Here is a 60,948-nt window from a genome sequence, read left to right on the forward strand (position 1 = left end):
TCCATCAGTGCTCAGACTGTCCGCAATAGGCTGAGAGAAGCTGGACTGGGGGCTTGTAGGCCTGTTTTAAGAGACGATGGACTGGGGGCTTTTATGCCTGTTTTAAGAGAGGCTGGACTGGGGGCTTGTATAAGCCTGCAGGTCCACACCAGACATCACCGGCAACAACGTTGCCTATGGGCACAAACCCACCGTCGCTGGACTAGACAGGACTGAAAAAAAAAAAAGTGCTCTTCACTGACGAGTCGCGGTTTTGTCTCACCAGGGGTGATGGTCAGATTCACGTTTATCGTCAAAGGAATGAGCGTCACACCGAGGCCTGTATGAACTCTGGAGCGGGATTGATTTGGAGGTGGAGGGTCCGTCATGGTCGGAGGCGGTGTGTCACAGCATCATTGGACTGAGCCTGTTGTCATTGCAGGCAATCTCAACGCTATGCGTTACAGGGAAGACATCCTCCTCCCTCATGTGGTACCCTTCCTGCAGGCTCATCCTGACATGACCCTCCAGCATGACACCAGCCATACTGTTCGTTCTGTGCGTGTTTTCCTGCAAGACAGGAATGTCAGTGTTCTGCCATTGCCAGCGAAGAGCCCGGATCTCAATCCCATTGAGCACGTCTGGGACCTGTTGGATCGGAGGGTGAGGGCTAGGGCCATTCCCCCCCAGAAATGTCCGGGAACTTGCAAGTGCCTTGGTGGAAGAGTGGGGTAACATCTCACAGCAAGAACTGGCAAATCTGGTGCAGTCCATGAGGAGGAAATGCACTGCAGTACTTAATGCAGCTGGTGGCCACACCAGATACTGACGGTTACTTTTTGACCCTCCCTTTGTTCAGGGACACATTATTCAATTTCTGTTAGTCACACGTCTGTGGAACTTGTTCAGTGTATGTCTCAGTTGTTGAATCTTGTTATGTTCATACAAATATTTACACAGTTGACAGTGAGAGGACATTTATTTTATATTTTTGTTTATTAAAAATATATTTCCCAGCGGTTTAAATGGTATAATGATTATCTTCACAGTTTTTTTTGTCACATAAACTGAAATTAGGAAAACAGCCACGAAACGGCAGAGCTGCACAGGGCACCTTTAATACATCAGCCTGTAAACAGTTCTCTCTGGGATGGTAAAACAACATTCCTGTTGCCAGCTCTACTCTCTCCCTCTTCTTTTTCTCTCTATCCTTTCTCTTCTTTCCAGTCACTAACTGCTACAGGCTTGGAGTTGGTAGGTATGCTGGTAAATGTCCAATATACTGTATTTTAAATTAGAAAAACAAATACAAATGGGAATATGGGATAAAATACACCAAGCTGTTAAAAGTCCTCGCAGGCATAGAGGGAAAAAAAAACATTCATGTTACCAGCTCTACTCTCTCCCCCTTCTCCCTCCGCTGTCCTAACTGTGGCAGCACCCTCGCCTGAGAGAGAAGAAATCTCCATAGCTGACAGAATGCATTAGACTCCCAGCAAACATGTCTAATGATATTTTTTCTGACGCTGGAGACGATTGGTACGTGTAAATGTTCCACAACATGTGACCTGGGAATCTGGGTGTTCAATTGGGTGTGGTGAGAAAAAAAATGGGAGTGGCTTTACTGTGGGACAAATTTTTATGACTAATGGGTTTTTGACCTCAATCTTCTCTAATAATTTTGAAGCCCTAGACACACAAAGATTATGGTGGGGTGTGTATTAAGCTTTTAAACAACATGCGTACAACAGGCAGGGATGAGAACAACAGGAAAACAGCATCCAGATCCAGCTTTGTTTTGGTTTGAAGAAAGATCAAAAGGGACATGGACTGGAACATTTATCTGAGGTTGAATGGAGATGGAGGGAGAGGAGAAAATCTCTGATAGATTTGCAGTAGGATTTGTTTATCATCTTATCGTCTTTTGTCTCTTACCCCAAGGGGAGAATTTTCCCAGGTTTCCCGTGGCTGTGTTTGGGGGGTTTAGGGGATGAAAAAAAAAGAAAGAAAGAAGGAAGGAAGAAAAGCTCATTGGTTTCAGCAGCTTGCTAGCTATCCAATCTATCATCCCAGTCGGATTAAGAGCCCTTCAGTAGCGGAGGCTGAGCCCTTAACATGGTCCCTAACCCTGGACCAGGGGGGCAGAGTGGAAAGGACACACACACACCACACCACACCACACACACCCCGCACACACACATACTCTGGGGGGGGGGGGGGGGGGGGGCTGGTGGAGTGTAAAAGGCAGTGGTATTAGAGAACCAGGACCTAAATGAGTCACAAGGGTCAGTCGGCCCCCTGAACCATAGCAAATCCACTTTGTCACCTTTATTCACGAGCTGACAGCTAAGTGTCCACAGACCATCTTGTTACATCAATCAGTGTTGCATGTGATGGGTCTGGGAGGATGAAACAAATCCTCTTATTCAACCTTTATTTCACCAGGTTGTTCCGTTGAGGTCAGGTTTTAGAAAATACCTATTTTTCAAGAGATGAAGCTGAGCTGAGCTCTCCCTCTGCTGCTTATGCCACAAAACTCCACACAGTGATGCGGTGTGATGTTTCACTAGTGCAGGGTTCCTCAACTGGTGGTCGGCGGGTCACATTTGGCCCGCGGGTGATTTTATTTGGGTCCCCATGTTTTATTAATTTATTATAATGTTTTATTATTTATAATTGTGATTGTTGGACATAAAATACTTAAAACACCAGGAAATCAGCTCCTAGTGATTTTAATATTGGAAATCTGACCCCAACGATTTCCACGCATAATAAAGAGACACGTGATCATACACAAATGTAAGCAAGGTTTGAAATGATTATGTTTTAGTCAAATATTATATCTGTGTGGGCTTCTTGCGGTCAATTTGCAGTCTATACATTATTAGTAATTATGTTCCCGGTCCCCCGACCATCCGCTCAAGAAAAAAAAATCGCCCCGCAGCTGAATATAGTATATCCCTGCCATAGTTGAATCCCTGTGGTAACATAACATTCATTCAATAAGAGACAGAAACCACAGAGCATGGCCGTGTGGAAAGAAGGCGTGGCCAGTGGGTTTAATGTACTCCTATTTTGGCAGGACAGGCTCTTTAAATCTCAGACATGAAAAGCGGGTTAAGAGCTGTGGTGGCATATTTGCTGAGCAATTAGACAGCACAAATGGGCCAAGCCACTATACCAAGAGAGAGGGAGGAGGAAGAGGGGAGGTAGGGCGGAGGAAGGAGGGTGATGGGTTCTTCTTAAGCCTATGCAAATCTAGGAAGAGAGCATGGGAAGGTTCTCGTGAGCGTTCAAGTACACACTCTCTTTCCCAAAGCTCCTACTTCCACAGCCATCATACTGCTAGGGCTAGGGCAGCACTCCTGACCTGCTGTCTGTTCCAATGGGCAGACTAGAGGACAGTGTCAGGCAGCTCCTGTGGCATTATTCCACTGTGACCCTCTTCAGAGCAAGTGCCCATTTCTTACAGACATCTGCTGTCCATGGACAGGATACTTGGCAAAAACCTGGGGCGGGGGCAGAGGTTGGGGATGGAGATGGGGCTGACTTTGGGGATGGGGCTGAGGTTGGGGCTGAGGTTGGGGATGGGGCTGAGGTTGGGGATGGGGATGGAGCTGTAACTGGGGCTGAGGTTGGGGCTGGGGCTGGAGATGGAGATGGGGATGGAGCTGTAACCGGGGCTGAGGTTGGGGATGAGGCTGGGGTTGGAGCTGGGGTTGGGGATGTGGTTGGGGTTAGGGCTGAGGTTGGGGATGGGGCTGGGCTGAGGTTGGGGCTGGGGCTGGGCTGAGGTTGGGGCTGGGGCTGGGTGGGGTTGAGGTTGGGGCTGGGGTTGGGTGGGGCTGAGGTTGGGGCTGGGTGAGGCTGAGGTTGGGGCTGGGGCTGGGGTTGGGGATGGGGTTGGGGTTCGGAGCGAGGTTGGGGCTGGGGTTGAGGTTTGGGCTGGGGCTGAGGTTGTGGCTGGGGCTAAGGTTGGGGCTATAGGCTGAGGTGGTTCTCCTCCACTATTGGATCTCTGGTCTCTTCATACAAATATCCCGATCTTCTCTTCAAACAGAGATCCAGCCAGCGGCCAGGCTTCTATTGTACCCCAGACTCCCTAGTCCCCAGCCCCAGCCCTGACCCAGCAGCACCCCCTACTTCACAAGAAAGGCTCCAAGAACAACGGCCCAGCCAGTGGGGACGGGGCGAAAACAGACACCCTTTTGTTCCCCTTGCCCCTTCTCAGCGTTCCACTGAGGTGCATGATCCATCACAGCTTTCACACACCCCTCCTCTCATCCTCCTTTCCTTCTTCTTCTCCCCTCCTTTACAGTGGATGGTAAAAAAGCAACTTTTTTGAGAAAAAAGGACACAGACAGACTCACAGACTAACAAGCACAGCCCCCCCCCCCCCCCCCCCCCATCACAGAGAATACATTCGGTACCTCAGGTTTCGAAGAATGAATCCCCAAGTCAGCTAGCGGCCTAGAAGCTAAAGTGGTTTACGATAGGTTGTTGAAATCAAAAATGGCGGGTTGGCTTAACCTGACAACCTGGTCTCTAATGGAGGGGAGGGGGGGAGAACTTAGAACATAAAACCCACATCACATTCTATTATGCTCAGATTCCTACCCCCCCACAACCACTTCAAAAGGAGGCTTCTGCTAGTCGAAACCTAACAGTCCATTTGAACAGAAAGGAGCATTGCTTCGCCTTTCGTCTCACTGAGGAGTGTAATAACCGAACATAGGGAGGGTGATAAAATTGTATCATGGGGTAACCTTGAGCAATTGGGTCGGATGGCTATAATGGTGTAATAACCTGACATAATAATTCAGTCACAATGGGGATACTGCTGCTACTACTGCTCCTACTGCTGCTGCTACTACTGCTTCTACTGCTGCTACTGCTGCTACTGCTGCTACTGCTGCTACTGCTACTACTGCTTCTACTGCTACTACTGCTGCTACTACTGCTGTTGCTTCTGCTACTACTGCTACTGCTACTACTGCTGCTAATGCTACTACTGCTGCTATTACTACTACTGCTACTACTACTACTACTGCTACTGCTGTTGATACTGCTGCCGCTGCTGCTGCTACTGTTGCTGCTACTACTACTGCTGCTACTGCTGCTGCTACTACTACTGATATTACTGCTACTACTGCTGCTACTGATGCTACTGCTACTACTACTGCTGCTGCTACTGCTACTACTGCTTCTACTGCTACTACTGCTGCAACTACTGCTGCTACTGCTACTGCTGCTGTTACTACTACTACTGCTGCTGCTACTGCTACTACTGCTTATACTGCTACTACTGCTGCAACTACTGCTACTGCTGCTACTACTACTACTAATACTGCTGCTGCTACTGCTACTGCTGCTATGGATACTGCTCCTACTACTACTGCTGCTGCTGCTACTGCTGTTGCTGCTGCTGCTACTGCTACTACTGCTGCTGCTACTACTGCTGCTGCTACTACTGCTGCTACTACTACTACTGCTACTACTGCTGCTACTACTGCTGCTACTGCTGCTACTACTACTACTGCTACTACTGCTGCTACTACTGCTGCTACTACTGCTGCTGCTGCTGCTGCTACTACTACTACTGCTACTACTGCTGCTACTACTGCTGCTGCTGCTGCTACTGCTGCTACTGCTGCTACTACTGCCACTGCTGCTGCTACTGCTACTACTACTACTGCTGCTGCTACTATTGCTGCTGCTACTGCTACTGCTGCTACTACTGCTGCTGCTGCTACTGCTGCTACTACTGCCACTGCTGCTGCTACTGCTACTACTGCTGCTGCTACTACTGCTGCTACTACTGCTGCTGCTACTACTGCTGCTGCTACTACTGCTGCTACTGCTACTGCTGCTACTACTGCTGCTACTGCTACTACTTCTGCTACTGCTGCTGCTACTGCTGCTGCTGCTGCAACTACTGATGATATTGCTGCTACTGCTACTGCTGCTACTGCTACTGCTGCTGCTGCTGCTACTACTGATGCTGCTGCTACTACTGATGCTACTGCTGCTACTGCTGCTACTACTGCTACTGCTACTGCTGCTACTGCTACTGCTACTGCTACTACTGCTACTGCTACTGCTGCTACTACTGCTACTACTGCTACTGCTGTTACTGCTACTGCTGCTACTACTGCTACTACTGCTACTACTGCTACTGCTGCTACTACTGCTACTGCTGCTGCTACTACTGATGCTACTGCTGCTACTGCTACTGCTGCTACTACTGCTGCTGCTACTGCTACTACTGCTACTACTGCTGCAACTACTGCTACTGATACTTCTACTACTAATACTGCTGCTACTACTACTGCTGCTGCTACTACTACTACTAATACTGCTGCTACTACTACTACTACTGCTACTGCTGCTACTGCTACTACTAATACTGCTGCTACTACTACTACTACTGCTACTGCTGCTACTGCTACTACTGCTACTACTGCTACTGCTGCTGCTACTGCTGCTACTACTGATGCTACTGCTACTGCTGCTGTTACTACTACTGCTGCTGCTACTACTGCTACTGATACTACTACTACTACTACTACTGCTACTACTGCTGCAACTACTACTACTGATACTACTACTACTACTACTACTACTACTACTACTACTGCTGCTGCTACTACTACTACTACTAATACTGCTGCTACTACTACTACTACTACTACTGCTGCTGCTGCTACTACTACTACTAATACTGCTGCTACTACTACTGCTGCTGCTACTACTACTACTACTACTACTACTGCTACTACTAATACTGCTGCTACTACTACTCCTGCTGCTACTGCTACTACTGCTTCTACTGCTACTACTGCTACTACTGCTGCTGCTGCTACTGCTGCTACTGCTCCTGCTGATACTACTACTACTACAGATCTACTACTTCGACTACTGATACTAATACTGATACTACTACTACTACTGATACTACTACTACTACTACTGCTACTACTACTACTACTACTGATACTATTACTGCTACTACTACTGATACTACTACTACTACTACTACTACTACTACTGCTACTACTACTGATACTACTACTACTGATACTACTACTACTACTACTACTACTACTACTACTACTACTGATACTATTACTGATACTACTGATAGTACTACTACTACTACTACTACTACTACTACTACTACTGATACTACTACTACTACTACTGATACTACTACTACTACTACTAGGGAGATCATAAAGCTGACTTACTGGCCAGTCATGTTATTCTATCTGTCCTAGCAACCAAACACTGTCCTGGCCTGAGATGCTTGACCACAGAGTCATATAACTAACTAGGTAATAAACCCACATATACCATAACACTACTATATAAAACTAAGGAATAGACTCTTGAGACAGATAAAACATGAATGTATGCGAGACCAGCGCACATGGTTTTGGGATATTAGACTTTGAATGAATATAGCTCCGGATATCGTACGTGTTTTCTGTCTGGAACAACAAGCCAAACAATATCCTGATACTTGATGTTGATGTAATGAAAGGTTACACACGAAACCTTGAGAAGAAGGCAGTGCTGTTTACAGCAACAGTGACAGCCGTCTGGCTAACAACCAAAATAGAATGTTTCTCGTCGAGACAATCATGTCTGAATCAGTCCAGCGTCACTCAGACATCCCAATGCATGGATCAACTAACAATCGCCTCTTTTTCTAAGTCATCAGCCTTCACCCTTTCATGATAATTGATTCCAAGTCAATGATGTAAGCAACAACAGTTTGTGTGCAGCTGTGTGGAGAGAGAGGAGAGGGTTCACAGGAGCCCGTCACTCCCCATTAGGACCAGTGGCTAACCGAGTGAGAAACTCTAATTGCACTCCCCAGGTTGCCACGACTCAGGTGTGTGTGTGTGTGTGTGTGTGTGTGTGTGTGTGTGTGTGTGTGTGTGTGTATGTGTGTGTGTGTGTGTGTGTGTGTGTGTGTGTGTGTGTGTGTGTGTGTGTGTGTGTGTGTGTGTGCCTATCTGTACCATTCTGGGCCATTCAAGGATGTTCAGAGACTTGTCCCAAAGCCACTCATGAGTTGTCTTGGCTGTGTGCTTAGGGTCATTGTCCTGTTGGAAGGCGAACCTTCACCACAGTCTGAGGTCTTGAGTGCTCTGGAGGAGGTTTTCATCAAGAATCTCTCTGTACTTTCCTCCGTTCATCTTTGCCTTGATCCTGACTAGTCTCACAGTCCTTGCCGCTGAAAAACATCCCCACAGCATGATGCTGCCACCACCATGCATCACCGTAGAGATGGTGCCAGGTTTCCCCCAGACGTGACACTTGGCATTCAGGCCAAAGAGTACAATCTTGGTTTCATCAGACCAGAGAGTCTTCAGGTATCTTTTGGCAAACTCCAAGTGGGCTGTCATGTGCCTTTTACTGAGGAGTGGCTTCCGTCTGGTCACTCTACAATTAAGGCCTGATTGGTGGAGTGCTGCAGAGATGGTTGTCCTTCTGCAAGGTTCTCACATTGCCACAGAGGAACTCTAGAGCTCTGTCAGAGTGACCATCACATTCTTGGTCACCTCCCTAACCAAGACACTTCCCCCCCCGATTGCTCAGTTTGGCCTGGCGGCCAGCTCTAGGAAGAGTCTTGTTGGTTCCAAACTTCTTCAATTTAAGAATGACGGAGGCCACTGTGTTCTTGGGGACCTTCAATGCTGCAGACATTTTTTGGTACCCTTCCTCAGATCTGTGCCTCAACACAATCCTGTCTCGGAACTCTACGGACAATTCCTTGGACCTCATGGCTTGGTTTTTGCTCTGAAATGCACTTTCAAACTGAGGGACCTTATGTAGACAGGTGTGTGCCTTTCCAAATCATGTCCAATCAATTGAATTTACCACAGGTGTACTCCAATCAAGTTGTAGAAACATCTCAAGAATGATCAATGGAAACAGGTTGCACCTGAGCTCAATTTTGAGTCTCATAGCAAAGGGTCTGAATACTTATGTAAATAAGGAATTTCTACCTAACCTGTTTTTGCTTTGTCATTATGGGGTATTGTGTGCAGATTGCAAATAAAACAAAAATATTTAATCCATTTTAGAAGAAAGGCTGTAAAGTAACAAAATGTTGGAAAAGTCAAGGCATCTGAACACTCTCTGAAGGCTCTGTAATTTCTAAAATACAGTGTACTTAAGTACCCAAAGTAAAAGGATAAATCTTTTAACTTCCCGGTACAGTATTAAGCAAACGAGACAGCACCATTTTCTAGTTTTGATTTTATTTACGGAAAACCATGGCACACTCCAACACTTATACATCATTAACAAACAAAGCATGTGTTTAGTGAGTCCGCCAGTTTAGAGGCAGAAGAGATGACCAGCGATGTTCCCTTAAGATGTACGTGAATGAGTACGTTTTGCGTTTTGCATTGACTTGGTTCTGGTACTCCATGTATATAGCCAAGCTATCATTGACTTGGTACTGGTACCTCATGTATATAGCCAAGCTATCATTGACTTGGTTCTGGTACTCCATGTATATAGCCAAGCTATCATTGACTTGGTACTGGTACCTCATGTATATAGCCAAGCTATCATTGACTTGGTTCTGGTACTCCATGTATATAGCCAAGCTATCATTGACTTGGTTCTGGTACTCCATGTATATAGCCAAGCTATCATTGACTTGGTTCTGGTACCCCATGTATATAGCCAAGCTATCATTGACTTGGTTCTGGTAACCCCATTTATATAGCCAAGCTATCATTGACTTGGTACTGGTACCTCATGTATATAGCCAAGCTATCATTGACTTGGTTCTGGTAACCCCATTTATATAGCCAAGCTATCATTGACTTAGTTCTGGTACCCCATGTATATAGCCAAGCTATCATTGACTTAGTTCTGGTACCTCATGTATATAGCCAAGCTATCATTGACTAGGTACTGGTACCCCATGTATATAGCCAAGTTATTATTGACTTGGTACTGGTACCCCATGTATATAGCCATTGTGTATTTATTCCATGTGTTACTATTTTTTTTTAAATATTTACTTATTCTTTTCTATTATTATTATAAAAAATATATATATATTGCATTCTGCATTGTTGGAAAGGCCCGTAAGTAAGAATTTCACTACTCACTAGTCTACACCTGTTGTTTACGAAGCACGTGACAAATAAAACGTTGTTTGAATAGGTAATAAACAGAAAAAAAGGCAGTTGTTTAACCATTTTTGGCTCTCTCTCAGAGTGAATGGATGACGGCACATGGTGGGTCAGGGAGTTGTTATCTACTTGGGGAGATGAACAATAGTCTACTTACACTGAATAAACATGAAATAAACATTAATAGAAAGTGTGTCACAGTTAGAAGAGCCGGCTACAGACAATAAAAGCATTAGTCATTCATTATTAGCAATTAGCATTAATTGGACTGACAGAAAAGTGTAAGTGGCGCGTGTTTGGGTGTGTGTTTGTTTAGAGTGTTTGTGTGTGTTTCTGGAAAGTGAAAGCGGTGCTTGTTTGTGTGTGTAGGGAAGAATGGGGAAAGGGGTCATTGAATACACTATGAATGAATGGAGCTTGTCTGACAAGGGGACAGAGTGGAGGAGGTTGGGTACATGGGTGGGAATGTAATTGCGGCAGGGTAGCCTAGTGGTTAGAGCGTTAGAGCGTTGGACTAGTAACCGGAAGGTTGCAAGTTCAAACCCCCGAGCTGACAATAATCTGTCGTTCTGCCCCTGAACAGGCAGTTAACCCACTGTTCCTAGGCCGTCATTGAAAATAAGAATTTGTTCTTAACTGACTTGCCTAGGTAAAATAAAAATGTGTTTGGTTTGAATATGAACGTCTCAAATAGCCTACACGACACACGGGGAATATTATAATGACATTTTTGTATTATAGTTACATTTTGAGAAAATAGAGTATTGTTGTCAATTAAACGAAAGAACAATTTGATTTGTACCATTATATTTTGAGAAATCGTATTATGTGTGACATTTCTCATGTGAAACACATGACTTGATTTCGAACAACTGACAGGTTATGCTCCAATCACCAGAGTTAAGTGCGCATAAACGTTTCACGCATTACATATTGGCCACTGCACTGCTCCGTCTCTCTCTCCGGTTATGTGATAACAAGGATTTGTGAAAACCTTCAGCGAAGGTAAATAACATGCCTGTCACATTTTGGGTAAAGTGTGAGTCGGGTTGACTCTATTATTTGATAACCAGCCATAGCCGACAAAATTAACAAATGATGCCAGGGCAAGTCGAACACTTGCCAGCTGTCCACTGGACCAGCCACACAGATGCACACACATATGTACAGGGCTGTACACCTGTTTTGAGTAACATACCACATGAGTAGGCCTACCACACAAGAAGTAGCCTAAATACTGTTCTCTGTCAATTTCTACACAGCATGTAATTTCTTTGCGTCCGGCAATTGAATGCGCCAAATGAGTTTTTGCCTACAGACAACATCTATCCCTTGTTCCCATGCATAAACTACTCAAGTGAATGACAGCGACATCCGACTCCGAACCTGTCTTTAGGTTGTTATGGCATAAAAACATAATTGACTCACCTAACCTGCAGTTTCTGTGGTGCACTCTCTCTCCCAGGTGCTTGCAGTAGGCTAGTAGACTGATATATTTCCCCTGTGTGTATTTTCGTTGCTGCCTGGTCCGTCCGTTCAGAGACTCGATCTCTCTATAACACCAGTTCACAATAGCGCATGAGCCGCAGCACCTTTAAAGCGCGCGCACTGCAGCGCCGCTGCCGACAGATGGTGGTTGAACACTGAATCATTTTGTCAAAATAGGTTTCAAAATGTCAAATATGTCCCGCTGCTACTGTCAACATCACAGATGGGGAACATCTGTATGGGGTAAAGGATCATGTAAGCTAAAGTCATTTTACATGCTGCGTTTTATAAATGATTCCCTGTTACTATTGTTTTAATCCTCTTCTTGAAATTAGAGGGGTGAGGGAAGTGCTTTGCTATACTTTCTCCATTTATAAACTTTTGTTGGATTCATGCATAACGATGTATTATAATGGGAGTGCGGGAACAAAAACAACATTCACCATAAACAGAAAGTAAAATGAGGTTAATTCCTTCCCCCTTCAGGCATAAACAGTAGGCCTATACATTTGTGCCATTAAATGATTAAGTCTACTAAGAAAAATGTTCTGAAACAGAATGCATCATATCACCAGCAGGAGTGAAGCTACAATATGTTGCAAATGGTACCCTATTCCCTACATAGTGCACTACTTTAGACCAGAGCCCTATGATCCCTGGTCAAAAGTAGTGCACTATATAAGGAATAGGTTGCCATTTGGGATAAATCCTGACTCTGAGCTGCTTCCTATCTGTTCAGCCATCAGCAGGACCTTTTAAGCTATCTAGTCAGGCAGGAAGCCCTAATGTCTCCAGTGCCTCCCATTGTCCTAATGTCTCCTCTACTGTAGCCTCCCATTGTCCTGATGTCTCCTCTACTGTAGCCTCCCATTGTCCTGATGTCTCCTCTGCTGTAGCCTCCCAATGTCCTGATGTCTCCTCTACTGTAGCCTCCCATTGTCCTGATGTCTCCTCTACTGTAGCCTCCCATTGTCCTGATGTCTCCTCTACTGTAGCCTCCCATTGTCCTGATGTCTCCTCTACTGTAGCCTCCCATTGTCCTGATGTCTCCTCTACTGTAGCCTCCCAGTGTCCTGATGTCTCCTCTACTGTAGCCTCCCATTGTCCTAATGTCTCCTCTACTGTAGCCTCCCATTGTCCTAATATCTCCTCTACTGTAGCCTCCCATTGTCCTGATGTCTCCTCTACTGTAGCCTCCCATTGTCCTGATGTCTCCTCTACTGTAGCCTCCCATTGTCCTGATGTCTCCTCTACTGTAGCCTCCCATTGTCCTGATGTCTCCTCTACTGTAGCCTCCCATTGTCCTGATGTCTCCTCTACTGTAGCCTCCCATTGTCCTGATGTCTCCTCTACTGTAGCCTCCCATTGTCCTGATGTCTCCTCTACTGTAGCCTCCCATTGTCCTGATGTCTCCTCTACTGTAGCCTCCCATTGTCTTGATGTCTCCTCTACTGTAGCCTCCCATTGTCCTTATGGCCTGGTGGCTGTGGTGGTCTGGTCATGTGACTCTAGAAAGAGAGATACAATTCCTGTCAATTCCATCTGGAGCGAGTCACACTCAACCAGGCATGGCCATTCATAGCATGGCGATGTTAGAACACATGCATGGTTACTGGTTTAGCACGGGAAGCCATCTGCAGTCTGCCAGGATGGAACCGTAGAATCATAATGATTCATTCTAATTCTATGTATGGAATCAACCACCAGGCACTCTAGTGATTCTACTGGAGATGCTCTCCACTGTCTGCATGCTAGTGACTGTGGTTTAATGTTACTCTGTCATTACTGAACAAGGGATTAAATAAACCTGGTTTGGCAAAATAGCAACACAACCCCTTAATTTAGCTTTAACTGCCACACAGTGCGGACACACATGCAATCTGTTTTGCTGCGAGGCATTTTGATCTGTGGTTGTGTTGAGAACTGGAGCATGTCCTGATAAAATAAGGATGCCGTTGGATAACAGAAAGAGACATCTCTTTCCGCCTCTCATCTCCAAGTTATAGGTTCTGTTCTGACTCATCATGATGTAATGTGAGGCTACAGATATTATCTTTGTGGAAAATACACAACACAACCAAAGTGGTCCAGAAGGAGAGAATACCTGGGAAATGGTCTATATGCTCCACTAGTCTTCCAAACATGCTACTGCTGATTCAGAAATGCTGTATTGTCCCAACATTGGGCAATTTAATTTGCTATTATTGTATTAAAAACTATACTCAAAAGCACTCTCTTAGAAAAAAGGGTTCCAAAAGGGCTCTTTGGCTGTCCCCATAAGAACACCCTTTTGGTTCCAGGTAGAACCCTTTTGGGTTCCATGTAGAACCCTCTGAGGAAAGGGTTCTACATGGAACCGAAAAATGTTCTACCTGGAACCAAACAGGGTTCTTCAAAGGGTTATCCTATGGGGATAGCCAAAGAACCCATTTAGGGTCTAGATAGCACCTTTTAGGGTATAGATATCACCTTTTGGGGTCTAGATAGCACCATTTAGGGTATAGATATCACCTTTTGGGGTCTAGATATCACCTTTCTTTCTAAGAGTGCAGGCATACAATAAAAACACAATAACCGTATCACACAAGAACAGATCAAAACATGACAATACCAGGATCTTATAATATATACAACCATAGCTATACTATACATAAAGTGTAACAGTCTGTGTCTTCAGTCCTCCTCTCCTGTACACCGTAGCCCTACGCATTATCTATTGTTAAGGGACCAGGGAAATGACTAGCCTATAATTAAGGCCTACTGTTAGCACAGCATTATTAGTCATTCAATTTCTTTAATGGGAATGTCCGTTCTAGAACTTTTATTTCTATGTCTTCGTTCCTCTCCTCCTGCACACTCCTATTCATTATCAGTAGAAAGTGGCCTGGGGAGTTGTGCCTGCCACCCGACCCACATCCTCCCAGAGCCACATTAAGAAATACCGTTATTGTCCTCCCCTCCTCTCATCTCAGACTGCCTGCAGACATGTCTGTGGATCATCTCAATCCAATTAAAATATTCACTTAATTTCCTTCGCATGAAAATGATCTGGAACATACTCTGATTATCACTCTATGAGTTAATGTGTAGAGTATTGGTAGCTATAGGGATGTATGGCCCTCTAGCATGTTCCCACGTGAACTCATTGTTGAGACACAGAATAGGTCCTGTTTATGTCCCTTCCTGGGGTCGAATCATACTCACAAACACCATCAAAAACAGAGAGTCAGAAAAGCCAAAAAACGTATACATGTACCTTATTCATCTGTTTGATGACGCTGAAGGAGGCATTATGAATCTGGCGCATGCAAACAGACAAAGCAGGCGTCATCACCCGACAGGAACCAGGTCCCTTTTTCTGAATGAATCAGTGTTTCCCTGCCTTACTAAAACAATAAGCTAGAGAGATGCAGAGAAGGGAGATTAACACAGAGAAGGGAGATGCACACAGAGAAGGGAGATGCACACAGAGAAGGGAGATGCACACAGAAGGGAGATGCACACAGAGAAGGGAGATGCACACAGAAGGGAGATGCACACAGAGAAGGGAGATGCACACAGAGAAGGGAGATGCACACAGAGAAGGGTGATGCACACAGAGAAGGGTGATGCACACAGAAGGGAGATGCACACACACAAGAACCACCGCCATCAAGTAAGACGTCAAGCCGACTATAAAACAACCAGGCTGGCATTCTGATGAATGTGATCCTATAACTAGATCAGAACCAAAGACCACCGAGCTGAGGCACACACACACACACACACACACACACACACACACACACACACACACACACACACACACACACACACACACACACACACACACACACACACACACACACACACACACACACACACACACACACACATGTATTTTGAATTTTGTTTGGGCAATACAGTGCATTAAAACTAAAAGCAGATTTACCTAGCTTGGTGGACACCCTAGGAAACTCAAGAGTTAACCAATCCCGTGAAAGGATTTGGCAACTCAGGTGTCTCTACTTCAACAGCAAGTTAATGAAGTAAGTAACATAAAGCAAAATCTAATCTAATCTGTGAAAAGAACTGAAAACTGCTGTTCACAAATGCTCTCCATCCAACCTCACTGAGCTCAAGCTGTTTTGCAAGGAGGAATGGGGAAAAATGTCAGTCTCTCGATGTGCAAAACTGATAGAGACATACCCCAAGCGACTTACAGCTGTAATCGCAGCAAAAGGTGGCGCTACAAAGTATTAACTTAAGGGGGCTGAATAATTTTGCACGCCCAATTTTTCAGTTTTTGATTTGTTAAAAAAGTTTGAAATATCCAATAAATGTCGTTCCACTTCATGATTGTGTCCCACTTGTTGTTGATTCTTCACAAAAAAATACAGTTTTATATCTTTATGTTTGAAGCCTGAAATGTGGCAAAAGGTCGCAAAGTTCAAGGGGGCCGAATACTTTCGCAAGGCACTGTATTTCATTTAGCCCGTATTAAGCACAAGGGATTCCTGCATAGCTAAAACATCTGACTGTAGTTTAGACACAGCCAGATCAACAGTCAGGGTAATAGCATACATAATAGTAGCATAGATTAAGTTTACAATTTTGTACAGATGGTGTTTATATAAACTCAGCAAAAAAAGATAATTCGTAAAAATCCAAATAACTTCACAGATCTTCATTGTAAAGGGTTTAAACACTGTTTTCCATGCTTGTTCAATGAACCATAAACAATTAATGAACATGCACCACTAACAGCTTACAGACGGTAGGCAATTAAGGTCACAGTTATGAAAATTTAGGACACTAAAGAGGCCTTTCTACTGACTCTGAAAAACACCAAAAGAAAGATGCCCAGGGTCCCTGCTCACCTGTGTGAACGTGCCTTAGGCATGCTGCAAGGAGGCATGAGGACAGCAGATGTGGCCAGGGCAATAAATTGCAATGTCCATACTGTGAGACGCCTAAGACAGCGCCTCAGGGAGACAGGACGGACAGCTGATCGTTCTCGCAGTGGCAGACCATGTGTAACAGCACATAGCAGCACCCACTCGTAGCACGCACTCCAGCATATATGTCTCACTGGTCACCCCCAAAGCCAATTCCTCCTTTGGTCATCTTTCCTTCCAGTTCTCTGCTGCCAATGACTGGAACGAACTGCAAAAATCTCTGAAGCTGGAGACTCATATCTCCCTCTCTAACTTTAAGCACCAGCTGTCAGAGCAGCTCACAGATCACTGCACCTGTACATAGCCAATCTGTAAACAGCCCATCTACTAAAGTGGTAGCTGTAATAGCGCTGTGCTCAGGACTAAACCCTGATTTGGTTTACCTTCTAAATACAAAAAAAGAGCAAAGTTGTACATTTACCAAGGATTCAAGAATGTTAGCTAGACAAGAAAGCCTTGAAATGGGTCGATAAGGACTAAGATGACCCCTGTCCCCCTCTCTTATGGAGCGGCAGCACAATAACTGATTTTCATCATTTTGGAACATTTCCTGATAACAATGTTAAATAAAAAATGTGGAGCGTTTTGACATGATTAACCACAATGAGAAAGGTGGGGGACACACACACCACCCTACTGCTTAAAGCCAGAACTGCAGTCACTTACACACAACTGTCTGACAGGTAACTCTCTTCTTTATGTTTATGACACGTCGTAGAAAAGATAAGCCTCGTCCAACCTATTTACTGTCGTCCGCTGTTTCAACATTGTCAAGCCGTACAATATACAGTGTACAAATTCCTATGGGACCAATGAGGGTGTATGTAAATACGTACGTCTAGGTCTGTGTATGGGACTAGGGTATAGAGAGGCAAGGGCTGATATAGCCTAATGTATAAGCGCCATCATCTAAACCTGTGTTTCCCAAACTCGGTCCTGGGGCCCCTCCTGGGTGCACGTCTTGGTTTTTGCGCAGGACCGAGTTTGGGAAACACGGATCGAAACAACTCATCCCCCCCTATTCATCATCATCTATCTAAACAACTCATCCCCCCTGTTCACTATGATCTATCTAAACAACTCACCCCCCCTATTCACCATCATCTATCTAAACAACTCATCCCCCCCTATTCACCATGATCTATCTAAACAACTCATCCCCCCCCTATTCATCATCATCTATCTAAACAACTCATCCCCTATCCAATATTGACTTCAAAACAAATTAAGAACTATCGTGTGAGGATATTCATTGGGCTAAATCCCGGGCATAATTGAATAGCAGTGACACCCCAAGCGTAAACATCAACAGTACATAAGTGTTCAGATGGAAGGGAGGCAACAACACAACACATCTAAACCGCAAGATGTGTTCTCAAAATCTGCACAGTCAGAGTTTATTTGAGAGGCGTCATTGAAATGCAATCACAGGTAGCTAGCCCTAGAGGCTTGATACTATGCCCAAACGGTGCAAAGAAATCAAATCACTAATGCGATTATTGCGTTGAAACAAGTCCACCAGTCGATTCTGCTTACATCTCAGAGGAGGATGCATTCCCTCAGATCCGTGATTTCATTACTACCTCTACGCTGAGCGCAAACAGCCTCTACAGTCGGCCTAACTATGTTTACACACAGGGAAAGACCTGACCTGAGTGTACTTAAAACACACACACACACACACACACACACACACACACACACACACACACACTGTCATTACGAGCTGTGCCAGGCATCTAGGCTGCACCAATAGAAACATAATTACTAGATTGGACATGGACAGTAATTTCATTTACATGACGGCATCACCTGGCATTAACGTCTGGCATGTCTGTAAATATTATCTTAATGAGTGTGATCACGTCTAAACCCAATTACTGAGGGCTGTAACTATACCATAGTGGCTTGTGTATGTGGAGCAATCTAGCTGTAGCCTATGGGCCAGGTATGTAGCTGTTTCTCACTACATGGAACGATTACTGTTTATAAGACATTATGATGTCATTTCCTGTAGCTGTTTCTCACTACATGGAACAATTACTGTTTATAAGACATTATGGTGTCATTTCCTGTAGCTGTTTCTCACTATATGGAACGATTACTGTATATAAGACATTATGATGTCATTTCCTGTAGCTGTTTCTCACTATATGGAACTATTACTGTTTATAAGACATTATGGTGTCATTTCCTGTAGCTGTTTCTCACTATATGGAACTATTACTGTTTATAAGACATTATGGTGTCATTTCCTGTAGCTGTTTCTCACTATATGGAACTATTACTGTTTATAAGACATTATGGTGTCATTTCCTGTAGCTGTTTCTCACTATATGGAACTATTACTGTTTATAAGACATTATGGTGTCATTTCCTGTAGCTGTTTCTCACTACATGGAACGATTACTGTATATAAGACATTATGATGTCATTTCCTGTAGCCGTTTCTCACTATATGGAATGATTATTGTACATAAGACATTATGGTAGTGGGGCGGTTGTGGGGCCTTCCCTGTGCCTCCATGCATGTAAGCAGCAAGAATCGAGGACAGAGCGGTCTGTGGCCGCCCGGTGTTTATGCTCTAGGGATGGGGGGCGGGGATGTGATCCATCACCGGGTAGCAGCTGTCTCAGTTACCCAGGTGCCTGAGCACAGCCTTGCACAGTCATCCCACCTTCTCCTTTGAGTCGCATATGTGGCGCAGCTGGGTAGGGAAAACAGTTTCAAATTACCTTCAAACTCTCACTCACCAGCTGGTGTTTCCTCAGGTGCATCTGTAGTATGAATATATACACACAGTCTGAATCCTCCATAAGATCAGTGGAAGCCCAGTAAATTTAACCACCAGGGTAAAAATGCAATCAGCATGTATTTACATAGCAGTGAGAAAACATTAGGAACACCTGTCCTTTCCGTGACAGACTGACCAGGTACAAGCTATGATCCCATATTGATGTCACCTGTTAAATTCAGTTCAATCAGTGTAGATGAAGGGGAGGAGAGAAGTTAAAGAAGGATTTTTAAGCCTTGAGACAACTGAGTTTAAGTGTCAAGAACTGCAATGCTGCTGGGTTTTTCACGCTCAACAATTTCCCGTGTGTATCAAGAATGTTCTACCACCCAAAGGACATGCAGCCAACTTGACACAACTGAGGGGAGCATTGGAGTCAACATGGACCAGCATCCCTGTGGAAATGCTTTTGACACCTTGTAGAGTCCATATGGGCCAGCATCCCTGTGGAAATGCTTTCGACACCTTGTAGAGTCAACATGGGCCAGCATCCCTGTGGAAATGCTTTGGACACCTTGTAGAGTCAACATGGGCCAGCATCCCTGTGGAAATGCTTTGGACACCTTGTAGAGTCCACATGGGCCAGCATCCCTGTGGAAATGCTTTTGACACCTTGTAGAGTCAACATGGGCCAGCATCCCTGTGGAAATGCTTTGGACACCTTGTAGAGTCCACATGGACCAGCATCCCTGTGGAAATGCTTTGGACACCTTGTAGAGTCCACATGGACCAGCATCCCTGTGGAAATGCTTTGGACACCTTGTAGAGTCCACATGGACCAGCATCCCTGTGGAAATGCTTTGGACACCTTGTAGAGTCAACATGGGCCAGTATCCCTGTGGAACGCTTGACACCTTGTAGAGTCCACATGGACCAGCATCCCTGTGGAAATGCTTTGGACACCTTGTAGAGTTCACATGGGCCAGCATCCCTGTGGAAATGCTTTTGACACCTTGTAGAGTCAACATGGGCCAGCATCCCTGTGGAAATGCTTTGGACACCTTGTAGAGTCAACATGGGCCAGCATCCCTGTGGAACGTTCGACATCTTGTAGAGTCAACATGGGCCAGCATCCCTGTGGAACGTTCGACACCTTGTAGAGTCAACATGGGCCAGCATCCCTGTGGAACGTTCGACACCTTGTAGAGTCCACATGGACCAGAATCCCTGTGGAACGTTCGACACCTTGTAGAGTCAACATGGGCCAGCATCCCTGTGGAACGTTCGACACCTTGTAGAGTCAACATGGGCCAGCATCCCTGTGGAACGTTCGACACCTTGTAGAGTCCACATGGACCAGCATCCCTGTGGAACGTTCGACACCTTGTAGAGTCAACATGGGCCAGCATCCCTGTGGAACGTTCGACACCTTGTAGAGTCAACATGGGCCAGCATCCCTGTGGAACGTTCGACACCTTGTAGAGTCAACATGGGCCAGCATCCCTGTGGAACGTTCGACACCTTGTAGAGTCCACATGGACCAGAATCCCTGTGGAACGTTCGACACCTTGTAGAGTCAACATGGGCCAGCATCCCTGTGGAACGTTCGACACCTTGTAGAGTCAACATGGGCCAGCATCCCTGTGGAACGTTCGACACCTTGTAGAGTCCACATGGACCAGCATCCCTGTGGAACGTTCGACACCTTGTAGAGTCAACATGGGCCAGCATCCCTGTGGAACGTTCGACACCTTGTAGAGTCCACATGGACCAGCATCCCTGTGGAACGTTCGACACCTTGTAGAGTCAACATGGGCCAGCATCCCTGTGGAACGTTCGACACCTTGTAGAGTCCACATGGACCAGCATCCCTGTGGAACGTTCGACACCTTGTAGAGTCAACATGGGCCAGCATCCCTGTGGAACGTTCGACACCTTGTAGAGTCAACATGGGCCAGCATCCCTGTGGAACGTTCGACACCTTGTAGAGTCCATGACCCGACGAATCGAGGCTGTTCTGAGATCAAGAAGGGTGCATGTCCATATTATGAAGGTGTTCCTCATGTTTTATACACTCAGTTTATGTAAGTGGTGCCGTGTGCATGTGCTGTATCACCCATGTAAAAACATGATTTAAAAACATACAAGAAAACATCAAGGATGTACACTTCATGCTTTATCAACAACTTGTCTGTTAATGGGGGGAAAAACAGCAGTACTCAGATAATTATATAATATCCATAATAAACAATGCAAGAAGTGTCAGAGTGTTTCAGTGATGCATTTTAATTACACAATATACATGTTCAACACACACACTGCTTACATGGGATCAATAGGAGAACGGTATTTAAAACAAATCAAGTCAATATCTCTGTCCATCTTGGTCTTCATCACTCCGGAGGGACCGAAGACATCATCCTGACTACACAGTCATCAACCTGGGACCCTATTTAAAACATCTCAGAGTAGCATACTGCCCTACCAAGCAAAAAAGGAAGTAACTGCTCATAGCGTGGAACTGAGAAAAACATCTTGAATTTACCTTGGTTTCACAGTAACTTTATGAAATCACTGCTAACATGACCCCCCATTTCCTCCAAAACACAGAGACAGGATACTTGTCCACATCATTAAGCACGTATTTAACGTAGCAAAAATGACTAACTCATTTACTGCCTTCTTGCTTGGTAGGGAACTATAGACTACTGATCAGCGTTTGACTTTTTTGACCGTAATGAATTAGATTATCTGGAGAGAGGACCTGATCCTAGACCAGCACGCCTAATCTGAGATGCTTGATGAATACGGGACACAGGTTTGACAGTTGAAATGAGTCTATGCTGTGTAAGATCTTTAAGCTATGTCATCATCGTTCACTTGCCACAGGCACTACTGTGACAGTTCCCGAGCAACAGCATCAGTGCAGTAAGCAGCAGCCGATAATAGAATACAGTCCCTCTGCTACAACGGCATGATTCAAACTAGCAGTAATAATAACACAACATGGTAGACTATAGCATAGCACAGGAGAACCAGCACTTCAGGGTAGCTAGGATGGAGATAACAGACCTGGGTTCAATTACTATTGGAAATCTTTCAAATACGGTGAGCATTTCCTTTAGCCTTCCTGGAGTGCGGGTGGGCGGGGCTTGCCATTTTGGGACTATCCTATTGGTTCTATTATGCCATGCAAGCTGAATCAAGCACAGCTTTAAAAAAATGCGTTATACAAAGGTTTTGTGTAATTTCAGCCAGTAGTTTTGAAAGTAGCGCTCGCGTGTACAACAACGGCACCCGTTTCGTAGAATATGTAACGAAAGCCAATTCGTAAAATATGTCCTGAATTCGTATGTGCTGAAGATCCCGATCAAGTGTTTTAAAATAGTACTTGAACCCATGTCTGGAAAACAGCAAATTGGAGAAAGGAAAAGTGTTCACAACCTGTTATTAGTGGATGCAGAACATCAGCATCGCTCATGCAAATAAATTAGAGAAGGATACAAATTACTCTAAGCTAAAAAACAAAATCAGCATGGATTTAAAAGTAAATAATACAGAGGCAGAAGACTTCATTCAGGAGCATTTTAAATCTTAATGCATTTCAAACTATAGCTACAATTTCACAATAGTAATACAACAGTCAAGTCATTGTTCCGTAACGCATTCTTAAAATCAAACGAGTGAGGAGTGAACATTTAGCATCTTACAGCCATGGATCCGGATTAGGACTCTACTCTGTGATCTAAAGCAGCTGTATGTGTGAACTAACCAGGTCAGTGGCTAACATCTTCCTCTAAATACATTGGTACATTTTTTTATGAACGATTTATACAGTATATGTCAAAAAATCTGCACCCTGATGAATGTACCAATATCAACATTAAAACAATCAAATGAAGGACCACTAGCTGCATTGGTGTTAAAAAGTACAAGAAACAGAAATGTCAAGTGACCAGCCATTATTCTATCTCTGAGGCATACATTCAAGTAAAACATTGATAACCAACCACTGAACATGACAAGATGGTTAACCCCCTCCCCCCCCAAAAAAATTGTATATGTTTGTTTATGGTCCTAACCTTTAAAAATCAGTTATTGGTGGCAGATTCGGTTCAAGTCAAAGTTAAAACGATTTAAATCCAAAATATATCCCAGATATATCTCTTATACAGTGTCAGGATATACATGGTTGTGATCTTTTTAAAAGGTGAAAAAGTGCTTCATTGGAGAACAGTCAGTCCACAGTTATGTTCCAAATGGCACCTCATCTCCTACATAATGCACTACTTCTAACCAGAGCCTTATATAGATATATTAGTGGGCTATTGGTAAGTTATCTACTCTGGCTTACAGAGTATGATAATAAGCAACATTATGTTGGTGATGTTGCCAGACCCCTCTCTCTCACCCTCCCCTCCAAGTGTTGCCAGACCTCTCTCTCTCCCCCTCCCCTCCAAGTGTTGCCAGACCTCTCTCTCTCCCCCTCCCCTCCAAGTGTTGCCAGACCTCTCTCTCTCTCCCCCTCCCCTCCAAGTGTTGCCAGACCTCCCTCTCTCCCCCTCCCCTCCAAGTGTTGCCAGACCTCCCTCTCTCCCCCTCCCCTCCAAGTGTTGCCAGACCTCCCTCTCTCCCCCTCCCCTCCAAGTGTTGCCAGACCTCTCTCTCTCCCCCTCCCCTCCAAGTGTTGCCAGACCTCTCCCCCCTCCCCTAAGTGTTGCCAGACCTCCCTCTCTCCCCCTCCCCTCCAAGTGTTGCCAGACCTCTCCCCCCTCCCCTAAGTGTTGCCAGACCTCTCCCCCTCCCCTAAGTGTTGCCAGACCTCCCTCTCTCCCCCTCCCCTCCAAGTGTTGCCAGACCTCTCTCTCTCCCCCTCCCCTCCAAGTGTTGCCAGACCTCTCCCCCCTCCCCTAAGTGTTGCCAGACCTCTCCCCCCTCCCCTAAGTGTTGCCAGACCTCTCCCCCCTCCCCTAAGTGTTGCCAGACCTCCCTCTCTCCCCCTCCCCTCCAAGTGTTGCCAGACCTCTCCCCCCTCCCCTAAGTGTTGCCAGACCTCTCCCCCTCCCCTAAGTGTTGCCAGACCTCCCTCTCTCCCCCTCCCCTCCAAGTGTTGCCAGACCTCTCTCTCTCCCCCTCCCCTCCAAGTGTTGCCAGACCTCTCCCCCCTCCCCTAAGTGTTGCCAGACCTCTCCCCCCTCCCCTAAGTGTTGCCAGACCTCTCCCCCCTCCCCTAAGTGTTGCCAGACCTCTCCCCCCTCCCCTAAGTGTTGCCAGACCTCTCCCCCTCCCCTAAGTGTTGCCAGACCTCCCTCTCTCCCCCTCCCCTCCAAGTGTTGCCAGACGTCTCTCTCTCACCCTCCCCTCCAAGTGTTGCCAGACCTCTCTCTCTCACCCTCCCCCCCAAGTGTTGCCAGACCTCTCTCTCTCCAAGTGCTGCCAGAGCATGCAAACAGTCACTGTCAAATGGGTGCAGTAACACGCAAATGGGTGCAGTAACACGCAAATGGGTGCAGTAACACCCAAAATGGGTGCAGTAACACCCAAATGGGTGCAGTAACATGCAAATGGGTGCAGTAACACGCAAATGGGTGCAGTAACACGCAAATGGGTGCAGTAACACGCAAATGGGTGCAGTAACACGCAAATGGGTGCAGTAACACGCAAATGGGTGCAGTAACACGCAAATGGGTGCAGTAACACGCAAATGGGTGCAGTAACACGCAAATGGGTGCAGTAACACGTAAATGGGTGCAGTAACACGTAAATGGGTGCAGTAACACATAAATGGGTGCAGTAACACGTAAATGGGTGCAGTAACACGTAAATGGGTGCAGTAAAAACACAACAGTAAACGTATTCTACCAATTTAAAATACACCGTCTACAACCACAGAGACTAACATATACAGTCTATTACTCTATGTATGGATTCAGTGTTAGGAGAGTCCAGTGTTAGGAGAGAGTCCAGTTTTAGGTGAAGTTAGTGTTGTGTGGTGGGGGAGCCTGGGACCTACTCCCCTACAGCTTGGAGTTGAAGATGGGAATTAGGTGAAGTTAGTGTTGTGTGGTGGGGGAGCCTGGGACCTACTTCCCTACAGCTTGGAGTTGAAGATGGGAATTAGGTGAAGTTAGTGTTGTGTGGTGGGGGAGCCAGGGACCTACTCCCCTACAGCTTGGAGTTGAAGATGGGAATACCATCGTACATGTCATGTTTGAGCTTGGCCCACTCAGTCAGCCTCTGGACGGTGGTCTTGTCCCTGGTGAGTATCCGGGCAGCTTTCTGCAGCTTCTCCTGGTTCCGGTCCAGATAGCGCAGGCCCTCGGCCTGCAGCAGGTTCAGCTTCTCACCACGGCTCTCATCCAGGGCGATGTCCTCGTTTATATAAGGGTTGAAGCGGAAGTACGAGTCAGGTGGAAGGAGGGCATCGAGCATGATGTGGACTTCTGATTGGGAGAATAGGGAGGGGGTGTGAAGGTTACACAAAAACACAAACGGGTCAAAATGGCACAAATACATCATCGTTGAATAACTATTTCTTAAAAATATCTTCCTCCAAGGGACAAGGTTAAGTCAAGGTTAAGTCAAGGTTAAGTCCCAAGGTTAAGTCAAGGTTAAGTCCCAAAAACGTAAAGATAAATTGCGGGCTACAATGGAGTATCCCAAAACACAGAGTATACACACAGAAATAAACAGTCTGAAGTTTGAGAGATAGTCATGAGGGCAGAAACAGTCTAGATGTACCTGAAGGGACTTGTCCAATAGGAAACAGCAGGTCAGAGACATGAAAGTGAGGTTGAGGTTAGTGTTAGTTCAGGAGCTAAAACACTGGTTCTATTAACACTATTGTCAAACTACACACCTGGAGACTAAATTCTCACTACTTGTCTCAATAAGAACCCATTAAGTCTGTGGTTATAGTTAACACTGCAGCAGCTGTTCCCGACAATGTTACCTCACTCACGTCTCTGTGGGAATATGAGTCTCAGTTCGGGAGACGTCTGCCACTATAGTACATAACGGATTGAGTTGGACTCTGTTCAACACACTTTTCAGATGACATATCTGGAGGCTGTGTGGTGGATTCTGGGTCCCAACCAATGCTCTATATAATATCATTATCACCACAAATACACTGAGATGTTGGAGGGATTGTTTTTAGTGTTCTCATTACAAAAACACTCCACCCTAGAGATATAGATCAAATAAAACTGCATTCACTCTGTTGTATCAGTGGTGAAACAGATGAGTGCTGTGTCTCTGTGTTGTATCAGTGGTGAAACAGATGAGTGCTGTGTCTCTGTGTTGTATCAGTGGTGAAACAGATGAGTGCTGTGTCTCTCTGTGTTGTATCAGTGGTGAAACAGATGAGTACTGTGTCTCTGTGTTGTATCAGTGGTGAAACAGATGAGTGCTGTGTCTCTGTGTGTTGTATCAGTGGTGAAACAGATGAGTGCTGTGTCTCTGTGTTGTATCAGTGGTGAAACAGATGAGTGCTGTGTCTCTGTGTTGTATCAGTGGTGAAACAGATGAGTGCTGTGTCTCTGTGTGTTGTATCAGTGGTGAAACAGATGAGTGCTGTGTCTCTGTGTTGTATCAGTGGTGAAACAGATGGGTGCTGTGTCTCTCTGTGTTGTATCAGTGGTGAAACAGATGAGTGCTGTGTCTCTCTGTGTTGTATCAGTGGTGAAACAGATGAGTACTGTGTCTCTGTGTTGTATCAGTGGTGAAACAGATGAGTGCTGTGTCTCTGTGTGTTGTATCAGTGGTGAAACAGATGAGTGCTGTGTCTCTGTGTTGTATCAGTGGTGAAACAGATGAGTGCTGTGTCTCTGTGTTGTATCAGTGGTGAAACAGATGAGTGCTGTGTCTCTGTGTGTTGTATCAGTGGTGAAACAGATGAGTGCTGTGTCTCTGTGTTGTATCAGTGGTGAAACAGATGAGTGCTGTGTCTCTCTGTGTTGTATCAGTGGTGAAACAGATGAGTGCTGTGTCTCTGTGTTGTATCAGTGGTGAAACAGATGAGTGCTGTGTCTCTCTGTGTTGTATCAGTGGTGAAACAGATGAGTACTGTGTCTCTGTGTTGTATCAGTGGTGAAACAGATGAGTGCTGTGTCTCTCTGTGTTGTATCAGTGGTGAAACAGATGAGTGCTGTGTCTCTCTGTGTTGTATCAGTGGTGAAACAGATGAGTGCTGTGTCTCTCTGTGTTGTATCAGTAGTGAAACAGATGAGTGCTGTGTCTCTGTGTTGTATCAGCGGTGAAACAGATGAGTGCTGTGTCTCTGTGTTGTATCAGTGGTGAAACAGATGAGTGCTGTGTCTCTCTGTGTTGTATCAGTGGTGAAACAGATGAGTACTGTGTCTCTGTGTTGTATCAGTGGTGAAACAGATGAGTGCTGTGTCTCTGTGTGTTGTATCAGTGGTGAAACAGATGAGTGCTGTGTCTCTGTGTTGTATCAGTGGTGAAACAGATGAGTGCTGTGTCTCTGTGTTGTATCAGTGGTGAAACAGATGAGTGCTGTGTCTCTGTGTGTTGTATCAGTGGTGAAACAGATGAGTGCTGTGTCTCTGTGTTGTATCAGTGGTGAAACAGATGAGTGCTGTGTCTCTCTGTGTTGTATCAGTGGTGAAACAGATGAGTGCTGTGTCTCTGTGTTGTATCAGTGGTGAAACAGATGAGTGCTGTGTCTCTCTGTGTTGTATCAGTGGTGAAACAGATGAGTGCTGTGTCTCTCTGTGTTGTATCAGTGGTGAAACAGATGAGTGCTGTGTCTCTCTGTGTTGTATCAGTGGTGAAACAGATGAGTGCTGTGTCTCTCTGTGTTGTATCAGTAGTGAAACAGATGAGTGCTGTGTCTCTGTGTTGTATCAGCGGTGAAACAGATGAGTGCTGTGTCTCTGTGTTGTATCAGTGGTGAAACAGATGAGTGCTGTGTCTCTCTGTGTTGTATCAGTGGTGAAACAGATGAGTACTGTGTCTCTGTGTTGTATCAGTGGTGAAACAGATGAGTGCTGTGTCTCTGTGTGTTGTATCAGTGGTGAAACAGATGAGTGCTGTGTCTCTGTGTTGTATCAGTGGTGAAACAGATGAGTGCTGTGTCTCTGTGTTGTATCAGTGGTGAAACAGATGAGTGCTGTGTCTCTGTGTGTTGTATCAGTGGTGAAACAGATGAGTGCTGTGTCTCTGTGTTGTATCAGTGGTGAAACAGATGAGTGCTGTGTCTCTCTGTGTTGTATCAGTGGTGAAACAGATGAGTGCTGTGTCTCTCTGTGTTGTATCAGTGGTGAAACAGATGAGTACTGTGTCTCTGTGTTGTATCAGTGGTGAAACAGATGAGTGCTGTGTCTCTCTGTGTTGTATCAGTGGTGAAACAGATGAGTGCTGTGTCTCTCTGTGTTGTATCAGTGGTGAAACAGATGAGTGCTGTGTCTCTCTGTGTTGTATCAGTGGTGAAACAGATGAGTGCTGTGTCTCTCTGTGTTGTATCAGTGGTGAAACAGATGAGTGCTGTGTCTCTCTGTGTTGTATCAGTGGTGAAACAGATGAGTGCTGTGTCTCTGTGTTGTATCAGTAGTGAAACAGATGAGTGCTGTGTCTCTGTGTTGTATCAGTGGTGAAACAGATGAGTGCTGTGTCTCTCTGTGTTGTATCAGTGGTGAAACAGATGAGTGCTGTGTCTCTCTGTGTTGTATCAGTGGTGAAACAGATGAGTGCTGTGTCTCTCTGTGTTGTATCAGTGGTGAAACAGATGAGTGCTGTGTCTCTCTGTGTTGTATCAGTGGTGAAACAGATGAGTGCTGTGTCTCTCTGTGTTGTATCAGTGGTGAAACAGATGAGTGCTGTGTCTCTGTGTTGTATCAGTAGTGAAACAGATGAGTGCTGTGTCTATCTGTGTTGTATCAGTAGTGAAACAGATGAGTGCTGTGTCTGTTGTATCAGCAGTGAAACAGATGAGTACTGTGTCTGTGTGTTGTATCAGCGGTGAAACAGATGAGTGCTGTGTCTCTCTGTGTTGTATCAGTGGTGAAACAGATGAGTGCTGTGTCTCTCTGTGTTGTATCAGTGGTGAAACAGATGAGTGCTGTGTCTCTCTGTGTTGTATCAGTGGTGAAACAGATGAGTGCTGTGTCTCTGTGTGTGGTGCTCCTGTAGTTTGGGATGAACCTTTCCCTCTCTACACCCATCTCCCCTTTCAGAGGGGTTATTTATAACCAGCAGATTAACACGCTTAAAAGCCTGTTTTCCTCTTCAAAAACACTCTCCCCTATAGCACCACGACACTCACCGAGACCACCTCACCCCTCTCAGTGTGTAACAGTGTAGCTTTCAGGCTGTGTTGGCGTGTACAGAGATAAGGTGTGTACAGAGATAAGGTGTGAAGTAGACCTGAAGTCATGCAGGGGCTGTGTGGTCATGCCTGTTTTACTGGGCCCCCCCGAGTGGCGCAGTGGTCTAAAGGCACTGCATCTCATTGCAAGAGGTCCCTGGTTCGAATCCAGGCTGTATCACATCCGGCCGTGATTGGGAGTCCCATGGCCCAGCGTCGTCCCGGGTTTGACCGTCAATGTAAATAAGAATTTGTTCATAACTGACTTGCCTGGTTAAATAAAATACCTTCATCTCATCCTTACTAGGAAATGTGTTGAGATTAGAACATTATTGTTATTTTACAGCTGCTTGTTACTTTATTATTTTTCCTATTTTACATTTTTAAACTTCATTGTTGGTTAGGGGCTTGTAAGTCAGCATTTCACTGTACACCTGTTGTATTCGGTGCATGTGACTTATAGAATTTGTATTGCTGAAGTGATGCAGAGATGTATATCAGAGGGTACATGGACCCACTCAGACGTACCCTCTGTGTCGGTGGCAGAGCTGATGACGTTGGTGAGCTTGGTCTTGAGGCTGGTGTACGTGGTGTTGTTTTTGCCAGCTGTCTCCACGCGGCCCGTACCCAGTGACACCACACACTGGACCGGCGTATTGGGCCACAGGCATTTACACTCATGGATGGCCAACGCTGTGGGGTTGTTGATGAGGAGACCTCCATCCTGGAGACAGAGAGAGAACGAACTATTATGATCCTGCTATTGCTATGCCCATTTGGGGCTCCCGAGTGGCACAGTGGTCTAAGGCACTGCATCTCAGTGCTTGAGGCATCACTACAGACACCCTGGTTCGAATCCAGGCTGTATCACAACCGGCCGTGATTGGGAGTCCCATAGGGCGGCGCACAATTGGCCCAACGTCATCTGGGTTTGGCCGGTGTAGGTTGTCATTGTAAATAAGAATTTGTTCTTAACTGACTTGACTAGTTAAATAAAAGTTAAAACATTTAAATAATAATAATACACAATATAGATTTTAAAAACAGTTATGTACCAGCATCATTTAGCATTTACACACTAAGTTAATTTAAAAGATTTCTTTGCTTGTTGCAGTTTGGAAAGTAGGAAAAGCCAAAACGTCAGCTGTTAAATAATTTATGAACATCTGTGGAAAGAAAGGTAACAGATCAATGATGTAGTTTCACACGTACAGGACACAGACACACGTACAGGACACAGACACACGTACAGGACACAGACACACGTACAGGACACAGACACACGTACAGGACACAGACACGCGTACAGGACACAGACACACATACAGGACACAGACACACGTACAGGACACAGACACGCGTACAGGACACACGTACAGGACACACGTACAGGACACAGACACACGTACAGGACACAGACACACGTACAGGACACAGACACGCGTACAGGACACAGACACGCGTACAGGACACAGACACGCGTACAGGACACAGACACGCGTACAGGACACAGACACACGTACAGGACACAGACACACGTACAGGACACACATACAGGACACACATACAGGACACACGTACAGGACACAGACACACGTACAGGACACAGACACGCGTACAGGACACAGACACGCGTACAGGACACAGACACGCGTACAGGACACAGACACGCGTACAGGACACAGACAGGACACAGACACACATACAGGACACAGACACGCGTACAGGACACAGACACACGTACAGGACACAGACACACGTACAGGACACAGACACACGTACAGGACACAGACACACGTACAGGACACAGACACACGTACAGGACAGACACACGTACAGGACACAGACACGCGTACAGGACACAGACACGCGTACAGGACACAGACACACGTACAGACACAGACACACGGCTGTATCTTTTCTCTTCCCTTCTGTCTGACTGGCTTTGATATCAAACAGCCACCCAGGAGCAATGGGAGTGTATGGTCTGAGGGGTGTTGAATATGCATGAGGCTGGGGGGCCTCGGGTTGGCTACAGGATCAAACACCGAGGGGCCAGCCCTCATTAAGGAGGCCAGGCTGGGGGGCCTCGGGTTGGCTACAGGATCAAACACCGAGGGGCCAGCCCTCATTAAGGAGGCCAGGCTGGGGGGCCTCGGGTTGGCTACAGGATCAAACACCGAGGGGCCAGCCCTCATTAAGGAGGCCAGGCTGGGGGGCCTCGGGTTGGCTACAGGATCAAACACCGAGGGGCCAGCCCTCATTAAGGAGGCCAGGCTGGGGGGCCTCGGGTTGGCTACAGGATCAAACACCGAGGGGCCAGCCCTCATTAGGGAGGCCAGGCTGGGGGGCCTCGGGTTGGCTACAGGATCAAACACCGAGGGGCCAGCCCTCATTAGGGAGGCCAGGCTGGGGGGCCTCGGGTTGGCTACAGGATCAAACACCGAGGGGCCAGCCCTCATTAAGGAGGCCAGGCTGGGGGGCCTCGGGTTGGCTACAGGATCAAACACCGAGGGGCCAGCCCTCATTAGGGAGGCCAGGCTGGGGGGCCTCGGGTTGGCTACAGGATCAAACACCGAGGGGCCAGCCCTCATTAGGGAGGCCAGGCTGGGGGGCCTCGGGTTGGCTACAGGATCAAACACCGAGGGGCCAGCCCTCATTAGGGAGGCCAGGCTGGGGGGTGGGAGCTCCGGGGCCCGGAGTGTCTAGCTAGAAAGTCTCTGGGGGAAGATTTTAGTGTGTGTGCGCATGGGGAGGGGCAGTCAGACCGTCCGGGTGGGGGAGGGGCCCTCTCCCATCACTATATCCCTCCTGTACATGAGATATTTCTGAACTTCATTTTCAATAAATACCTAATCGTTTGCAAAAACATGTTTCACTGTAATTTTGGTGTATTGTGTATAGGTAGATGGGTGATAAAAATATGTATTTAATACATTTTGAATTCAGGTTTAACAAGAAAATGTGGAATAAATCCAAGGGATGTGAATACTTTTTGAAAGCAGTGCAAGTTTCAACTAGAAGATGAATAAGTGTATTCCTACGAAGAAGATCACTTAAACATTGTGAAAATAAGGCAAGCCTTCCTGGACTATAATACCAGTCAAAAGTTTGGACACACCTACTCATTCAAGGGTTTTTACTATTTTCAACATTGTAGAATAATAGTGAAGACATCAAAACTATTAACACATATGGAATCATCTAGTAAGAAAAAGTGTTAAACAAATATATTTTAGGTTCTTCAAAGTAGCCACCCTTTGCCTTGATGACAGCTTTGAAAACTCTTGGCATTATCTCAACCAGCTTCACCTGGAATGCTTTTCCAACATTCTTGGAGGAGCTCCCACATATGCTGAGCACTTGTTGGCTGCTTTTCCTTCACTCTGCGGTCCAAGTCATCCCAAACCATCTCAATTGGGTTGAGGCCAGGTCATCTGATGCAGCACTCCATCACTCTCCTTCTTGGTCAAATAGCCCTTACACAGCCTGGCAGTGTATTGGGTCATTGTCCTGTTGAAAAACAAAAGATAGTGGGACTAAGTGCAAACCAGATGGGATGGCATATGGCTGCAGAATGATGTGGTAGCCATGCTGGTTAAGTGTACCTTGAATTCTAAATAAAATCCCTGACAGTGTCACCAGCAAAGCACCCCCACACCTCCGACTCCATGCTTCACGGTGGGAACCGCACGAGCAGAGATCCTCTGTTGACCCACACTACGTCTCACAAAGACAAGTGGTTGAAACCAAAAATTTTACATTTTGACTCATCAGACCAAAAGGACAGATTTCCACCAGTCTAATGTCCATTGCTTGTGTTTCTTGGCCCAAGCAAGTTTCTTATTATTATTGGGGTCCTTTAGTAGTGGTTTCTTTGAAGCAATTCAACCATGAAGGCCTGATTCAAACAGTCTCCTCTGAACAGTTGATGTTGAGATGTGTCTATTTCTTGAACTCTGAAGCATTTATTTGGGCTGCAATTTCTGAGGCTGGTAACTCTAATGAACTTATCCTCCGCAGCAGAGGTAACTCTGGGTCTTCCATTCCTGTGGCGGTCCTCATGAAAACCAGGGCTTGATGGTTTTTGCAACTGCACTTGAAGAAGTTCTTTCACTTTCAAAGTTCTTGAAATGTTCTTCATTGACTGACCTTCATATCTTAAAGTAATGATGGACTGTTGTTTCTCTTTGCTTATTTGAGCTATTCTTGCCATAATATAGACTTGGTCTTTTACCAAATAGGGCTATCTTCTGTATACCATCCCTACCTTGTCACAACAAAACTGATTGGCTCAAATGCATTAAGGAAAGAAATTCCAAAAATTAACTTAACATGTCACACCTGTTAATTGAAATGGATTCCGGGTAACTACCTCATGAAGCTGGTTGAGAGAATGCCAAGAGTGTGCAAAACTCAAAGCAAAGTGCGGCTACATTGAAGGATCTCAAATATGAAAAAAAAAATATATATATATATTTTTTACACATGATTTCATAGTTTTGATGTCTTCACTATTATTCTACAATGTAGAACGTAGTAATAAAGAACAACCCTTGAATGAGGAGGTGTGTCCAAACTTTTGACTGGTGCTGTACATGGAAACACTTCCATTAGGGTTGGTGGATGTGGGCTTGCAGATCGGTGTGTGTGCACACTAGACGTACTCTTAAATGGGAGGAAATCAGGCTGCAGACAGAAGCACTAGACAAAGTCCACTGACCAACCGGACAAAACAACTCAGTGCTTTTATCATCACGTGACCCACTGAGTGACTCCATTGTCTTTAATTATGGTAGTGGCTTAGATGTGCCATGGCAGCTTCTTTTCCTTGATAGCTGGAGTGGCCAGATTTCAAATAGCACCGAGCACAATGCCTTCCACTCATAACCAGTGTGACACACAGTCTCCCAGTCAGCCGAGAGTAGAATCATTCTGAATGCCACAACGTGTCTCAATGACTCGCCACCTGTTAGGGGCATTTATAGACAAGAGTCGGCTCATTGAAGCACAGGCTGCATCCCGAATGAAAGCATATTCACTACATAGTTCACTCCTTTTGACCAGGGCCCAATAGGCCCTATGGGCCCTAGTCAAAAGTAGTGCACTATGTAGGGAAGTCTGTTTTTAAACACTGAAGAAGAGACTCCATGGTATTATTATTATTATTATTATTATTATTATTATTATTATTATTATAATAATTATTATTATTATACTGGATCTGGGTAGAAGACTGTTTCCAAAGACTGGTTTTGTTCACTGTGGGTGGCAGGTAGACTGGCAGGTAGGAGCGTTGGGCCAGTAGCCAAAAGGTTGCTGGATCGAATCCCAGAGCTGACAAGGTAAAAAAAAATAATAATAATCTGTCATTCTGACCCGGAGCAAGGCAGTTAACCCCACTGTTCCCTGAAGACGTGGATGTCAATTACGGTGTCAGACTTCTGATGCCATTGTATGCTTTGCAGCGCTGCTTGGAGTCTTTTCAGCTGTACACTCACAGGTTTTCTTTCCCAACTGATGCCAGTGCCACACCGAAGCGCTGCTTGAGGTCTTTAGGGGGGGACTTTTCATCTGAGAACCATACTGGTACGGCTTATACACTTGGACCGTTGCCATGTTCTCACAGAAAGGGTTTCTTCAGACCCGGGTGTATAATTTGGACGGGAGGGTTAAAGTTAGAAACAATTATTTACTTAGGGGCCAAACTGTGGCAAATGAGCTGGGCACACAGAAAGAGGCAACAGAAGCTGCCTGTCAAACTCAGCATGACGCAGGTCAAGGGTCACTTCCCTTCAGAGGGATTTAGAGCTGTAATGCAAGTCTCATTGTAATACCTCTATTCCGTAGCCAATGTCTGTATAGAAATCAGTTCATCCCACAGGTCAACATGTCCTCCTTTGGGTGAAGGGTACAGCCCCTCTCTATTGAGGTGATTTGACAGAGTGTAACCCCGGTGCCAAAGGCTAAACTGCAATTGAAATATTGGAGAAAGGTTCAGGACGGCAGCTTAGCACCCCTTCAAAGTAGAACCCCCAGAATCAAAGGCAGAACAAGACAGAAAGGTGAAGCATGATGCAGAACTGCAAGCCAAAACATACTTACACTACATGACCAAAAGTATGTGGACACCTGCTTGAACATCTCATTCCAAAATCATGGGCATTAATATGCAGTTGGTCCCCTTTGCTGCTATAACAGCCTCCTCTCTTCTGGGAAGGCTTTCCACTAGATGTTGGAACATTGCTGCTATAAACAGCCCCCACTCTTCTGTGAAGGCTTTCCACTAGATGTTGGAACATTGCTGCTATAAACAGCCTCCACTCTTCTGGGAAGGCTTTCCACTAGATGTTGGAACATTGCTGATATAAACAGCCCCCACTCTTCTGGGAAGGCTTTCCACTAGATGTTGGAACATTTCTGCAGGGACTTGCTTCCATTCAGACACTGATGTTGGGCGATTAGGCCTTGCTCACAGTCGGCGTTGAAATTCTTCCCAAATGTGTTTGATGGGGTTGAGGTCAGGTTTTGTGCAGGCCAGTCAAGTTATTCCACACTGATCGAGACAAACCATTTCTGTATGGACCTCGCTTTGTGCATTGGGGCAGGGTAGCCTAGTGGTTAGAGCGTTGGACTAGTAACCGGAAGGTTGCGAGTTCAAACCCCCGAGCTGACAAGGTACAAAATCTGTCGTTCTGCCCCTGAACAGGCAGTTAACCCACTGTTCCCAGGCCGTCATTGAAAATAAGAATTTGTTCTTAACTGACTTGCCTGGCTAAATAAAGGTAAAAAAAAATGCTAAAACAGGAAAGGGCCTTCCCCAAACTGTTGCTACACATTTGGAAGCACAGAATCATCTAGAATGTTATTGTATGGGGTAACATTTAGATTTTGCTTCACTGGAACTAAGGGGTCCACACCAAACTTCACAGTGGGCATTATGTAGTGGGGAAGGTAGCGTTCCCCTGGCTTCCGCCAAACCCAGACTAGTCAGTCGAACTGCCAGATGGTGAAGCGTGATTCATCACTTCAGAGAACGCGTTTCCACTGCTCCAGAGTCCAATGGCGGCAAGCTTTACACCACTCCAGCCGATGCTTGGCATTGCACATGGTGATCTTGGGCTTGTGTGCGGCTGCTTGGCCATGGAAACCCATTTCATTAAGTCCCCAACGAACTGTTAATGTGCTGATGTTGCTTCCAGAGGCAGCTTGGAACTCGGTAGTGAGTGTTTCACCGAGGACAGACACACTACAGCACTCTGCGGTCCTGTTCTGTGAGATTGTGTGGTCTACCACTTCGTGGCTGAGCCATTGTTGCTCCTAGACGTTTCCACTTCACAATAATAGCACTTACAGTTGATCGGGGCAGCTCTAGCAGGACAGAAATATGACAAACTGACTTGTTGGAAAGATGGCATCCTATGACGGTGCTAATGTTTGTCTATGCAGATTGCATGGCTGTGTGCTCGATTTTATACACCTGTCAGCAACAGGTGTGACTGAAATAGCCGAATCCACTAATTTGAATTCAATAATAAACATGGTTTTGTATATACAGTGTAATGTGTATGCTGGTCTGGTGTTAAAAGATAGATCTGTCCTCATTCTCCTCCTGGGGAAACATTCCTCCCCTGGGGTTGTTCCCTCTCCTTCAGCCAGTAATGGTTGATACACAAATCAGACTTGTTTTAGTCAGGCCACAATATTCCTACTAGCTAATAAAGGCTCTGCCTGCACCTGTGGGAGCATGTTTCACTGCTAAAATATTGGCGAATTAAACATAATTAGCGTGTAAAAGAAGAAGTAGCAGAAATACGTTCCATTAAGAACACGAGACGGGATGAAAGGATAACTAAAATAAAATAAATAGCTACAATTTAAGGGACGGTTAGTTCCTACTTCAAATTAATTCTGCTGCCATTACTGCCAAGACTTGTTGGCTTATCTGCATTGTTCCACTAAGCCATTTTTAGGGGGGTGTGATTTAGATAGAACCCCATTCCCATCTAGCGTTGTGATCAGTAAAAGTCATTTCACGCATCAGCGTTTGTCAGCTCCTATTAGCAACTTTCTCCTCACAATCTCTCTCCATCCCTCTCGCTCTCTCTCCATCCCTCCCTCTCCATCCCCCTCTCTCGCTCCATCCCTCCCTCCCTCTCTCTCACTCCCTCTCTCTCGCTCCATCCCTCCCTCCCTCTATCCCTCCCTCCCTCCCTCCCTCCCTCCCTCTATCCCTCCCTCCCTCTATCCCTCCCTCTCTCTCTCTCTCTCTCTCTCTCGCTCGCTCCATCCCTCCCTCTCTCTCGCTCGCTCCATCCCTCCCTCTCTCTCGCTCCATCCCTCCCTCCCTCTCTCTCGCTCCATCCCTCCCTCTCTCTCGCTCCATCCCTCCCTCTCTCCCTCTCTCTCGCTCCATCCCTCCCTCTCTCTTTATCCCTCCCTCCCTCACTCGCTCTATCCCTCCCTCCCTCACTCCATCCCTCTCTCTATCTCTCTCTATCCCTCCCTCTCGCTCTATCCCTCCCTCCCTCTCTCTCAGCTATGCGCCAATAGCCCGTTGGGTGAGGGCCAAGATGAGTGGTCACAACATATGGGAAACTCTGGTCCAAAGAGCCGGGTCCAGTACATGTGTTCCATGCTGCATACACTCTCTTTTCAGCTGTTCTGGTCATTAGGAGCTGCTCTTAGAACGTCTGGTTGCGTCCCATAAGGCACTCTATTCCCTATATAGTGCCCTATATTTGACAAGGCTTGGCCAAGGGGTCGAAGGGGCTTTAGGCCGAGCTGGAGCCTAGTGCTGCTGCCTGGATTTACCCATAAGGCCTTTGGCACTGAAGCTTAAACACGGTTTAATTGGGGAGAGGTTACATAATTCATTATGGACCATTTGATGGATGCTACCCAGTGTGTGTTACAATAGCAGCTCTGTTTTCAGGAGCAGATCCTTCAGCCTCCATGGTCATATTCAGCTAGGCCCTCACGGATATACTGAATAAGGTTTAGCATGAGTCTTCCTGTTCAACTCAGGATGTTAAGCTCAAAACAGGTATAAAATCATGTTTACTATGCAATCAAGTGAATGAATCTGTCTGTTCTATTGATTAATTGTCCAGATAAAACCAGCTCTTAGCTATGTAATCACGTGTATATTGAACAAGGTTTGCTAAATCAAGGGTGTTTGTTGAAGCAGATGCACAACCTTAAATAATATCTATCCGTCTGATCTCAAGTGAATAAAATCGGGCTGTTCAATGAATCAATTGTCCAGATAACAACTAATCCTTAGTCCCTTTCACCAACGAGGATGAGACAGACATACAATGGTTTTAGTGTGATGTCACCATCATCATCATCTAGGAATGAGTGGCCAAGTCAAACCAAAAGGTCTCCATGCCACATTATGTAATTACGCAGCCTGGTTCTCCTATTTGACCTTTGACCTGAGAGAACAGAAGGGTCAGAATGAGGTCCAAGTCGTCATCCCACGAAGAAAATGGAGAGGGATGAAGTATTCATCTGTGTGAGACAGAGACACGGAGTGACAAATATGCCCTCAGGTTAGGAAAAGCAATCGAGTCTCTCCCACCCACCCACCCGCCCGAGAGCACTGAATTATCCTCTCCTCCTGCTGTGACCTGACATGTGACAGCATCCTCTTAGGCAATAGGTCATATTTGGCTACCTCATATTCATATGGCACATTTTCACAGTCCATCATAATAAATAAAACAAAGTGATTTCCCAAGTCTATTAATCAGAAATGTCCCAGGGGAGATCAGTGGAAATACAGATCTAAGTGACTGAACTCACATATGAATGCATTAATACGTGATTGACGGACAGCCCACTTTACAACAGCGGCTTCAATGCAGAGATTTCTATGAGAAAATCTAATTTCAGCCACTCCAGAGAGATGGCTGGTGCAGAGGTAGTACTGTGAGGGTTAGGAATGCAGAGAGTGATGGAGGGAGGCAGTACTGTGAGGGATAAGGGGGTTAGGGATACAGAGAGTGATGGAGGGAGGCAGTACTGTGAGGGATAAGGGTTTAGGGATACAGAGAGTGATGGAGGGAGGCAGTACTGTGAGGGATAAGGGTTTAGGGATACAGAGAGTGATGGAGGGAGGCAGTACTGTGAGGGATAAGGGGGTTAGGGATACAGAGAGTGATGAGGGAGGCAGTACTGTGAGGGATAAGGGTTTAGGGATACAGAGAGTGATGGAGGGAGGCAGTACTGTGAGGGATAAGGCGGTTGGGATACAGAGAGTGATGGAGGGAGGCAGTACTGTGAGGGATAAGGGTTTAGGGATACAGAGAGTGATGGAGGGAGGCAGTACTGTGAGGGATAAGGGTTTAGGGATACAGAGAGTGATGGAGGGAGGCAGTACTGTGAGGGATAGGGGTTTAGGGATACAGAGAGTGATGGAGGGAGGCAGTACTGTGAGGGATAAGGGGGATAGGGATACAGAGAGTGATGGAGGGAGGCAGTACTGTGAGGGATAAGGGGGATAGGGATAGAGAGAGTGATGGAGGGAGGCAGGTTCTCACACAGCAGCCAGTCAATGTAGATCAGTAGACTGGCCTAATGCCTAAAGAAGTGTGCTAGCACAACCAGGTGGGTGGCGTAGTGTGTGTGTGTGTATCAGTGGAGGCTGCTGAGGGGAGGACGGCTCATTATAACGGCTGGAAAGGAGCTAATGGAATGGCACCAACACACAGAACCCATGAGTTTGATGTATTTGATACATTTCCACTTACTCCGCTCCATCCATTACCACGAGCCTGTCCTCCCAGTTACGGTACCACCCACCTCCTGCAGTGTGTCTGAGACAGAGGAGACAGATGGGGAGAGAGTGGAATGTGTGCCTGTAGTAACAGAGTGACTGTGTGTATGTAGTAACAGAGTGAACGTGTGTCTGTAGTAACAGAGTGAACGTGTGTCTGTAGTAACAGAGTGAACGTGTGCCTGTAGTAACAGAGTGACTGTGTGTCTGTAGTAACAGAGGGACTGTGTGTCTGTAGTAACAGAGGGACTGTGTGTCTGTAGTAACAGAGGGACTGTGTGTCTGTAGTAACAGAGTGAACGTGTGCCTGTAGTAACAGAGTGAATGTGTGTCTGTGGTAACAGAGTGAATGTGTGTCTGTAGTAACAGAGTGAATGTGTGCCTGTAGTAACAGAGTGACTGTAGTAACAGAGTGACTGTGTGTCTGTAGTAACAGAGTGCCTGTGTGTCTGTAGTAACAGAGTGACTGTGTGTCTGTAGTAACAGAGTGACTGTGTGTCTGTAGTAACAGAGTGAATGTGTGTCTGTAGTAACAGAGTGAATGTGTGTCTGTAGTAACAGAGTGAATGTGTGCCTGTAACTACAGAGTGACTGTGTGCCTGTAGTAACAGAGTGACTGTGTGTCTGTAGTAACATAGTGAATGTGTGTCTGTAGTAACAGAGTGACTGTGTGTCTGTAGTAACAGAGTGACTGTGTGTCTGTAGTAACAGAGTGACTGTGTGTCTGTAGTAACAGAGTGACGGTGTGTCTGTAGTAACAGAGTGACTGTGTGTCTGTAGTAACAGAGTGACTGTGTGTCTGTAGTAACAGAGTGACTGTGTGTCTGTAGTAACAGAGTGAACGTGTGCCTGTAGTAACAGAGTGAACGTGTGCCTGTAGTAACAGAGTGAACGTGTGTCTGTAGTAACAGAGTGAACGTGTGTCTGTAGTAACAGAGTGAATGTGTGCCTGTAGTAACAGAGTGAATGTGTGTCTGTAGTAACAGAGTGAATGTGTGCCTGTAGTAACAGAGTGACTGTAGTAACAGAGTGCCTGTGTGTCTGTAGTAACAGAGTGCCTGTGTGTCTGTAGTAACAGAGTGCCTGTGTGTCTGTAGTAACAGAGTGACTGTGTGTCTGTAGTAACAGAGTGACTGTGTGTCTGTAGTAACAGAGTGACTGTGTGTCTGTAGTAACAGAGTGAATGTGTGTCTGTAGTAACAGAGTGAATGTGTGCCTGTAATAACAGAGTGACTGTGTGTCTGTAGTAACAGAGTGAATGTGTGTCTGTAGTAACAGAGTGAATGTGTGTCTGTAGTAACAGAGTGAATGTGTGAATACCAGGGAGACGGTGTCTCCAAGGGAATAGAGGGGTACAGGAGTTGGACAGTAGCCTGGTGGAAAAGCTCCATGTTCCTCCAGGGTTTAACACAGGAGGAGAGCTGGCCCTGAGGAGGAGAGGAGCAGACAGAGGCCAAAGCACTTATTTATCCCAGATCCCTCCTCCCCGATCCCTCCTCCACTATCCCTCCTCCACTCCTCCCCTATCCCTCCTCCACTATCCCTCCTCCACTCCTCCACTATCCCTCCTCCACTCCACCCCTATCCCTCCTCCACTATCCCTCCTCCACTCCTCCCCTATCCCTCCTCCACTCCTCGCCCTATCCCTCCTCCACTCCTCCCCTATCCCTCCTCCACTCCTCCCCTATCCCTCCTCCACTATCCCTCCTCCACTATCCCTCCTCCACTATCCCTCCTCCACTATCCCTCCTCCACTCCAACCCTATCCCTCCTCCACTCCAACCCTATCCCTCCTCCACTCCAACCCTATCCCTCCTCCCCTATCCCTCCTCCCTGTCTGCCTCATCTATGGAGGCAGCACTGCAGTACAAGGCTGATAATAGCATCCCTTCTGGCCAATGACAACACAGAAAGAAAAAAACTACCAGGTTTACTAGCAATACTAGATAATAGCCTACATCTTCAATATTTCAGTAGTGCACTGGTACTTGAAGCAGGTGAAACCACATACTCAAAATATCTCTATCTTAAAGGGTATTATCTGGACGTTTTCTAGCGCTTCCCTTAAAACGCTTCATTCTTAGTTCTCATCCTCTCCTTTCCCATCCATGTGAGTGACAGTGGATGTATAAGACTAGAAGTGTTCATTCTGCCAGGCCAGTGAGGAGTCTTTCTGTTTAGGACAGCACCATGTGGGAGAGGAGATTGCCACACAAAAATGCCCCATAAAAATTCCCCATTCCTGCCCACCGACAAGGGAGATGTCATGGCTGATCATTCTTCAGTTCTCCTTGCATGGCCTTCCCTGGCTGGCATCCTGGTATCCTTTGTCAACTTCTGAAGTCTTCTAGTTCTGTGGTCTTTAGTGGGATAATGGCAGCTTCAATGTGGCATGGCTCCTCCCTCTTCTCTTCCTCCACCGGAGAGGCATTCTCTCTATGGCTGTAGTGTGTTGTGATGTAATAGCGCCGTAGCCACTGTTGTTTACCACAGTTCTAAAATCAGAATCCTGTCAGTTAGAGCTTAAAATGTCCACCATTCCAGGGCTGCGGAATCTGGATAGAAATTACAGCGCATTCAAAACAATCATGAAACGGTTGCTTGAGAATTCTAGAATTTCCCGGCGTACATTCAGCACATGGCTGTTTTATGGCACTTTCGACACAAGGCGGCGATTGTTTCGGGGTTGAGAGATAACGGAAGGGCGACCTATGACTCCCTCACTGGGCAATTCTGACATCACACACACAGACGCCATGTTGTGCAGACTCTTCGCTTCAGAAAAACATCCACTCGACCAAAAGAAGGGTATCGGACTGCTGGTGGGCTTCTAAATATTGCTTATTGGACTGGAGAAATTATGAAAGATGATGGAATTGAGAAAATGTCATGATTTAATCTTACTCCAATGTAAATACACAACCTAATAACTTCACAACCACATGTATAACGGCAATGTTGGCTAATGTAATTAATCAAATTCACAGCTTCAATTTAAACATGTTAGATTTCAGTTTTGTCTTCACAGCAGAAGTAGTGGAATGGATAACAAGACCTTGTTGAAACCCAGGTGTCGTTTTTACATTTTAAGGTGTCCCACTTTCCCAGCGAGCGGTGAGAGCTTTCCTCAGTTAGAAAGCACCTAGCAGAGACTTGACAAACATCTATAATGGAGGTTGTCTGCTTGCTTCTCTATTTTAACGAGGCTGATGTAGCAGTCAGACAGTGTGGGATGAGGAGTATGTATATGTAGTGTGTGTGTCTCTGGGAAAGATGAGACCAGGAAGTAGCGAGGTCATCAACCATTCTATTTCATATCCCAGCCAGAGAGTTCCCCACTCACCTAGAGAACTTACACCAATTCCAATTAAGAGTGTGGGAGCACGGGATTCCACCTTTGATGTAAAATGTCTGTGTGTGTGTGTGTTTCCTAAGCCAAAATGGGAGGATATTGCCAGGATTACATTATGAGATGTCAAGCCCAGGCAGACATGAAACCCCACACGTCATTCACCTGGGGTTGAAGAGAGACATGATCTGATGTCTCTAGGAGCCAGCCAGATGGGCTTACTGATGAATAAGCCCCATCCAGCACTGTGTGTGTGGGCGGAAGAGGGGATATAATATTATTGATCAGTAAAATAGCTGAGAGGAGTCAGGATGTAGGTATTTGCTGTTGCAGTGCTCTTCTCCTGTCTAATGGCATGCGTCTTTAGATGCCTATTTAGAATGGATATCGACGTTAAGTATCTCAGGCAGGCTTGCGTCTCAAACACCACCCTATTTCCTATGCACTACACTAATAGGACTCCGGTCAAAAGTAGTGCACTATTTAGGGGATAGGGTACCAAACCCTTAGTTTGACCGACTCTTCCTGCTCTCCATCTAAATGGACCTGTCTGGAAACAAGCAAACACTGACGGGAGAGGGGTGGAGCTCCTCCATTTTACCGTACTGATGGTTTTCACATTAAACCAGAACTCCTGAAGTGTGTTGAGGAGATTGGGATGATCCAGGATAATGTGAAGTAGAAACACACTGGAGGGAGGACATAAAAACACCTCAGTCCTTTAAATACAGGCTGCTGCTGTGAAGGACACATCCTGATGTATTCTACCATGAATAATCCTGTTACAACGCCTACATCAACACCCGTCCATACTGACCGTGTTAGAGCCTTGGTCCTGTATGACTCAGTTGGTGTGGAGGTGTGGAGGTAGCAACACCAAGGTTCTGGTGCAAATCACATTCACTATAAAACATTTATGCAGAAAACTTGCTGTGCTGTAGGCCTGTGTCACTTTGCATTAAGTGGTATACATTATTTAAGTGGTAATGCCCGAGAAGCAGGTTTGGAGGATATATTGGCACAGGTGTTCGCCCCGAAACAAAGTCGAGCGCCGGCAAACCGTGACAGTACATCCTCCAAACACCGGCTGAGGGCATTATCACTTTTATACAATGGTTACCATATTAAAATAATGACTTCCATATTTTCATTAAAAACATTATTTTGGGGCCTCCCGGGTAACGCAGTGGACCAAGGCACGATGCAGTGCTAGCTGTGCCACCAGAGACTCTGGGTTCGAGCCCAACAACACAGCTAACACAACCCCTTCAAACTGAAGCTGGTAAGACTGAGAACTAGCTGCACTTCGTTTCACCGGTTTTCTTTGTGTGTTTCCATAAAAATGATGCTGATTCATGGTTTCGACTGGCTGAGTAAAGCTGTCTGCCATGTCCTGACTCCCAACATGTTCATTACTCTGGGACAGCTGGAGATCCAATTTCAATACTGAAACAATGTTGCAAATGTCGGAGAGACAGACAGCAATGTTAATACAAATCTCCACTGTTGAAGACTGTTGGTCTAAAAGAAATGTGAGATAATGTCTAGATGTTTTTTATAGTGGACAACAGCTAGTCTAAAAGAAATGTGAGATAATGTCTAGATGTTTTTTATAGTGGACAACAGCTAGTCTAAAAGAAATGTGAGATAATGTCTAGATGTTTTTTATAGTGGACAACAGCTAGTCTAAGAGAAATGTGAGATAATGTCTAGATGTTTTTTATAGTGGACAACAGCTAGTCTAAAAGAAATGTGAGATAATGTCTAGATGTATTTTATAGTGGAGATCAAGTTCATGAATTGCTTGGCTGGGCTGATGAGACAGAGGATTGCTCAGTCAGATGGAACAGAGTAAATAGGCATTTTAACATCATAGATTTAGCTGATGGTAACTTGTAGAATAGACACCGGCTGGAATGTGGTTTATAACCAATCAGCATTCAGGATTAGAACCACCCCTTGTATAATATATTAACACTAAGTAGTAAACTACACAGGCCGTCAGAGAGCTAAGTGCTGGATCCCTCTAACAGGCCGTCAGAGAGCTAAGTGCTGGATCCCTCTAACAGGCCGTCAGAGAGCTAAGTGCTGGATCCCTCTAACAGGCCGTCAGAGAGCTAAGTGCTGGATCCCTCTAACAGGCCGTCAGAGAGCTAAGTGCTGGATCCCTCTAACAGGCCGTCAGAGAGCTAAGTGCTGGATCCCTCTAACAGGCCGTCAGGCCGTCAGAGAGCTAAGTGCTGGATCCCTCTAACAGGCCGTCAGAGAGCTAAGTGCTGGATCCCTCTAACTGGCCGTCAGAGAGCTAAGTGCTGGATCCCTCTAACTGGCCGTCAGAGAGCTAAGTGCTGGATCCCTCTAACAGGCCGTCAGAGAGCTAAGTGCTGGATCCCTCTAACAGGCCGTCAGAGAGCTAAGTGCTGGATCCCTCTAACTGGAGAGGATTAGTGAAAAGGGATGTGGAATAGGGAAGGCAGACAGGAGAGAGAGAGAGAGAGAGAGAGAGAGAGAGAGAGGCCAGGGAAGATATGGAGTATTGGTGGCAGCTGTAGTGTAGAGCATTGTGAGGGGCATAGCATTAGGGCTTCTAAAACTCGTCTTACCTGGTGAAGGTCGTGTCCCAGGGCAAACTCCTGGAAGTACCCTGGGGCAGCGGAGGACGCTCTGACGGCCTGCCACAGCTTGTGTTCACAGCCCCCCAGGTAGTGGGAGCGCACCCCTGGCTGAAGGTTATAGTTCCTGAACACATAGGCCTTTAGAGGAGTGCCCCTGTTCACGATGGTACTCACTGCTGCCATCTGGTGGTAAGAGGGTACATGATTTAAAAAAAAAATAAATCCCACTTGGCCCCATTTGATAAACTGCTGGTGATTTAAAAGGTCAATGTCCATAACCATGAATTGAAGAAGAGTGGCATTAATAGACTGTGTTGCTGTATCCACTTAATCCCCACAAGAGATACAGGAAGGATGTCATATACATTAAATATGACAATAACATTAAAAACAGAACACAAATGCACTACTATATAAAAGTTATGACATGTAGTGACAACATTTAGAGCCATAAAAATACCTTAGAACACAGTAATGCTCTGAGGACCCATTGAAATCAAATCTATACAACTGTTAGTCGTTACACAATCAGATGTTATAAAAGCCTAATAACACCACAGACAAGCACCTATTCTGACACATACAGTGTAATCCTTACCAAACACCTCATTATTATTTCACTGCCTAGCCTCAGCCTGGCTGTCGTACATGGAACTAGTGAATGTGTGGATTCTGTGTCAGCCTAGCCACCGGAGCTGCAGCAGTGGGTGTGTGTGTGTGTGTGTGTGGTAGAAATGGTTCCAGCCAGCCAGTGAGACGATGGCCAGAGGCTTTCTCATTGACCTCATTATTAAGAGACGGAGGGACTTCCTTTTCAATGCTCCTCCCTCAGCAACCGTGAGGGTGTGTCTGTGTGTGTTTGCCAGCTCCACACTGTTAGTCACGCCATGTTAGAAAAACTCACCTTTGGGCATTTGGGGTTTCTTGATGTTTCCACCATCAGATCAGAGCCCATTTTTTCTCTGTGGGAGAAAATGAAAGGAGAGCTTAGTCTGGGGCTGTGTCTGAACAAGTTACTAGCCTTAAAATCCTTGCTTCCTCTACTGGTTTCCTCCATTCCCCTCAAAGCTCAATGGAGGAAGTCAGAGGAAGGGACCTTTGTTCATCTCCACCAATGAGCTTTGAGAGGAATTGATCTGCTGTGCTGTTCTTAATTCATGAAGTTAATCTATTCCATTATATTAAATACTAACTTGAGAATGTTCTCCCAGGTCTCGGAGTCGTAGAAGGCGTGGCTCCAGCCCATCTTGACAGTTCCCACGATGACGTTCTGCTTGAAGACGTCAGAACCCAGCTTCCTGTAGAGCACCTCACACTCATTTAGAGGGATCTGGAACACACCCAGCATGAAGCCCAGGATGGAACCTGACAGAGCGAGAACAGGAGGATATTCAGCCACACACAGAGGACGAAGAATGTACACTTTAAAAATGATTATTTGTTTGTTTGTTAGTCCAATAACACCAACATATTTTCATATTGAGACCTGAGGAGAGACATGGAAAAACCCTACCCCCCGTTATAGACTATAAAACAACATATACATACATATATATATATATATATATATACACACATATGGGATACAATGTTCCCAGCTCTGCAGATTTTGTAGCGAGGAGGCAGAGTCATTAGATCATTTCTTTTGGTACTGTCCATATGTAGCTTGTTTTGGTCACAGGTCCAGGAAGAAGAATTGCAACATTTACCTAGAACTAACACTGCAGATAGCAATACTGGGTGATTTGAAAAGTCAAGCGATCAATAATATAATAATTATGAGAATAGAAAGGTTCAGTACTTTTGCGAAGCATCACAGCACAGTTGAAAAATATATGGCTGCTAGAAATCCAAAATGGATGGTGCTGAGAATCCCTGAACAAGGTTTCAGAGCTGCTGTCTGACAAAGGGAGGCCACAACGTAAATCTCATTCTTCCAGTCGTCCCTGGACCAGGGGCAGACCTGGGTTCAAATAGTAATTAAAAATAATCTCAACTACAGCTGTGATGAACTGAGCTTGCCAGGCTTAACTGTCCAACAGAATAGTCCCAAAACAGAAAACCACCCACATCTGGCAGCCCAGGCACACTAGAGGAAACACTCAAAGTATTTGAAAGAGTATTTCAAATAGTATCAGGGTCTGGGGCTTACGGAGCAAGAGGCAAACTGGATAGGAGGCTAAGTGCCTGTAGGATCATCCGTTATGGGTATCATTACCCAGGGATGATCCATCCACAGACACTGGCTGGGATTAAAATGGCCGCCAATGAACCAACCACAGTGACAAGCAGATCACTGCTAGCGTCCACAGGACCACAGCCATATAATGACACTAGCTATGACCATATAGTGATGTACATGACAAGACTGTCTTGTCTACAGGGCAGGAGACTGTCTCCTGCCCTGTAGACAAGACAGTCTCCTGCCCTGTAGACAAGACAGTCTCCTGCCCTGTAGACAAGACAGTCTTCTGCCCTGTAGACAAGACAGTCTTCTGCCCTGTAGACAAGACAGTCTTCTGCCCTGTAGACAAGACAGTCTTCTGCCCTGTAGACAAGACAGTCTTCTGCCCTGTAGACAAGACAGTCTTCTGCCCTGTAGACAAGACAGTCTTCTGCCCTGTAGACAAGACAGTCTTCTGCCCTGTAGACACCTCCGATAACAGCCAAACCACAAACCCCATCTCTCGCCGTTTCTCCAGTAGCATTTCCCACACCCACCACCAGTCACCGGACCCAGGCCGCATGCTAGCAGCACCACAACACCAACCTATCTACTAACAGCAGCTCCATCCTAACCCAACACACAACCCAAATCTGTGCCTGCCTTCCTGCTGAACTCTCTCTGGGGCCGAAACCCTGCCTGGGGTGAGGATGTCCCCCACCCACCCCCCAGCATTGGGGCAGCTGCTGCCAGCCACTATCCAAGAAGACAGGTCCCTGTCCCAAAACTTGCATGGCAGGGTAAACCCAGGGTGTGCCAGCCAGCCAGATCATCATGCCCACTCCAAACGTGGTGGCTGTTCTTAATGTTAAAGTAATCCTTAATGTTAAATCCTTAAATGTTAAAGTAATCCTTAAAGGTAAAGTAATCCTTAAATGTTAAATCCTTAAATGTTAAAGTAATCCTTAAAGGTAAAGTAATCCTTAAATGTTAAAGTAATCCTTAATGTTAAAGTAATTCTTAAATGTTAAAGTATGCACTTTACTTAGCTTATCAGGTGGAGGGGATTACCTTGACTAACACACTGGCCAACCGTCTCACACACGCAGAAACACACAGACCTTCAGAGAGCCCAGGGCTAGGCTGGCTTCCTCCAACGGGAGAGGATCAGGGACAATGGATACGGAGAGGGGGAGACAGACAGACAGACAGAGAGCATGGCCGGGGAAGATAGAGGTTTGGTGGCAGCTGTAGGGTAGCGCTTTGTGAGAGGGAAAACATTAGGCTTCCTAAAATGAGAGAAATGGTCAGGCCATGATGGACCTTGAGAGGAGGAGCAGGGGGTTATGGTAAATGGCACCACCATGTGGTGGTTGAGAGTACTACAATATTATATTGGGGCTCCCGAGTGGCGCAGAGGTCTAAGGCACTGCATCGGAATGCTTGAGGCGTCACTACAGACACCCTGGTTCGAATCCAGGCTGTATCACAACCGGCCGTAATTGGGAGTCCCATAGGGCGGCGCACAATTGGCCCAGCGTCATCCGGGTTTGGCCGTTAATGTAATTAAGAATGTGTTCTTAACAGACTTGCCTAGTTAAATAAAAAGTTGTTTTCTGTTATATATATATATATATTTCTATATATTTCTAAATAGACATGACAACTGCCAGTAGATTATGTAGGTTTGATAAGGTATAGTCAAATCATTCAATAGCTGTTCTATTTATGTAATGTTTAATCTTCTTTTTCCACTACTGGGAATAAATAAACGAGGAAAAAACTATACACAATTATGCCATAAAAAATGTTTTCCTTCTCTGGCACTCAAAATACTCCAGTCATCTACCTTCTAGTATTATATAAACTGGAGACCATTAATCAAGTCTGAAATAAGAGAGGAGATCTGCTGAATTAAGAGCTTGCCCACGACAGTACAAAAGAAAATGACAACAAGACTAAAGATTTGACATCCATTTACCCTTCAGGCCCCCTAATGTTGCATAATGCCTGTGTCCTGGCATGCAGTGCAGGGTTGTGGACTGAGAGGCCTGAGCAGAGCAGGAACCCGAGTCAGCCACGGGGACTGAGCAGAGCAGGAACCTGAGTCAGCCACGGGGACTGAGCAGAGCAGGAACCTGAGTCAGCCACGGGACTGAGCAGAGCAGGAACCTGAGTCAGCCACGGGACTGAGCAGAGCAGGAACCTGAGTCAGCCACGGGACTGAGCAGAGCAGGAACCTGAGTCAGCCACGGGACTGAGCAGAGGAGGAACCTGAGTCAGCCATGGGACTGAGCAGAGGAGGAACCTGAGTCAGCCATGGGACTGAGCAGAGGAGGAACCTGAGTCAGCCACGGGACTGAGCAGAGCAGGAACCTGAGTCAGCCACGGGACTGAGCAGAGCAGGAACCTGAGTCAGCCACGGGACTGAGCAGAGCAGGAACCTGAATTAGCCATGGGGAGTGAGCAGAGCAGGAACCTGAGTCAGCCATGGGGAGTGAGCAGAGCAGGAACCTGAGTCAGCCATGGGACTGAGCAGAGCAGGAACCTGAGTCAGCCATGGGACTGAGCAGAGCAGGAACCCGAGTCAGCCACGGGACTGAGCAGAGCAGGAACCTGAGTCAGCCACGGGACTGAGCAGAGCAGGAACCTGAATTAGCCATGGGGAGTGAGCAGAGCAGGAACCTGAGTCAGCCATGGGGAGTGAGCAGAGCAGGAACCTGAGTCAGCCATGGGACTGAGCAGAGCAGGAACCTGAGTCAGCCACGGGACTGAGCAGAGCAGGAACCTGAATTAGCCATGGGGAGTGAGCAGAGCAGGAACCTAAGTCAGCCACGGGACTGAGCAGAGCAGGAACCTGAGTCAGCCACGGGACTGAGCAGAGCAGGAACCTGAGTCAGCCACGGGACTGAGCAGAGCAGGAACCTGAATTAGCCATGGGGAGTGAGCAGAGCAGGAACCTGAGTCAGCCATGGGGAGTGAGCAGAGCAGGAACCTGAGTCAGCCATGGGACTGAGCAGAGCAGGAACCTGAGTCAGCCATGGGACTGAGCAGAGCAGGAACCCGAGTCAGCCACGGGACTGAGCAGAGCAGGAACCTGAGTCAGCCACGGGACTGAGCAGAGCAGGAACCTGAATTAGCCATGGGGAGTGAGCAGAGCAGGAACCTGAGTCAGCCATGGGGAGTGAGCAGAGCAGGAACCTGAGTCAGCCATGGGACTGAGCAGAGCAGGAACCTGAGTCAGCCACGGGACTGAGCAGAGCAGGAACCTGAATTAGCCATGGGGAGTGAGCAGAGGAGGAACCTGAGTCAGCCATGGGACTGAGCAGAGCAGGAACCTGAGTCAGCCACGGGACTGAGCAGAGGAGGAACCTGAGTCAGCCACGGGGACTGAGATGGGTTCAGTCCCAGTACAGAACTGACTGGGAGGAGCAGGAACCTGAGTCAGCCATGGGACTGAGATGGGTTCAGTCCCAGTACAGAACTGACTGGGAGGAGCAGGAACCTGAGTCAGCCATGGGACTGAGATGGGTTCAGTCCCAGTACAGAACTGACTGGGAGGAGCAGGAACCTGAGTCAGCCACGGGACTGAGCAGAGGAGGAACCTGAGTCAGCCACGGGGACTGAGATGGGTTCAGTCCCAGTACAGAACTGACTGGGAGGAGCAGGAACCTGAGTCAGCCACGGGACTGAGCAGAGGAGGAACCTGAGTCAGCCATGGGACTGAGATGGGTTCAGTCCCAGTACAGAACTGACTGGGAGGAGCAGGAACCTGAGTCAGCCACGGGACTGAGCAGAGGAGGAACCTGAGTCAGCCACGGGACTGAGATGGGTTCAGTCCCAGTACAGAACTGACTGGGAGGAGGAGGAACCTGAGTCAGCCACGGGGACTGAGATGGGTTCAGTCCCAGTACAGAACTGACTGGGAGGAGCAGGAACCTGAGTCAGCCATGGGACTGAGCAGAGGAGGAACCTGAGTCAGCCATGGGACTGAGCAGAGGAGGAACCCGAGTCAGCCACGGGGACTGAGATGGGTTCAGTCCCAGTACAGAACTGACTGGGAGGAGCAGGAACCTGAGTCAGCCACGGGGACTGAGATGGGTTCAGTACAGAACTGACTGGGAGGAGCAGGAACCTGAGTAAGCCATGGGACTGAGCAGAGCAGGAACCTGAGTCAGCCATGGGACTGAGCAGAGCAGGAACCTGAGTCAGCCACGGGACTGAGCAGAGCAGGAACCTGAGTCAGCCACGGGACTGAGATGGGTTCAGTACAGAACTGACTGGGAGGAGCAGGAACCTGAGTCAGCCACGGGGACTGAGATGGGTTCAGTCCCAGTACAGAACTGACTGGGAGGAGCAGGAACCTGAGTCAGCCATGGGACTGAGCAGAGCAGGAACCTGAGTCAGCCACGGGGACTGAGATGGGTTCAGTCCCAGTACAGAACTGACTGGGAGGAGCAGGAACCTGAGTCAGCCACGGGACTGAGCAGAGCAGGAACCTGAGTCAGCCACGGGGACTGAGATGGGTTCAGTCCCAGTACAGAACTGACTGGGAGGAGCAGGAACCTGAGTCAGCCACGGGACTGAGCAGAGCAGCAACCTGAGTCAGCCACGGGGACTGAGATGGGTTCAGTCCCAGTACAGAACTGACTGGGAGGAGCAGTGAGCACTGCTCTGTTTAGAATGATCCACCCTGCAAGCTGCCCTCACAAACACACACTATTAGCCAGAGATAAAGTAGGTTAGGAGGACAATGCAACATACCTGTGCTGACACCACAGATGTAATCAAACAGTTGGTAGATGGGTTTTCCTGTCAGGGCTTCCAGTTTCTGCAGAGTCTGAAGGGCAATCAGTCCCCTGGACAGTAGAAAACACACACATCATGAAGAGCACTAATATAGATTGTCTACGGGATGTAAAAGTGAGTGGAGACGAAGTAATAACACTGATAATAACGCCAGTGCCACACACATTCAAATGGAGAACATTGGATAAACTTAAACGCGATGGCAAAACAGTCTTCCTAACGCTCTTACTAGGTCTCTTATGTTCCTTTTCCCCCCTCAAATGCTACCCTCTTTCCTTCACACACACACACTACTGTACCTGGTTCCCCCTCCGTCGATGGACAGGACCCTGATTCCCCGGCCCTTGACAGGGTTGGTGTATCCCACCAGCGTGAGGGCCTCCCTGACTGCTGCCTTCAGAGACGGGTCCTCAGCCTGGCGGAGACGCAGTAGGCACGGGATCGCCTTCTCCTGAGGGCCACACACACACACAGCAAAATATAACGATATATAGTTAATGTCACTGACACCCATACGGTCAGTTCTAGAACTAATGAAAGTGATTTTCAAATCAGTCAATTCAGGAACTACGCTGAAATTGCACATTCTTCTCAGATAAGCGTGGCAGAGAATTGGAATAAGTTCACTTCATGAATTTACTAAGTGAAAATGTTAAAAATGTACCCCAAACCTGCCCCCAAGGAAGAAGGAACCATAGCTTGCCAGTCCCTGGTACTAAAAAAGGTCGGCAAACACAAATTTAGCAACAGAGTACAGCGAGTGGCATGCATACAGTAGGGTACGCATTTTAGTACATATGACCCCTGTGGAACAGACGTCATGCCTCCAGCATACACACACATTGACCTTAATACAAACAACACCTTAGAGGTCAGAGGAAATAGCATGCAATATCAGTGACCAGTGGATTGACATAACTATACTGTAACTGAACAGACTTTAAAAACACTCTTCTGTATCCTCACTTGATCACTGTTGACGAGGTTAACCAATATTTCCTCAAGCCAGAAACAATGGCCTTGGGTTAAGTTGTCCAATGGGACAGTCCCTACAGATACGGGTATGTGTAATGTAAATAACCTGCATGATGATAAGGGAACATACACTGAGTGTACAAAACATTAGGAACACCTGCTCTTTCCATGACAGACTGACCAGGTAAAAGCTATGATCGCATATTGATGTCACCTGTTAAATTCAGTTCAATCAGTGTAGATGAAGGGGAGGAGACAGGTTAAAGATGAAGGGGAGGAGACAGGTTAAAGATAAAGGGGAGGAGACAGGTTAAAGATGAAGGGGAGGAGACAGGTTAAAGATGAAGGGGAGGAGACAGGTTAAAGGAGGATGTTTAAGTCTTGAGAGGTATTCTGTATGTGTGCCATTCAGAGGGTGAACGGACAAGACAAAATAACTAAGTGCCTTAGAGCAGGGTATGATAGTAGGTGCCAGGCGCACCGGTTTGAGTGGGTCAAGAACTGCCACGCTGCCGGGTTTTTCAAGCTCAACAGCTTCCTGTGTGTATAAAGCATGTTCTACCACCCGAAGGACATCGAGTCAAGTTGACACAACTGAGGGAAACATTGGAGTCAACATGGGCCAGCATCCCTGTGGAAGGCTTTCTACACTAGAGAGTCCATGCCCGGAGGAATTAAGGCTGTTCTGAGGTCGAACTCAATATTAGGAAGGTGTTCCTAATGTTTTGTCACTCAGTGTATAGGCCCACATACAAACCTGGGGCGGCAGGGTGGCCTAGTGGTGAGAGCGTTGGACTAGTAACCGGAAGGTTGCAAGTTCAAACCCCCGAGCTGACAAGGTACAAATCTGTCGTTCTGCCCCTGAACAGGCAGTTAATCCACTGTTACGAGGCCATCATTGTGTAGTAAAATAAAATAAAAATATAGGAACACGGTTCTCTCAATTAATGACTTTCTTTTATACAAGCACTATGTTGGCTAAGCTGTTGTCATAGCAAAAGTTGGAAAAGAAAAGTAGAGCCGGACACTATAGGAGCTCAGATTCAGTCATTTAAATAACCTAATAACCAATGTTTCATCAGCGTCGAAACGTTGGTTATTAGGTTATTTAATGAGTGCATCGGAGCTCCTTTTCCTTTCCACGTGTTCTACTCCGCTAGCCAGCACCTCGCCTACACAGGTGTGTGTTTCTTTCGCCTCTAGCCATAGCAACAGTTGACATTTAGCAAGTCAGAGAGCTTAAGGACGTGCCCTGGTCAAACGTAGTACACTATATAGAGAATACGGTACCATTTGGACAGAACCCCAAAGAGTAAGACAAACAGAACAGCCACCCCAGATATTCTCACCAGACAACATGATTATGTATGCAGAGAAACCCTGCTGTACTGCATACTGCTCTGAGGGGAAAGATTAAGGTGAAGAATTGATCAGGATGGAGAGATGTCAGACACTGCTGTAATACAGTTGTTAGTGTGTGTGTGTGTGTGTGTGTGTGTGTGTCCAAACTACTGATCAGCAGTAAATAATGCCATTTTTTCACCCTTCCATTAAATTCAAATCCACATTACTGAAACATTGACTTTATGACAACGCTGAAACGATGGGCCTTTACAGCAGTGAGCCAGCCCACCTTGACAGCCACCCCGCGGGTCTCTGGAAACTCCAGTAGATGAAAGCTGAGCTCCTCCACTCTGTTGATGTAGACCCTGACATCAGACGCTCGGTTTAACGCCTTGACCAGGGACCGGGTCCGGTTGTCCACGCTCACCCTAGCTATGATCTATAGGAACAGATCACACACGGGTTAGACACTTTCTCAATCACCACAACAACAACAACAACAGTTAAGTCTGGCTTATCTAATACCTCATGTATTATTGACTGATTTAGCCATGATGTCAATAACTCAGACACAACCTACCTACATTTCCACTTGACATGTATTTAGGGGTGTTTGCTCTAAAATGACCAGTCTATAGGCCTGAAACAGTTTATTTTGTAAGAAGAACCATAAACCATCTAAATGTCTAGAATGTTAAGAGGATTTCTTCTCCTACCACAGGAGGTCGCTGGAATTTTAAGAGGGGAGGACGGGCTCATGGTAACGACTGGAGCAGAATAAGTAGGGAGGATGGGCTCCTGGTAACGACTGGAGCAGAATAAGTAGGGAGGACGGGCTTCTGGTAACGACACAACAGTGGTAGGCTTGATTACCAACAACGACGAGACGGCCTACAGGGAGGAGGTGAGGGCCCTCGGAGTGTGGTGTCAGGAAAATAACCTCACACTCAACGTCAACAAAACTAAGGAGATGATTGTGGACTTCAGGAAACAGCAGAGGGAACACCCCCCTATCCACATCGATGGAACAGTAGTGGAGAGGGTAGCAAGTTTTAAGTTCCTCGGCATACACATCACAGACAAACTGAATTGGTCCACTCACACAGACAGCATCGTGAAGAAGGCGCAGCAGCGCCTCTTCAACCTCAGGAGGCTGAAGAAATTCGGCTTGTCACCAAAAGCACTCACAAACTTCTACAGATGAACAATCGAGAGCATCCTGGCGGGCTGTACGCCTGGTACGGCAACTGCTCCGCCCACAACCGTAAGGCTCTCCAGAGGGTAGTGAGGTCTGCACAACGCATCACCGGGGGCAAACTACCTGCCCTCCAGGACACCTACACCACCCGATGTCACAGGAAGGCCATAAAGATCATCAAGGACATCAACCACCCGAGCCACTGCCTGTTCACCCCGCTATCCTCCAGAAGGCGAGGTCAGTACAGGTGCATCAAAGCTGGGACCGAGAGACTGAAAAACAGCTTCTATCTCAAGGCCATCAGACTGTTAAACAGCCACCACTAACACTGAGTGGCTGCTGCAACACACTGACACTGACTCAACTCCAGCCACTTTAATAATGGAATTGATGGGAAATGATGTAAATATATCACTAGCCACTTTAAACAATGCTACCTTATATAATGTTACTTACCCTACATTATTCATCTCATATGCATAGGTATATACTGTACTCTATATCGTCGACTGCATCCTTATGTAATACATGTATCACTAGCCACTTTAACTATGCCACTTTGTTTACATACTCATCTCATATGTACATACTGTACTCGATACCATCTACTGTATCTTGCCTATGCTGCTCTGTACCATCACTCATTCATATATCCTTATGTACATATTCTTTATCCCCTTACACTGTGTATAAGACAGTAGTTTTGGAATTGTTAGTTAGATTACTTGTTGGTTATTACTGCATTGTCGGAACTAGAGGCACAAGCATTTCGCTACACTCGCATTAACATCTGCTAACCATGTGTATGTGACAAATAAAATTTGATTTGATGATTTGATTTGACTGGAGCAGAATAAGTAGGGAGGACGGGCTCCTGGTAACGACTGGAGCAGAATAAGTAGGGAGGACGGGCTCATGGTAACGACTGGAGTAGAATAAGAGAGGAGGACGGGCTCATGGTAACGACTGGAGTAGAATAAGAGAGGAGGACGGGCTCCTGGTAACGACTGGAGCAGAATAAGTGGTGGATCAAATACATTTAACACATGGTTTCCATGTGTTTGATGCCATTCCATTCGCTCTGTTCCAGCCATTATTATGAGCCGTCCTCCCCTCAGCAGCCTCCATTGATGCCTACATGACATAGTTGTATATGGAGTGTATAGCCTGTGGTGGAACGTTGCCAGGACTCATATGTCCCACCAGTTGTGACTCCAACGTATGATGTGACAGTGGCACGATGTGCTAGATAGAGGGGTTCCTAGAATCCCTCTTCAAAAATAACCCTGTGAGCTTTCTGGAATCGACAACCTAGTAAACAGGTGTACTTTGCCTGTGTATGTTGTTGTATTGATATGAAAACAACAGGCCACAGTAGTGACAAAAAACTAGTTGTTGACAAACCGGTGCGCCTTGCACTTACTACCATACCCCATTCAAAGGCACTTAATATTTTGTCCTGCCCATTCACCCTCTGAATGGCACACACAGACAATCCATGTCTCAATTGTGTCAAGGCTTAAAAATCCTTCTTTAATCTGTCTCCTCCCCTTCATCAACACTGATTGAAGTGGATTTAAAAAGTGACATCAATAAGGGATCACAGCTTCACCTGGATTCACCTGGTCTGTCACGCTTCAACAGGTTACATTCCTTTTCAACATGATTCCTAACAGTCAGACGCTATAATGTAGGCCTACCTTCTCTCTTTGGAGCAGCAGTCTCTTGGCCCTCTCCTCAGCAGCCTTCTGTTCCGTATTCACCGCCACCTCTCCTTGCCATGGCTTTGCCCCGGCCTCTTCTGCCTTCAGCCTCTTCTGCTCTACAGCAGCACTCTTGGGTTCAGCAGCTGCCCTGCTAAACCTGGGGACCAGGGGAGCAATGTAGCTCCCTACAAAGGCCTGTACAGTGTCACCAGAGTAGGATAGGTAACGGCCGATACCCTTTTTAGAAGATGGGGAACTTACGGGTGCAGCAGACCCTGGGGACGTTTTGTCTGACAACGGCAGGAGGTCAGTGGAACCACGGTCTGTGTTATGCTCTTTCTCCTCATCAGACTTTGTTATGCTGCTGAAGTACGAGTTCACGTGGTGGGACAGGTAGTTGTAGGTCTCATCCAGGTTAACTGAGAAGGAGCTGGGATGGAAGAGTTGTGTTGTGGTCTGTTGGGAGACTGTGGTGGTGGCTCTCTCAGGTGCACTACTATCTGTTGGTAGTGGTGATCTGACCTGCTCCAGCCTTTTGGTGGTCCCGTTGGTGGCCACAGTGGTTGGGACAATGGATGCTGTGGCTGCACGCTGCACCCTCCTCTGTCTGACTTCCTGGATACTGGGGCCTGAGACGGCAGCATTTGCCCTGGCAATGTTGGGGCGAGGGGTGGCAATGGGAGGGGCGCTGGCGGTAATGCCAGGAGTAGGGCCAGGTGTAAGATATGGAGTAGGTGTAAGTGTTGGAGATAGAGTAGGTGTGGGTGTAGAAGCAGTGGCTGTAGTAGGTGGAGGACTAGGGGCAGACACCGAGACAGGGATTGGAGAAGGTGCATTAGCATTAACAGTGGTGTTAGCGGAGGTATAGGCAGGAACTGGGGCTGGGGTTAGAGCTGGGGCTGGGGTTAGAGCTGGGTACCCTACAGTACCATGACCCTGTGGTGTTAGCCCCATCTCCGGGCTGGCTTCCAACACTTTGCCAGCCTCAATGGCGTTCTGTTTGGGTTTGGCTTTGAGCCGGGCTATCTTGGAGAGGAGCTCAGTGTGTGACCCGCTCACCGCCTTGGAGACGGAGTCCAGGGTGCTCCTGAAGCGTGACATGGTGTGGCTGAGACCAGTGGACCAGCGTGAGGTGGATGTATTTAAGTAGTAGACGCTGGTGTGAAGGCCAAGCCTGTGTCTTATCTGACTAGCTCTGGAGAGCCATATCTTATTGCGAATTCTACTTTTTGTGCTGTGGGTATACTTCCAGCTGAGAAAGACAACTTTGTGGCTCAGGCCTGCTCGGACATCAAACCTACAAAGAGGATGTTGATGAGAAGACAACGGAAGTGATGCTGCTCGTTGACCTTGTGTATGCCAGAAGTTCGCTGCTCTGCTTACTTTGAACACACAAGAATCTGGAACACATCTCAGAGACATCCCTCTTGGTCTTGGAAGGCAGCTTTCATTTGTTTATTCCTTCATGAAGCTGGTGAACAATAAAAAAAAATAAACATGACTAAAGAGGTACTGTGTAGTTTAAAACATATTGGAGATGTATGTAACTATCTGGTAAGGCCAGCTCTGGGATAGGCGGCTGTTATCCGGACGGCTTACTAGTGGCGCTAGCCTGTCGATTGCATAACTGCAAATGCACCCAATGACCAATGTGTGCTAGCTAGCCGCAGCTAATATACGTTATACCACCATGTTGTAGATGTGTTATCCCATTGGATTACAATCATATCTATAGCACTTTTTTGATTAATGCTGGGGAAGTAGGCAATCTATGCATGAACATTAGCTAGTTTACAACAACAGCTACTTAGCTAGAATTGCTAGCTACCGGTATTCCAGAAACAGCCACTTAACGGGTAACGTTAGCTATCTAAATGTAACAGTCTAGCCAGGCTATGATAACATACCAGTTTCTTGATGACGGTTGGTGGAAATCTGAAGAATTCATTGACTCTCGTAACAGCGAAATCAAACGAACATGTAAACACGGTTCACAACAAGCTTCTCGGTATGTGTTGGGGTCATTCGACTCGACAGTTTTAATCCACGGACAACAACAAAAAACAGAGGAAAACAATGATCACGCGGTCTTTGATCTGACCTACAATTGGCTATTTATCACCTGCCACTATCAGCCCACTGAGGGGAATTGGATTAATGGCCCGGGTGAACCGGGTTAGTTGTTTGCATTAGATTTGGAACCGGTTTGCCTAACGGGCGTGAGCTAGGAGTCTATTATACTGACAAGATAGTCTCGTCTAGTGACTGCGCTAACAAATGGGTGGATTCGATTATGCTGAGCCGCGGGACACCGGTCTATGGCCCGTGACGTGACCGTGCAAAAGCGGAGAGGGAGGAGCGCCCTCTCAAATCAAA

The 60,948-nt window shown here is 46.5% G+C and overlaps 2 protein-coding genes across 10 annotated transcripts in view; both read right to left on the minus strand.

Annotated features, from left to right (window-relative positions):
• The window catches only part of LOC139375436 (neuronal cell adhesion molecule-like), a 139,850-nt gene extending 128,159 nt beyond the window's left edge, over positions 1-11,691 (minus strand). For all 8 annotated transcript variants that reach the window (XM_071117276.1, XM_071117258.1, XM_071117283.1 and 5 more), the window contains exon 1: positions 11,571-11,691. The gene's annotated coding sequence lies outside the window, so the exon portion shown is untranslated. The remainder of the gene's footprint in view (positions 1-11,570) is intronic.
• A 12,980-nt stretch (positions 11,692-24,671) lies between these two features.
• On the minus strand, positions 24,672-60,727 carry LOC139375474 (calcium-independent phospholipase A2-gamma-like). 2 transcript variants are annotated; one of them, XM_071117294.1, is made up of 10 exons: positions 60,480-60,727; positions 58,567-60,043; positions 55,958-56,107; positions 53,649-53,800; positions 53,305-53,399; positions 47,570-47,741; positions 47,281-47,338; positions 46,365-46,559; positions 30,158-30,353; positions 24,673-25,745 (listed from the first exon to the last, which is right to left on the minus strand). In XM_071117294.1, exons 2-10 carry the CDS (start codon positions 59,992-59,994, stop codon positions 25,468-25,470), a joined length of 2,724 nt encoding a protein of 907 aa, XP_070973395.1. In that variant the 5' UTR covers positions 59,995-60,043; positions 60,480-60,727; the 3' UTR covers positions 24,673-25,467. The 2 variants fall into 2 exon arrangements, with proteins under 2 accessions (XP_070973403.1, XP_070973395.1); XM_071117302.1 differs by lacking the exon at positions 55,958-56,107 and having other exon boundaries at positions 24,672-25,745.
• Positions 60,728-60,948: the final 221 nt, after the last annotated feature.

The sequence above is a fragment of the Oncorhynchus clarkii genome, chromosome 2 (genome assembly GCF_045791955.1).
Source record: "Oncorhynchus clarkii lewisi isolate Uvic-CL-2024 chromosome 2, UVic_Ocla_1.0, whole genome shotgun sequence".
Classification (NCBI taxonomy): Eukaryota; Metazoa; Chordata; class Actinopteri; order Salmoniformes; family Salmonidae; genus Oncorhynchus; species Oncorhynchus clarkii.

Coding starts and splice junctions, on each gene's coding strand:
- LOC139375474 (XM_071117294.1), bottom strand. CDS start 59,994: ATGTCTCTGAGATGTGTTCCAGATTCTTGTGTGTTCAAAGTAAGCAGA. Junction 47,339..47,569: donor ACCTGGGAGAACATTCTCAA/GTTAGTATTTAA, acceptor TTTCTCCCACAG/AGAAAAAATGGGCTCTGATC. Junction 30,354..46,364: donor TGGGACACGACCTTCACCAG/GTAAGACGAGTT, acceptor CTCTGTCTCCAG/GATGGAGGTCTCCTCATCAA.